Genomic DNA, 72,089 nt, shown 5'->3' with positions numbered 1-72,089 from the left:
TAGAGCTCAGGACTAGGTCTTTGTTCCCGTTCTTTGTGGAAACTGTGAATAACTGTAGTAAAGGAGAAGAAGCTACTTAGGCTGGAACAAAATCCATGAAAGTCTAGAACTAGACCTTTCTTCATACACTATAATTGCCTGGAGCTGGAGAATAAGATGTGATGTTTCAGGCCTCAGCAAGTCAGGGGGTAAGGTGACACCCACCCTATATCCAACATCCATTGAAACAGGAATCTTCTTTCTTCTTAGGCCTCAAGTTGCACTTCAGCACCTGGGGAAATGTTGAAGTAGCTCCTCAGAAACCGCTGTAGAGAAGTCAAACGCACAGAAACTTGAGAACAACTTCCTGGAACAGTGGAAGTAGAAGATTCAAGATCTCTTGTGGAAAAATAGGAGAAGAAAGAGGGAATCTTGACTCACTCACAGAAGTCCTTCAACATTTAAGAGAAATCACCAGGTGCTGGAGTGGATGCAGAGCAGGAAATATTCTCACCACCAGTTGTATCAGCAGTCAACTCAAAGATCTGGGATGACAACCACCTTTTACAATCACAGAGTCACAGACTTACCAAGGTTGGAAAAGAACTCCAAGATCATCCAGCCCAATTGTCCATCTACCACCAATATTTCCCCACTAAACTATGTCCCTTAGTATCACATCTAAACTTTTATTGAACGTCTCCAGGGGTGGTAATTCATCCACCTCCCTGGGCAGCCCGTTCCAGCACCTGACTACTCTTTTGGAGAGGAAGGTTTTCCTAATATCCAACCTGAACCTCTCCTGGCACAACTTGAGGACATTCCCTCTAGGCCTGTTGCTAAATATGTGGGAGGAGATGCTGATCCCCACCTCATCACAAGTAGTTGTAGAGACTGTTATCCATTTCTGCTTTTTTATATTTTTTTTAAATCTTGCTTCCCAGAGACTCAATTGGCCACAAGGGATTGAAGGCATCACCACAGTACAAGAAATCAGTGGGATTTTTGTTTAAAGTGCACATTTTATCAAAATGGCACCTCATGGGACTCTATGCACAATGGACATACACCAAGAATGCTGCCCACAGAAATGATATTATTGATAATATTACTGAGAAGGGTATATTGTGATATGTTTTTCACGGAGTCCTGTTTTATTCCATCAAATGTCTGGCTCAGGCCATAGTCTGTCAGCAATGCGAAGGGAGGGTGAGATTTGTGTTGTTGCTAAAAAAACACATATTTTCTTGTTTTCACATGAAAAATTTGCATTGTTCAGGCTTCGTGGTTGACATGCCTGTGTTTCACGCAGAATTACTGTGAGCTCAATGAAATTCTTCTTTTTAATTGTAAATTAATTGTAAACTGACATCAGTCTGGGCAGAAATGAGCATAACTCTGATAGCTTCCCTCTGTGCGACTGTCAGGAACTTAAAAACGGGGCACTTTGTGTCACTGGTACTTACCAGGTCTGTTTTCCTCCCACATAGACCTGTGTCCATGTGGGCTGTAAACAGCAACTAATTGGCACTCTTAACTCAAAGTCTGATCTATTTAAGCAAGCAAGAACAAAATCTGTCTGCAGCCTAATAAAGGTGTAAGATGATTTGATGTCACCTTTGAGCAACAGGGCAGATGCCAAAGGTTCTTCTAGTTTCGTTTTTTTTTTCTTTAATTTTATTTTTGTTATCAAGTTTTCTCCCATTGCTCTTTTAGTGTTTTATGCATTCTCTTTGATTTTAATTTGAAGCATCTACCTATGGAGATTCTGCCCCTTTCCACCAAAGCTTGCCTTTAAATATGATGTTAATGTTTTGTTCTTCTGTGCCAATGCTTCTGGAACAGGAGTTTAATTCAAACCTCAGCCCTCGGAAGTATAACCTTTGGTTGAGAGATGGAAGTTTTCTCAGTGCAAAGGCAACAGCTAATTCACAGCCTGTGTTTCCGCTAAAGGGATCAGGGAAAATGACTGTGCAGGGCAGAGACCTCAAGCTGTGGTACATCAGGGAAACAATAGGTCAAGAATATTTTCTGAGAGGTAATTTAAAGATTTCATGAGCTGTGAGTTTTCTTTTCTCTCTGGCATTCCTGCCCAGGCCAAGACAGGCTATTTACCACTGGTCTGGACATGGTACCAGGCAGCCTTCTCTAGAAAGACCTGCTTTAGGAGGAGAGTTTGATCAGATGATATCCAGAGCTCTCCTGCAATCTCAAACGACTGCTTATGCTCCAGCTTTATCCATTCCTCACAAGGCACTGGACTGCTGCTGCTCCTATCCACTTCCAAATAGTGTTTAGGCAGGCTTAGCTCCTTACTGGATAATGGATAGGACAAGGTGGAAAACAGCAAAAGAAAAATGACTTGTTGATTTGACATTAAGAACTGTGATAGAAATGTTGAGTTTAATATGAACAGATAAGGACTGGGAACAGCAAGTGTGGATACAACAGAAGGAGAAAAGGCCAGGTGAGGGATCATAAGGAAGGCAGTGACAAACTCACATCCAGATACAACAAAGTGAGTAAATCCTGAAGGCTTGTATCCAGATGCCTCATATCCTTTGGGGACAAAAAGGCATTCAAGATCAGGCTGGACTGGGCTCTAAGCACCCTGATCTGGCTGTAGATGTCCCTGTTAATTGCAAGGGCCTATAAAGATCCCTTGCCACTCAAATAATTCTCTGATTCTATGACAGAAAGGCGTATTTCATGTATTCATGTATTCATGTGACCCTACATATGGTCACCTGCCAAAGAAGGACTCAAGAGGTGATAGTTGCATGCTAAGACTGCCATCCCTGGTCCTTTGTGTCACCCTGGGTAAAACATACTGCAGGTTAGCTGACCCTCGCCTCTGTTTCAATTATGAAACCAGTTGTTTTCTTCTTTGTCTAGAGATATTTTGTGCTGTTTACTGAGTATCCAAGCATGTTTCAGATGTGCAGTTCATTCTTGCAAGGCTGTATTGAAAATTGTGCCAATGTGCTCATTTGGAGAGGAAAAATGTAAATGCAGAGAGATGCATTGTTACATAGGATGTCTTTCAGCAATCTGAAAACTGGAACCAGGTCCTCAAATCCCAGAGCCTCCAAGATGCATTCAAGTTTATTCTAAATTCATTAACTCAAGTATCAGGGTATTAACTGAGACAGGATGGAATGAAGCATGAGCTAATTTATCCTTCTTGTGGGATTTTGCAGATACTGTTAGCTTTGTGCAGCATGGAAGGTTTAAGCTAGCTTTGATAACTCTGTACACTGTGAGAATCCTGCAACATTTATCTACTGCTCTGTCCAGTGCTCATCTGTCTCTTCTTCAAGGCAATGCTGTGACCGTGGAGACCTCTTATAGAGCAAATTTATTCTGTTTAGCAATTTTTGTGATATTTCCTGTGAGCAGCTATCCCTGTTTCATCTGAGCATCCCTCACAATCCTGAGAAATCAAAGCTTTATTTAAGAGAAAAGAATAAAAAGCAGGGAAAGATAAAATAATAGTAAAATATAATGAAATGGACCTCTCCCACACAAAAAAAAAGAGGGAAAAAAAACAATAAATTTGGTATTTAAAATTTAAATATATGTCTTTTTAAAATGTGAAACCACCTGTTCAACAAATGACTGCAATATCTCAGTGATTTTAAACTATTCTTGTTAGCTAATTATTTTTAAAAAAATAACTGAAGTAAAAATGTGAAGAGATGGTGAACGTAGATCACATGGAATCTACTGAACGTCCATCAGTGTATGTTTTGCTTCAAGTCTTTTCAACTACCTGAGCAAAAAATACATATTTTACCAAGCTAACACTTAAAAATGAGGAATGTCGTGCAGTTAGCAACACTCTATGTATCTCAAATAAGAAATTAATTTGTAATTGTAAAACAATCCGAGATGCAGATGTGGATAGCATCACTGTGAATGTATCAGTACATGTCTAAAATAGGTAGGCAGTCACAGAACTTTTGAATCACCATTAGTAAATCAAAGTACAACTATTCTGAGTTTCTACATGGTCACACTGAATTTAGTCCAAAGACTAATGAAACCAGCAAAAATCTGTCCAGACCTTTCAGAGGACTTCAGTGCCATCCATGCAAAATTCCACATTAGAGCTAAACCTAGATCAAGTCCTTTCCATGAGAGCATAAACACATTAGGTCCTTCACTGATTTTTGTATCGAGGATTTTAAGGTTAGCAAGCATAATTAGTACATTCTAATTTCACCCTCTGAGAATTGTCTCTGTGTGCTTGTCTCTCTATACGCATGTAGGCTGCCCAGAGAAGTTGTGGATGTTCCATTCATGGAAGTGTTCAAGGCTGGTATGGATGGGGCCCTGGGCAGCCAGACCTGGTGGGCAGCAACCCTGCCCATGGCAGGGATATTGAAACTGGGTGCTCTTGAAGATTCCTTTCATTCAAAGCTATTCTACAATGTGATATATATATATAACTGCATACATATATCAGGTATATACGCAACCACACTCATGATATCTAACTATACCAGCACAAATCATTGCTTTTACTTCCATTTTTTGGGGGTGTTTAGGTCACTACATCTTGATGAAATCAAATGACAGATAAACTATCATCTCCCTGTGAATGCTGTTCAAACATGTAGTTAATTTGTCTGTAAAATGAAAAGAAATGCACATTTTGAGCTTGTGTAAATCCATTTTCCCTCAGCTAAGTGCTATTCTGACAGAAAAGATAAGGCATTGCTATTATAATGTGGCCAAGAGAGATATGTCAGCTTTACTTCATGAGGGAGAAGAGAATGTTACCTTTCCCAAATAAGTGCATTCCCCACACAAGGTCTGTTTTGACTGTATTAATACTAGCCCTAGGATATAAACTGAATGTGTAAACATTTACATTCAATAAATCAGTAAGTGAAGACTAGCTTAAGCACTTTCTTTACACAAAGTGTATCTTCTTATTAATTCAAAACATATTATGCAATAACTATAACATGCCTCAGGTGCATTTTAAAATGTATGTATATATATATATGTTTTCATGCACTGCTCTTTATTACACATAGCAATTACTGGTATTTTGTAACAGTGGATGTCTGATGCATTTCAATATAATTTATAAACAGCTAATAAAACTAAAAAGGTTTATGGAGGCTGCCTGGGAGAAATCAGAGGTCTAACAACTGCTCTCAGTCAGCTGATTGGCAGGAGAAGACAAACAGTGCAGTCTGATGAATCATTAAGAAGCAATTTTGCACAGGCACAGCTTGATTATATAAGCACAAATAATTCTAGTTTGTGTTTCCAGCCTTTCTGCTGGGTGCCCAGTGCAGGCAGCATCAAGAAAGAATGACTATTTCAACTTCATCAGAGCAAAATGGCAGGTTCCTCCACGCACAGGACCTTCCATCATCTCAGTCACCAAAGAATCATAAAATCATTAATGTTGGAAAAGATCTCCAAGATCTAGTCCAACAGCCAACCCATCCGCACTTACTCACTAAGCCATGGGCCTAAGGGCCACATCTATACTTTTCTTGAAACCTCTAGGAAGGAAGGAACCTGCAAAGGCCATTAGGTACAACTCCCCTGCAGTGAATAGGGACACTTAGAGTTTGATCAGTTGCTCAGAGCCCAGTCCAGTCTTATCAAGTTCCATTTGTGCTATGGAACAGAGATGCTCTGATATCAGAAGAAAGGTGGGGCAAACCCAGAGACTGCCTTACAAATAGTTAACAGCAGAGACATTTCAGCAGCAGGATTTTTTTTCATCATCCTGAGCTTTCATCTTGTCACTACTTCTTTTTTCCTCATCCCTCTTTGTTTTCTAATCACCCAGAGAAGAAGGCATTCATCCTTCACTGGTCAGAAACAGAAAGTGTGTGATGTGGGAGCCACAAGAAAATACACTGTTAGCTCTCCTGGACCTGTTGTTGCAGATGGGAGCTATCCAAGCTTGGGATAAACAAGCAGCCCAGATTCTTCAGGCCAGGTGAAAGAGCAACATGAATATGCCTGCTTGCATCCCACAGGGGAATAGAAAAGCAATTCTTCTTCCCTGAGTGCAGGCTGGAGCAGATGCCTGCTCCTTTGAAGCCACCACAAAAGCATTGATTGACGTCAGTGGAGTCAGACTATCACCTTGTGGATAAGATAGTTTGAAAACAAAGCATGGCCAAAGCTTTGACAGCTCCTTTAATGTATGGCAAAGTACATACACACACACACATACACAAACAAATGTACAGAGAAAGGTGAAGTAGCAAATGTCTCCTGATTACTGAATAACTCATGCTCTACTTTTAAATAAGAAATCAAATTCATTTGTTTCACATTCAAGTTTCAAGCTGAGAAAGAAACCATGTGCTTCTTTCTTCTTAATCTGCTCTTTAAGTGGAAGTTTAAAGTATGAACTTTCTCTTCCCTTCCTTTTGTGGCGTGAAGGAAACTGCTTCTGAGATATCCTGTGGCTTCTGATGAATGGTACTTAAGCAATCCATTAATCTCAATTCATCCAGGTTTTAACCTGTAACAAAGCGGCCAAGTTATAATGAATGTGTATTAAGGTACTCAGCAATATCACCATGAAATTAATTATCAAAAACATTTTAAAATGTATTTGGCCTTTCTGACGACACTTTCAAGAGAAGTTGCCATTTATTGCCAAGTATCAGAAAGGGGTCAGGAAGACAGGAAAGGCACTGGAAACTGTCCATGTCTTCTACAGTTACTATCCTTGATGAATATGAATAACCCTACAAAGACACACATCACTTATTTGCTGCTGCTTATGAATAAAACAAGATTGCAGCTCTGTAGGCAATAGCAACCATGAAGTAGTTCATTGCAGTTCATCCTATAGAGGAACACTGTAATTTGCATTAATACTCCTAGTGAGGTATCTTCAATTCTTTCTTTGTGCCTGTAGTGGATAATTTTGAACAGTGCAAGGCATGGAGCAACATATAGAAGCATAGAATCATTAAAGCTGGAAAGGGCACAAAGATCACCTAGGCCAACCATCAACCCATCACCATCATATCAGTAAAACATGCACGGGGCTAGTCTCATGTGGGGCTCTCCAGTTCAAGAAAGACATACTAAACTGAGTCCACCAGGATGGTTTCTATTCTGAAACTCCACATAGCCTGAGTACATAAGGAGGAAGAAATGCCTGAAGTAGCCTGTGCTACCTTCTGAATTTTGGCCATACCTAGGGAATTCTGACAACTAGTGCTGTCAATCTGTGTGTCTGTGACACTGAAAAGCTGTCACATGTTGATCTTTTTGTCACTGTCTTTGAAAACCTTGGAAATTGTATTTGGCTGTACACAATAAGAAAGCTAATCTCCATAAATTCGGATGACTATAACTTAGTTGTCTCCATTTGGCTAATTATCCTTGTTCTCATTACAGTTGAAGTCAAACTGTCAGTGAACTGAGTAGAGTTCAGAACATGAATCCTCTACTCCAGAATGTGGTAAAACTCTGTAATTCACTGAACATCATTCTCTTGTCCAGGCACAAGTGGTTACTGAACTTTCAGACAAGTGAGATATCTAAGCCAAATATGTAGGATTGAGAACCAATAAGAGAACCATTCCTTCCTAGAGCCAATGCAGAAAACTCGAAAACACATGAAACAGTCCCAGGAATAGTCCACTATCAGGAAAACTAACTGGCTCAATAAATCATTTCCACAGCCCTGAGTAGTTAGGTCAAACATATATTAAAAACTCCCTCTTTTCTAACTTAAATAACTTTCCTGAAGTACTTTTCCTCCAATACCAAAAGAGACTGAATCCGTGTCTTCTAGCACTGAGAATAATGTTCTGCTCATTGTCACCTGTGATACTTGAGGGGTGTCTGAAAAAGGAATCCCATCCCTCAGTTATTGTGAGGCTGGCTTGAGGAAGACCTCAAGAACAAGGTATTTAAGTCCCTTCCAACACATGCCATTCAATGATTTTATGATTCTATGATTTTCTATGATTCTATTATTCTATGGTTCTATGATTCCATGTTTCTATGGTTGTTCTATGATTCTGTGGTTCTACTGTTCTATGATTCTATTATTCTATGGTTCTATGAACAAACCTTCTCAAAGCCTCCAGCTTTCTGGCAGAATGTCACCCAGCTGTCTGGGTGACTGTCCAGGCTGCTAGCACAAGACACTTGCATAGCTGTTTATCTATATTATTCATTAAGCAGAAGATTTCTACATATGACAATCAGAAACACACCGTAACTAAAACACAGCAGAGCCTTAAATTTAGCTGCTGTCCACAACAACCATACAAACGTCCTTAACCCTTTTTTGCACTGCTACAATGTACCTCTATAAATAGCATGCAGAGTTAACTGAGAGATGAACTGCAGAGGAAAATTCTGCCTCCTGCTGTCTTCTGAAGGAGACACCAGAAGCCCAACTCTAGACCTCCAGAAAATGCTTTCTAAGGAGAATGAAGCACAGGAACAGAAGACGCTTTCTTGATTCTGGGTTGACCAGATTACCACTTAATACACTTTTCATCATTCTGGGTCTCTTTTCCAAATGATACTGAGCAAGACTCTGAAAATAAGCTTCTCAAGTGAGGATTATTCCCTAAGCAACCAAAATTTTTTATAACCCAGAGCATAAAATCTGAAACTGTATCAGGTCAGAGATTAATTATCAGGCATGATTTGGGCGAAGGATGTTTATATACAATCATCCTGATTTCAGGATAAGTAGGTTTCCTGTTGTCTCATTTTGTGCCAGAGAGCCAGAAAACAGTGCTGGAAATTTCAAATAGAGCAGCCTAGATGTAGCCTTCAAACCTGACCAACACCTAAGTGAATACCCAGGCTGAAATCTTCTTTCAAGACCTTTCTTTGCCTCACAGTGCAGCTCAGAAAAAAAAAACAAACAAACATAAGAAAGGTCACCTGTTACATAGAAAATAAAAGCAGAATTGCCAAAAGAGTGTCTGATACTCACTGAGTAAATTCTTGGCAGAAGAGTTGACTGTTATGTAGTAAGTCAACTAGCAATTAGCAAGCAGTCACTAGAACTGGAAGGTGGAACACCTCATCTGAAACAGTGCACACAGCCATTAACACTACAGGCATAGCGACTGAGAACACTTCATGTCTCTTGGGGGTCCTGATGGACGAGAGACTGAATATGAGCCAGCAGTGCGCTCTGGCAGCTCGAAAGGCAAATGGGATCCTGGGCTCCATCAGGAGAGGGGTGGCCAGCAGGGACAGGGAGGTGATTGTCCCTCTCTACTCGGCTCTTGTGAGGCCCCATCTGGAGTACTGTGTCCAGGTGTGGAGCCCTCAGTACAAGAAAGACATAGAGATTTTGGAAAGGGTCCAGAGGAGGGCAACTAAGATGATCAGGGGGCTGGAGCACCTCCCCTATGAGGACAGGCTGAGGGAGTTGGGCTTGTTCAGCCTGGAGAAGAGAAGGCTGCGGGGTGACCTCATTGCAGCCTATCAATACCTGAAGGGAACCTACACCCAGGAGGGGAGTAAACTCTTCAAAAGGGCTGACAACAGCAGGACTAGGGGAAATGGTTTTAAGTTGAAGGAGGGAAGATTTAGGTTAGATGTTAGGGGGAAGTTCTTTACTAGGAGAGTGGTTAGGCCCTGGAACGGGCTGCCCAGGGAGGTTGTGGATGCCCCGTCCTTGGACGTGTTTAAGGCCAGGTTGGACGGGGTCCTGGGCAACCTGATCTGAATATGTATGTTGGTGGCCCTGCTAGGCAGGGGGGTTGGAACTACATGATCCTTGGGGTCCCTTCCAACCCGGGTGATTCTGTGATTCTGTGATTCTGTGATTCTGTGATTCTACTGGGAAAAATAAAACTGGGACAATATTTGGGACAAATAGCATCCTGCATTTCACTTGTCAGATCTGGGTGAGAAAAGGGATGTTCAGGGCAGGTTATACAAGTGTCTCTTATCACCACTTTGCCACTGCAACTGTGCCAAAAGCTGAAACAGCCCAAACCGAGTCTCAAATCAAATAACTCCGGGCCTTTTGAGACAAACTGTCCCAACAGAATTTGAGTGCTTCAGTCTATCCTACTAATTTTTTGGGACACATGTTCTAGCTCTCTCATGGAATCACAAAATCATAGGATCGTTTGAGTTGGAAGGGACCTTTAAAGGTCCAACTCCTCTGCAACAATCTGGGACACCTACAGCTAGATCAGCATGCTCAGACCCCATCCAGCCTGCCTTGAATGTCTCTGTATATCCATCATTTACTCTGCCTCCAGGCAAGCTGTTCCAGTGCCTCACTTCCCTTATTGTAAAAAACTTTTTCCTTATATCCAACCTAAAATAGCTTTTTTTTCAACTGGGATTACTACTGTGTGACTTGTCCCTGCTCCATCACCCCTCCTTTTCCCAGACTGTACCTCAAGGGAGCCATTGCTCATTGCTGAGCTTTTATGTTCAAGTATAGTTCAACAGGCTCAATATTAATGACCCTCTGAGGAACCAGAGCTGCAGTCAGAGTGAGGCTCCTCATCAGGCCTTGAAGTGAAAGGACTTTTAATTAATGCCCTCTAAAACACGCAAATGAGATTTCCTTATCCTTAGACCAAAGGTAACTGAATTAGTCAAATAAAAAAGGAAGAAGAATAGTAGACAATGTTTAAATTAGAGAACAGAGGGGAGATGATGCTTTTATTCCAGAGTAATTTGGATTACAAATCCACTCTCCCTTGGACCAGCGATCATTTATGTCTGCTCAGCTGCCTAATTTGTGCTTAGCCCAAAGAACTAAGTTTTGTTAAGATTTTTTTCTTCTATAACTCAGAAAGTCTGGAATGAAAACAGCTCTGGGAAGGAATAGTCAGGTTCAGAAAGCATTGCAGGACAACATAACAGCAGTCAGTAGGGTCACCTCTGAAAGTAAATAGGAACTCCTGGGATTCTCTTCATTAGGTGGTTCAAGGGAAATCTTTGAGTATAGGTTAAAAATTGTCTTTTGCCATTGGACTAAATTGTCTTGGCTCCCAAGTCCTTGCAGGAGGGTAAATAATTGAGTAACTAATTGAGCCAGAAAGTGAAGAGGTTGGATTAAAGCCCTTGAAAAGGGTGAGAGTGTATTTAATGATACTCACAGGGACAGAGGAAGAGTGAAAAAGAAAGAGCAGGATGTGATGTCCACATAGAGGGTCCCAGAAGGATGAAACCTCTCTCACATTGTTCCATTATCATCACTGCTTGCACCCTTCACATCTCCAGAAGTCCCCAAAAACCGCTGGCTGACTTGCACTGCTAATAATAAGCCTCGACCAGCTGCACCAGGGTTAGCCTCTCTCGCTCCATTCCCCTGTGATACAGCAGAGCAGACCTCACACCTGCAAATCCATCTTGCATTTGACCATTTCCTTTACCAGCTTTTGCGACAGTAAATGTCTCAATAGAAGATAGTATGGCCCTATGTTAAAGCTGGCAGGGTTCTTCAGCAGGTAGGGCTGGATGCTCTTGTCCACTCAGATGGGTTTCATCTGGCCAGATGCTGATATATCACCCCCCAAATAAAGGACTAGAGGATTCTTTTACTGGAAATAGAGACAATTAAGCACTTCTAGGTGCCTCATCCTAGGGAAGTCTTCTAAAATAAGGCAGATGAACCTATAAAAAAATGTTAAAAACGTATGAGTGGAAAAATGAACAGAGTTTTTTACTGTCTAAGACTGAATGCAGGAGCACTGCACACTTTGATGAAATGTTCCAGTGTTACACTTTACTTCTAGCTAATGATCCTGACTTCCCTCTCTCATTAGGCAAAATATATCATCCATAAGTCTCTTCCAGGAAGCCTTTCCTTTTCCTTTGATTCTTGTACATGATGTGTCTGTTCAGAGAGCTCAATTTTCCTTCAAATCATGAGGTAGGACGGACTGCTGAAAAGGACTCACCCTAGGACCTGACAGTTTTTGTTGTATCCTTAGATTCATCAAACCAACCTACTGCATTATCTTCCTCAAATATGCACTGCACAATTATTTTCCTCCTCTATCTGCACCTGGAGTGACTGCTGAAATAGTAACTCCTTCAAGGGAGAAAAATGATTTTTTAAAGGTTTTTTGTAATTTTATTTTATTTTTACTTTTATTTTATTATTTTATTTTCTGGAGATCCATATAGCAGTACATATTTACTCCCACACCATCCTTCTGTAAAACCAATTTTGCTATTTGGTGTATTACAAAGGATTGCTTTCTGCACAGATCACTGTGCCTGGCTTGCCCACTAGGTGTCATGAAATCCCGAGTTCTTACAGCAATAGGGAAAGGGGACTTTGAGCTGCTTTGTAGCAAATTGCTGGAGTTCCTCCCTGGCCATCTGCTTTCTGGAGGTAGCCTACTCAGTTGGGAGCTGTGAGCAAAAGCATCAGCTGCTGCCAGCACCGTCCTATTTTCAGCTTCAAGGAATCACGACTGTTGGCTGTGCTGCCAGGAAGAGAATCACTTTGCATTTGCTGTGTGGCAGTGGATGAAGGAGAAAACCCAGAGGGATCCGAGTTTGGCTTCAGCTGACCCGGTCCTAAATGTGTTCTGCATCCCTTCCAAATCTCCATACCTGCTGCACGAATAAATTTCCTTCCCTTGTTTGAAAACTGCTCGAAGAATCATTTGTGATGGAAGTAAATAAAGTCTTATTTGGGGCTGGTTACACTGGAAGCTGTTACCTTCTCGGAAGGGCACATTTAACTAAGAGACAAAACATTGTAAGTGTAGAGGCTATGGAGGTGACTCATACTCAGATAAAGAGCCGCAAGATCTATACAGCTTCATACACAAAGGCTTCCTGAGTCTGAGTGCTCCTTAATAGGTTTTGGATGCTTCCTTTTATTTTCAGGACTGCCCTTTCATTTTTCTTCCATTCTTCATGTGATTAGCTATCATTAATCCACTTAGCTCTCTTTTTCACTAAATAGCTCTCTTTTCGTTAGGCTGACCTTCAGTCAGTGGGGTTCAAGTGTGTGTGGGATGATTTGCTTTAGCTGCTTGACTTAAGATAAAATGATCATTAGTGCAGCTTCTTGCTTATTTTCAAGTGCTAGTTTTATCCCTTTTCTTGCAAAAGAAAGGAGTGGGAGAGGATTTCTACTCCATGGTTTCTATCTGAGATCTTTCTCAGATAGAGTCATTTTGCTCCCTTGGGCAAAGTCATATGGTTGTGATGGTCATTTTCCAGAGACCATGTCATATGAGTTGGAACCACAGAGTCATAAAGATTGAAAAAGTTCACTAAGTATCAACCCATCCCCACCATGCTCACTAAACTATGTCCCTCAGTGCCACGTCTCTATGTTTCTTGAACATCTCCAGGAACAGTGACTCCACCACCTCCTGGAGGTATCCAAAACCTCCATCTTCTTGGAGATATTTGACTCATGCAAGTAGGTCACAAAATGTATATTTTACTCTGGGCAAACACCTTATTAGACACAAATAAGACTTCTGTACCTCTCCTTTCACTGTTGGAAAAAAAAATTCCTCAGGAAGTTTTACAAGGAGCTCTCCTTTCCAACCACTCTATTTATCCTCTGTCTTACTCCGTGAGTTATCTCAGGTCAAAGATAAGTCCCAGAAGGTGCTCAGGATGTGATGTGATCCTTGATTTAAGAGTGAAATGGAGTGTAAGAGTTTGGCCATATGAACTCAATCTGCACTAAGTCACTTTGCTTCAGGAACAGAAAATAGTTGTTAGCTCAATTTATTTGCTTCTGCAGACCTTGTCTTGCATTTTCAAAGAGGAAGAAGAGCCCAGAGAGAAGAAGGAAAATATCCTAGGGCAGAGAGTGATGTTAAAAGCAAGTTCTAAATCCTTTACTGCATGCTTGTGGGGTCATTTTAAAGCCACACTTCTTGGCAGCATTGGGAAGCCCATCTTTTTTTCTAAGTGAAAGTTCCTCCTTCACAGGAAAAGAACTGCAGTCCTGTTCTTACATCTTGGAGAAGCCCAGGAAAACTCTGCAGAACGAATCTGACCTCCCTTCAGAGCACCAGAACTCCTGGGAAGCAAGAACTGCTCAACGGGAGCCCAGTGGCTGTGATGATTATAAGTGAGCATCTGCATGCAGCACAGGTGAAGCTGTTCTTCCAGAATCATCACGGAGATATGCATCTGCTATTCTGCCTTTCATCCCTTACACCCTGCTGTCACTCCAGTCTTAAGTTGATTTTCCCGTTTTGTCTGCACTGAAGCCAGGAGAGGGCAGCAATGCTTACAGACTGACAAGCCGGAGATCGTGCTGTCCCCACCAGCTATAGCTCTCACACTCTGGCAGAGGCATTCCTGCATCATAACTGGATCCATACGGGCAGGAGTACACATGGGCATCTCTGCCATTTCTGGCTCAGGTGCAGCCATGTGGTAAAAAGAAAGCTCTTCACTGCACAGGGAAGATTTTTCTCCTTGGCTTATTGAACACAGGGCTGTGATTTTAAGACCCCATCCAATATACTACAGGCTGTGCCCAAGCAGCCTCTCCCTTGTCCTTCCATGCTGATAAGACTACAGGGACCTGTAAACCAATTTCTTTTGACTTTAATGCATCTCCTGATTAATACTTAATGTCTTCTATGTCTTACAAAATTAAAACTGCTTCTTCCCTACTCTGAAAAGTCATGGATGAAAAATTAGGGAAATTAATGAAAGAAAGTCTTTCTCCTAATAAGCATTAACTAATTAGAGTAGCATATCTCAGCATCACAGGGGTATTATGAGCTAAATGTGATTGAACACATCCCAAAGAGTTCCAGCAAGAATGAACTAAGTAGGAAAAATCCTTGGAACTGCTTGGAGATCTTCAAAAGACACCTGGCCGTGGTCCTGGGCACCCTGTTCTGCATATCCCTGCTCAAGCAGAAGTTGGATGAGATGAATCCAGAGTTCCTTTTCAACCTCAGCCATTCTATGATTCTCTGAGATGAGGCCTATGGCCTCTCTCCTGCTCTGAGATTCTACTGTCTGGACATGGGATAAAAATTTAGCTTATACTCTAATTCTGAAGTTGGTGTGGTGCCCTGGGCCCTATGCTTTGAATGAGTGTTCAAAGTGAGCACTCTAAGACTGTGGTTTTGCCCTTGCTCTTAGTGGGTGGTGGCTGCCTTTACCTTCCCCATCATACAAAGCCTCCTTCTGAACTCATGACTCACCTGTCCATATTGACACTGAAGACTTCCTCTCTCCTTTCTACAGTATACATGATCCTAAGTGTCATTTGCTTTTGTGTCCAAGCAAGAGAAATCCATAGGCATAAATTCTGAGCTGTATGGCTGTGCCAGTCCAAAGGCGAGCAAGGTAAGAGCAAAATGGCAAATGCCTCATTGATTTCAGAACTGCTACACAATACTGCCTGGGAGTATATGAAGCTGTAAAAAAAAGAAGTACTGCCTTAAAAGAACACAGCATTGATGAGAAGTTGGCAGGTTGTTTTGTGCCGGCTGTTTATTACTGTACAAACCAATTCAAATGCAGAGCTGTTACCCTGTGGAAATTCCTTGGCATTGTGTAATCTGTTCTGAGTCTCACACAGCACATTCCTCACCAGCTGGAGCTCTGCAAAACACCTTTCTTAGCTATCAGTGTCTGCCCACCTCCAGATGCCACCAACTTTCAAAGAGGTAGAAGAGCAGGGGTTGACCAGCACACCTTTCTAGCCAACATCTAATGCCCCTGATTTGCCCTCCTGCTCATTATCTCCATGTCTGTATTTAAACTAATAAAAGGCAAGAGGATTATTAGCTCGGTAGTAGACTGGGACTCAATTCCCTGTTGTCTGATTCCCTACTATAGTAGTGTTTTTTCCCATGACACCAGGTCATGTCATTAAGTCCATTTCTCTGTGATGGACAGTGATGAAACAGTGCTTTGCATCAAAAGCAAAGATGCTCTGTGCTGGTAGTGTCAAGCATGAGTGAACCTCTGCTGTCTCTCAGCATGGCACATTAGGTGGGGCTCAGGACTGTGTGAACCACAGCTGTGTAACGGCTTTTCCTCAGTCCAGAATGTGGGCAGAGACAGCTGATGATTATAGATGCCATGAGCTTACTTGTTTATTGTTTTGGTGTCATGAGGGAAATTCTTTAGCAGAATAACATTATTAAGGATGCTGACATTTCCTGTACAACGGTGTATATATGTGTAAATAGATGTATAGATACAGGGATTGGACTAGGTGATCTCCAGAGGTCCTTTCCAACCCCTATGATTCTGTGATTCTATGATATATATGTATTTAAAGTATAACTATAAATCCTGTATAAGTTATATAATCTATCTTACTATTCAAATGAGAGATAAGGGAAACTCCAAGCTAGATCAGACCACCATGTCAATCGCCAAACCTTCATCCATGCCCGCAGAACTAGTCAGAACCTCAATTATTCTTTCAGTATATTGCAACACCTCACTTCTGGGTTCAGCTTTTGAATGAGATCCTCAGGGTACTTGTACTTATCTACCATTTTCTTACCCCTTGACTTGGGATCAGATGTGACCTTGGCTCCTAGTCCAGCGGAGGGCCACAAAGATGGTGAAGGGCCTGGAGCATCTCTCCTATGAAGAAAGGCTGAGTGAACTGGGTTTGTTCAGCCTTGACAAAAGAAGACTGAGAGGGGACCTGATCCAGGTCTATAAATATCTAAGGTGTGGGGGGCAGAATGGCAAGGCCAGACTGTTTTCAGCAGTGTGTGGAGACAGGACAAGGGGAAATGGCTGGAAACTGCAGCATAGGAAGTTCTGCACCAATGTGCACAAGAACTTCTTTACAGTGAGGGTGACGGAGCACTGGAACAGGCTGCCCAGGGAGGTGGTGGAGTCTCCTTCTCTAGAGATGTTCAAGACCTGCCTGGATGCCTACCTGTGTGACCTGCTGTAGGGAACCTGGTTTGGCAGGGGGGTTGGACTCGATGATCTCTGGAGGTCCCTTCCAACCCCTACAATTCTGTGATTCTGTGATTCTGTGATTCCTTGCACCTCCCTGTGAAGATGCTCACCAGCACATAAAACTGTGGACTACTGTTACCAATGCAACTCCTAAAAACTCCTTATGAAGGAGAATATTTATTTTTCGTGTTTTTTCCTCTCTCAAATATAATTTGTTAGCCAGCTAGGTAGGACAGCCTTGTTACTCACAGATTTATTACTTACTCGAGTCTCTGGAAATAAAACTTCCTCTCACCTCATTTGAAATTGAATTTTCTCAGCCCCTTTCTGGTCTCAGCAAAGCCCTCTACTCCCCCATTGCCTCTCTGATGCCAACAGCTGACCTTCTTCAGAGCATCACTGGGGAGCTGCTTCTTCCTGCACTGCGCTTTAGATGAGAGCAAAACTGTGTCTCTTCACACAGGCATCAGATCCTGCATATCTTAGTGTCAATTTATCCAAATGCTGTTGGACAAATTCCAAAATTTACGCAGGAAAAAAAAAAAAAAAAAAAAAAAAAAAGAAGGGGCAGAGATAGGAGAAAATGCCAGAAATTATTCTCCTCTCTTCCCCTCTCCTTCCTTTTCCTTTTCCCTTTTTCCCCTTTCCTTTTTTTTTTTTTAATCCCCTCCCCCCACAACTTCATCATATTGTTTGGGATGTTTTGGGTCATTTTCAGTGATAACATTCTGCTAATCTGAAGGTTGGTCTCAGGTGCCACTTACAGATGGCTAAGCAGAGAACTGCAATCCTTACACCTGCCTTGCAAAACTCTCAGCATCAGCTCCATGTAAACTCTGCTTAAACGTTAAAGCTGTTCCTTGTTGACCAAATGGACTGTGGAGGAGAGCCTGCTCAGCCCAAGGAAATGCTCTGCCTACCTGTAAGACACTCTATTACAAGAAACTTGATGGCCTTGTATTGCTTCCAGAAACATGTGTGGGAATGGATTAGTCAGGGAGCAGTCCTAATGAAATCTAAACAAGGCAATAAGGCAAAAAATGCAGCAGCTGCACCAATTAAACTCAGAACAATCTTTTTATTTTTATTTTTTCTTGTTTTCCTCGTGCATTTGTGACTTCTTGTCTTTTGTGCTTGAAATTCATGAGATGAGTTCTTTTATTGTTAGTGTTTTATATGGCAGTACAGTAAGTGCTGGTAGTGGAAATGCTATTGTCATAACCTAGAGTAGTAACTATCAGCAGTAACTCTCTTCCATTTCCCTGTTTCAGTTGTATGTAATGACCTGAGACAGTTTATCAACTCTCTGTCTCAAAAAAGGGTCAGATATTAGGAAAAAATATTCTCAGAGGTAGTGCTAATGCACTGAAACAGGCTGTTCAGGCATAGTCACCATCCTAGGAGTTCAAGAAATGTGGAGATATGGCACTGAGGGACATGATTTAGATGGCATGGGAATTGTTTGGCAGTCAGACATGATGATCTTGACAATCATTTCCAACCTTAATGATTCTATGATTATGTGAGTGGGCATAGTGGTAATGGGCTGGCCATTGGACTTGAACTTAGACGCTTTTTCCAACCTTAATAATTCTACAATTCTACAAACTATCTGGGAATTAATCACTTTGATATAATTCCCAGAATTAGAATATCCTTTCAATCACCATTTCAATCAAACCCCAAGTCTGGAATTTCTTTCACCTCTCATTTTAACAACGAGTAGCAAGTTATTCAGATCTGAGAAGACCCTCAAATCCTTCTCACACCTGGAAGAGAATTCAGCACAAAAAGGTGCTCACTGCTGCATAAAGGGAGCAGAAAAAACAGTTTGTCTTTAGAAGTGGGGAAATTGGACCAGATGAATCTTCCATTACACCACTCACTATCTTCACTTTCTTAAGAAATTCAATACAGCAGCACTTGGTGCAATTTCAGATGTGTCCTATTAGCTCGCAATGCTGAAGGACCTTCTATTGAGAAGGAGAAAATAATCCAGAGCTGATACCATAACAATTTTGAATTTTGAGCTCTTACATCCTCTGGATGTGCTCCAACAGGTCCATGTCTCTCATATACCGAGGACTACACATAAATAGAAGCCTACATTTGAGTACAAGACATTTCTTTGTTGAACAAGACTGCTGACTCAGGCCAACTGCTAATACAGAGCTATCTTTACGTCATGATCAGGCTAAGCCAGTAATATTGTTGATCCTGCCTTGTTACCTGGTGATTATCAAGACACACTTCAGCTACCTAGTTTTAAAGAAAGAGTCCAGAATATATATTTTTTCTCTTTTGCAGGTATCTGCACCCAAACATCATCCTTTTACCAACGACACCTAAATTCTTGTCTCTAATTTTTTACAACAACCCTCTCAAAATCTTATGCTCAGATGCAACTAGCAAGAAGATATTTATCTGAAAACTGTTACTGAACAGAAAGGACTGTCTGTGCTGGTGCCATCTGACTCCCACTGTGGAATCGTGCTAATTCTGCACTTCAGAGTATCAGACAAGTATTGGTAAACTGAAGAGGATGGTGTAGAATAACTAGAAGTATTTTAAAAGCCAGTAGGGAGATAAGATTAAAAGCAAACAATATGCATAATTTGTCTAATCTATGACTAAGGGGACCAGAACTGTCTATGAGCATTTGCAAAATGTAAAAACAACTAAGAATGGGAAAGATTTGTTTAGAATGGAACAAAGAGTGCTATTAGGAGCAGTGGGAAGTGAAAGAAAGCATAGCATGAATTGCTTAAGGCTTTAATGTATTCTGCTGTAGATATTTATATTGTATAATAGTCTTTTGTGGAGAAGTCTGGCCTTTTCCAGAAATATATATATATATATATATATATATATTTTTTTTTTTTCCAGAATTTATGATCAGAATTCATTGTCTTTTTTTTTTATATTTAGTAATAGAAATGATTACAAAAAAAAAAAATAGTTCTGACTTTCAGTGTCTGACTTGGAAAGCAAGACCATGTGTATTTTTTAAATAAAAAGGGCGATATGGAAAAAGAATGGTGGCTGGAGCCCATACTTGCACTTGAGTTCCTAGAAAGGCAATAGGTCTTCAAGAGATAAGTAGATAGACATATAGAGAGAGAGACAGACAGATGAAACGTATCTGTTCCAACACTTTTTATCTGAACAACATATTGAAAGCCTTCACATTAAAAAAAAAAGTAGTATTTCTTCCTTAAAGAGATGCAGCTAGCATATGACATGAACACATTCATCTCAAAATTTAAAACACTGAATTAATACTCAATAACATATTGCCCAGAGAGTCAGATATTTGTAGTGGCCAACAGTCTGGTTTATTCTTCCCTGAAGATGGTAAAAACCTCTTTAATGCATAGAGAAATTCATGGGACTCCTTCCTACAGAGTAGCAATAATCCAGGATGTAACCATGAGTAGTGGTGAAGGAAGGTAGTAATTCCTGCCCCAAAATGCAGCTCTTATGAAAACATAACAGGGAGAACCTGTCTGTCTGCAGCTTTTCAGTTTTCTTCCTATGGAGCCAACAGTAAATCTCAGGAGAGTAGGTTCTGTTTTCTCTCCTTCTCTGCTTTGAGATGGAGTTCACTTATCTCTTCTTTGGAAGTCCAGCCCAAATTTTGGGAGAAACCATCTCTGCCAAAGTTTTCTTTCAGTCATGTGTTGGAATGTAGATTTAGGCTAGAGTTGATTTATATCAAACTTTGCATCAGCCTGTCATAGGGGCAACCCAGAGCCATCATCCTGCTTCTACCCAAATCAATGTATGTCACATCACAACTAAAGGCAGCTTTTTTTCTTATGTTGTGTGTGTACAGCCCATCCCAGGACAGGATATACAAGTGCAATTCCATGATATGGTTTAGTCTGCGTATGCAATCACATTCTGCAATGAAAAATGCCTATTTTAGCTATTGTATGTCACTACTCCATCTCATGAGAGCAGGGAAGGCTTGACATGGGAAAGATACCCCAGTCTTTACGAGCTTACAATACAGGTATCTCTGAATCAGTTGCTTAGCTTAAGAGGTGTTCATATGATCTGTTCAAACCTCTCTGTTTGATGAAACTTTTTTCCTCAGCCCTTGGTGGTGGTATCCAGACAAATCACCTCCCACACATACTGACTAATTACCTCCTTTGCCCAATTACCACATACCAGTCCTCCAAGAAAAAGCAAAACATCTGCACCCACTGAAATGTTGACCGTGAGCTGAATCTGGAATGTGATTCCTATTTCCTGTTCTCCTTGTAGTAAGACTGTGCTAGTCAGAGCTGTGCCTTCGTATTCAAGCACAGAATCAAACAAGTGCTGACAACAAACACGTCCAACTGTGTTTCAGCTAATGAAGCCCCATGAAACACAGAATGGAGTACAGAAGTTGACATACAAAAGCCAGAGTGACTTCATTCCCAAGGTTGATTATATACCATGCTTAATTGCTTATAATTCACAAGTGGAAAATAATAATTTCTCCTTTCTTTGTTAATTACACTAAAATATTAAGAATTCAACTGCATTTTCCCCCCTTTCAATCTTTGGACCCAACTGTTACTGTGACTCGGCTTTTTCATATTATTCTGCTGTTGATTTGCATGGTGGATGGTTTATATAGCTAATTATCATCTATTAAAGTTGATGTCTCATTCAAGCCTCAGTGAATGGAGATGTAATAGAATAAGGCACCAGAATAAATCAGAACATGAGAAATTGAGCTCCTTTTCACTGCCACTGGGAAACATCTCAGAGCTGATCTTCAATATATGTATATGACTGCACGTATGAATGTTACACATGTACTTATTATCTTTGTTATTATGTTAATTATGCCATCCAAGGTCTGGGAATTACAGAACATGAGTCATAGTACTGGGTTCATCTGGGAACTCTGTTCTGTCTCTGAGAGTGAGCAACTGCAGATTTCTGGGGAGAAATGACCAAAAATATGAGTAACACGTGACCAGCAATCTTAACTTGGGATTTTTCAAGTCAATAGCATTAATTAACTGTCCTTGGTAGAGAACCTGTGGAGGTCTTCTGTGCATCCTTAGCATGAAAGATATCTGGAAGGCAGAAAATTTAGAAACATAGAATGGCAAAGGAAAAATACCTTTGCTCCTGAATGGATATGGATAACTGAGTAGCAGAAAGGCCAGGGCTTCAAAAGTGATGATTATTATGCATGAAAGGGGCCTCCAAGTGTTGTCGTTGGTGAAATAAAAGTGTCTCCCAAGGCCATTCCATCAATTGCACTCTGAGAAATTGCATGTGACTGAGCTTTAAAGAATCAGAGAATCATTAAGGTTGGAAAAGACTACTAAGATCATCTAGTCCAACCACTGACCCACCATGCCCACTAAACCATGTTCCCAAGTGCCACATCTCCACATTTCTTGAACACCTCCAGGGACAATTCCACCACCTCCCTGGGCAGCCTGTTGCAATGCTTCACCACTCTTTCTGAGAAGAAATTTTTCCCAGCATCCAATGTGAGTCTCCCTTGGCACAACTTTAGACCTTTGGTCTCTATAACATGAAATTGGAAAAACACTGTATTTCATAATCAAAGCCCAGCTGAGGACTAGATGAAATAAAACCACTCTTCTAGTCTTATAAAAACAAAGAGAACTCTGAGCATGCAAAGAAGCAGAATTCTAGGAACTTGCAAGTCCACAACACATAATGCCTGCAGACATCAAATGTCTTCAGTATGTGATAAAGAATAAACTGTAGTTCTGAGAATGGCCTCAAGTCTTGACAGAAAGGTACATTAATGGTTTTGAGTAGCAGGCTATAAGAGATGCTAAATTTAAAATGAAAGTCTGTATGTAAGGTGAAAACTGAATCTCAAGCATGGCATGCCTCCAAATCTTTTGCACCGAATTATGTTTTCCACTCTGACTGGGTTATATTCTCTGAATATCCAGGCAATGTGAGTGTTTCAGGACTAAGAAAATGTATTTACTGCGGAAAAAAACTTCATGAAGAGGGAAAAATTCCTAAACTGTAATGTCTTGCCCCTGATCAAAATGCATTTTGCTATTGGAGCAGGACTTGCACTGAGTTGCCTTTCAAGTGAAGACATTTGAGAAAGATGCTATTACATATAACTCCCTACTGTACCTTACATAGTTTTATTTTCCAGTAATTTCTCTGATTTCATCAGTATATTTTCATACCATAGAATCATTTGAGTTGGAAGGGACCTTTAAAAGTCATTTAGTCCATCTTGATGCAAACAAACTCTTAACTGGGTAGTAAACCCAGACTCTTCTAGAAAGCATCCTGATAGTCAGCTGTCTCTATGGGCAAGATCTTGGTACAGCTTTGACCCACTGGATGCTGACACCAGCAACCAGAGCTTCTAAAGTTAAAATTAGAAAGTTTAACATCGATTTAAGAAACGTTCTAACAAAATCTTTTTCTGTCTCAGACACCTATCAGAATTTTAGAACTGAAGCAATGTCCCAGATCTACCATTCACACGAATGCTTGCATCTTCTTGCTAAAGACATGACATTCTATTGTAGGGTACCTACTTTGGCAGGGGGGTTGGACTCAATGATCTCAGGTCCCTTCCAATCCTTGCAATTCTGTAATTCTGTGATTGTTTGAATGATCATTACAGCCCATGACTGTAGAAAACCATAGCAGAGGGGAAATCAATGGCATGCTGCAGTCATTGTTTTTGGGCTAACACGGCTGTCTGCTTGTCTGTGCCTTTTAAAATTGTTTGCAAACTGCCTCTTGCAGGAACAATCTGTTCTCCCAGTACTAACTGTAATGGAATTTTGCTTCTAATCTGGATGCTTTTTTTAATTAAAGTGATACACATTCAAAAATAGAATAATTTGGACAGATTGCAGACTTTAAGGGCTTTAAGGCATCAATTTAAGAAGGGTTGAATGATCTGCTGGATAGCCCTCTTTCCTAGTGAATGTGGAGGGATCTCAGACAGCCACATCTGAAGCTCAAAGTATTGCTGTTTGTAATGATGAGATCACTGGTTACTGTTGTTGTTGAGCACATGAGGAAATCATAAAATGGCCTGTGTTGAAAAGGACCATAAAGATCATCTAGTTTCAACCCCCCTTCTATATGCAGGGTCACCAACTACCAGATTAGGCTGCCCAGAACCACATCCAGCCTGGCTTTTAGTTTAAAGTCATTCCTTCCTTGTCTTATCACTATCAGACTGTGTTTCTATATGAATTCAAGTCCCTTCGGTCTTGTTCGGTTCTTCAGCGAGGACTGCAAATTGCAGCTCAGGTATCTGGATAAAAGACAGGCAGGCAGAGCAGGAGGTCTCATATGCTCATGACCTGCTCTAAAGATGTTCTCTAAGCCTATTACTGAGGGTCTGAGCTATCCTGATCAGATTTTGAGCAGGATTTCCTAAGGGTTGATCTGGTCACGTAGTGTCTGCACTTTCATCGCTTTTTCTGTGTCCCCTCCTCATAACTCATTTCCAAGCTTAAAACCTACCTGATAGAAGAGAAGAAATCTCAAAGGCTGTCAAGAGTGCATTCCTGCATGCTTCAAATCAACAAGATTCACATCATTAGGGTTGGAGTTTCCAAAAGATACTGGAAACTGTTGGACTAATTGTAGGAGACAAAGATCTGTTTTCTGTGACAATGGTCAAAGGACATTTACGTTTCCAAACCTACATTTTATTCAACTTTCTCTAGAAGATCCAAAGTTCCTTCTTTGAGCAATACATTTCTCTATTCTGGATTCAGCAAAACACACGCAGAAGAGAAAAAAATCTGAACAACTTTGCTTACTTTAATTCAAGTTCCAGACATACCCATTTTAAAACTGTCTGACTTTAGGCCTCGTCACACTGATACTGACAAGCCACTCCAAGCCCTTCTAGCCCTCCTATCATCAATTCTGCCATGTTCTGGAGATTGTCAGTCAGATGATCTTCCTTTCTCAGCCAAAGATATTCCATGCTTTGGGATGTTATCACGGTAAGTAGCATCCACCTATTACCATTCAAGTCCCAAGGCTGTTCTTTATGTCCTTGAGACAGGAATGAAACACACAAGAGATGTACAGGATTTCATAGCAAGTAAAGAAGTCCAATTTTAGCAGTTTGAGGGTAATGGAGTAGGAAAACTGCTACTAGTGTCGTCAGTCAAGTAAGAACTTTGTACAAATCTTTTTGTGTATTCTTAGATAGAACAAATATGTACTTTTATCTAGGTAAGGATGACCATTCCTGAAACTGCCAAGGTGATTAAGTAAAGGAACTCTTAATCACAGTGCAGCAACTAAGCTTGTCTTTGAAGATAGGAGCATCTTGAACAAGCATGTAGTTAATCTGCATGGCTACCATAGCCTGCAGGTAGGAAGATCTGTCCTGTCTTTAACTGATCAGTTGTAGGCTGCAAGCTGTGTCAGAATAGTGAAGTGATAAAAATATGTGTAAAACAAACAGCAAAAATTCTGGAGTGTGCTAGCTTTGTGGAAGGCCACCTAGCACTCAAACTTAAGCAACTTTGAAATAAATAAATATCTAATCTGTGTATGAGATTGGCTTATGGCACATTGGTTAACAAATGTGCCTTTTGGACAAAGCTAACTGCAAGAACCTGCAGGGATACTGTTGATCTATGTACTAGACTGTGCATAGAAGTTTGTAGGAAAAAGAGGTGAACGTCTCTGTGTGTAATTATCTAAATATCTCCATGGGTCTCCAGTCACTTGAACAGCTTGCTACATTTTCTTGACTCTTAATTGGGAGTTTTTGTGAGCTTTGTTTTTTCTTTTATTAATTTCCGTTCATGTTCTGGTTGAGACTCATCTGTTTACATGCTCGAGCTACTGTGAGTCAACAGCAGGGGAAATCTGCCCTTTGGTCTAATGAAGAAGTAATTATTCACTGAAACAATTGCTTTCATTTCTGCAACACTGTGGAGACAGCCTTTCTCTCTTTCTATTATCACTTTCCTTTCCTCCCTTCCTTCCTTCCTTTCTTGCTTCCTTCTTTCCCCCTTTCCCCTCCCAATTTCCCTTCCTTGTTCCTTCCTTCATCCCTCCCTCTTCTTTCTCTCTCTTTCTCTTTTTTCTTTTGGCAGCTCAGAAAAGTTTACATTAACCTTGTCTTTTCTGACTTATGGGGATTGAGCTCACTTCTCAGCCCTCAATTCAGCTTTCATACATTTTTAATCTTCATGTGGAATTATTGGAAAAGCAAAAAGTGAGACTTCGATAACAAATAATACACAAGTTGAGTTGACATAACAGCTTGGAGGTTAGTGCTCAGTATTTCTTCACTCTGAGAAACATCCTCTTGCTTGCTTCATTGGGGAAGCCTCCACTAAATCCCCTCTTCCAAAAATCCAAGCAAGAAAACATAAGTCACAGTTTCTGTCAGAGATAGGTAAGCTGAAAAAGAATATATAATCTTAGCAAGTGCTAATAACAGAGTCGGATAATGCATGACTTGCTGTATACCTTTACAGATGATTTCTCTCTGCAAAACAACGTATTATCCTTTGATGACGATGCTAGCCCTGGAACAGGCAAGTGAGAGTGACTGAAGACCAAGTTTGTTATTTGGCAGAGTACAGGCCATGTTTACTTGATATTAAATAACCACACCACCTGCTAAGAATTGTACACAGAAAGAACAAAACACATGGAAAGAGTCTGATTACCCATAATTCTAAGCACAGGATTGTACCTGCCATCTTCTGAAAGGAGACAGGATTCTTTATCTAAAGATCGTTTGCACGGCATACCTCATTTGTACTGTCCCAAACATTGTTTCTCATAAAGAAGACAACTATATCCAAAGCATATAAGGGACGTAGCCCTTATCATATGCTACTCCACAAACACAATTTGTTGTTTTATTTGGCTGGATTTTTTTGTTGCTGTTGGTGTTGTTGTTGTTGTTGTTGTTTCTTTCTGGGAGAACTCACAGAATCACAGAGTGGTTAACGTTGGAATGGACTTCTCTAGAAGCCACTGTTCAACACCTACTCAAGCAGGAGTACCCACAGCACGTTGTCCAAGACCACGTCCAGGTGGCTTTTGAAGCTCTTGAAGTAGGATACTATGCAAACTCTCTGGGCAACCTGCGCCAGTGCTTTATAGCCTTCTGAGTGATAAGGTGCTCCTTGATGTTCAGATGGAACCTCATTTGCTCAGTCTGTGCCTGTTGTATCTTATGGGAACCACTACTTGGCACAGACAAAAGTGCCCAAGCAATGAGTCTGGACAGACCATTGCAGTCCAGCAACTCAGCTTCTGTGCACTGAATTCACAAAATCCCATATTCATATTCATAGGCTAGATTGGTCTCACTCAGTACAAACAAAATTTAAAGAACTACCTTCTCTGAGGTAATATTGTAGCATCCTGTAATGCAAGAAAGAAAGACCATGCTTTTTGAACCCTAACAGTACTTTATTCCGACTACTAACGACTATACCCATGACTAATTCACACAACAGGTAACAGGACTCAACATGGCCAAAGAAGCATATGCTTGCTAGGTTCTCATTCTGCTACATCCCTCCAGACACACTTACTGTCAAAACAAACAGCAGGGATTCTACTTCAGTTTTTTGGTATTCTATTGGTCTATCAAACCAAATGAAAATATCCAAGTGATTGTTTGAAACAACAGACTGAAAAGAACGATGTATTTAGAGACTTGCTGTGTCCTTCCTACAAAGAGAAGAAATTCTCTCCTTTGTATGTCATTGACTCTGCTGGGGTTCTATGACTTGGTGATGATTTTAACTCCATCTGAACTCCAGCATGTGACCATGGTTGCTGTTGTATCATAGAATCACAGAATGGCCAGGGTTGTATCTTGATATGCCTTGATTTACTGGCTCTACTTGATTTGTTGCTTTCACAGTAATAAGCACATTCAAATATGCACATATAAGAGTGACTGATTGCAGAAAATGAACTTCTGTGTTCCTCTTAGTGGCTTGATATGTTATGGTCTTCATTGCTTTATGTAGGCTAAATGCTGCCAGTGAATTGAAGCAGAACAGCTTGAATTAAACAGACAGTCTAGGAAACATGCCAGCTAATAAACGCTACTGTAAACAGGGAATCCCACCTGCTTGTAGGTGTCTCTTGTGTTTTACAGGACAAGAGCAATGTGTTTAGTACTGTTATAAAAGTCGTTTCAACAAATTTCCAAAGTTGAAAATTGCCATGATGCAATCGACATTGGCACAGATTTCTCCCAGCAGAGTTCAAAATGGAACAGAAGGATATGAATAGATGTGCATACAAGCCAAGAAACTCAGGTTAAACTGTTCTTTGGAACAAACTCTGCATCCAAGAAATGACTTTTCTTGAACTATGATATATCTTCCTAGTGTTGTAAAAATAATTAAAAAAAAATTTCTTAAATTCTTTGAGAGAGATATGGAGGAAGAGTTGGCAATCTGCTGCCAGATTTCAGGGACATGAGAAATGCAAAATAATTGTTGTTTGGCAACATCACAATTTTTCTGGTTACCACCAAGAGAGAGTTCCAGGGTGATCTGAAGCCATCTAAACCCGACTAAAGAAAAAATATTTGTATATAGTAGGAAATGCTAACGTCCTTTAAATAGTAATGATGCTGACAGCAAGACAAGCTAACCTAAAATCTGGTCTAAACCTGAAGCCATTTTCGTCTTTTCCAGACATAGATCACTTTTTTTTAGGCTGGGAGATCTAGAAATAAATAACAGTCCATAATCCTCAACCAATGAATATATTAAAACAACATCACTGTTTTAGAGTAAGAAAATGGGCTTGCTGAGTGTGTCAATATGCCCTTTTGCACCCATCAGGGAGGAAATAAAAAGCTCACAGCTCTTTCATAGGGGTACAATGTGGATAAGTGTTTTGGAGCTGTGATCAAAGCCCCAGTAAAATTGAAGATGGAATTTATCACTGTGGTGCATCTCTGAGTAACTTGCTGGTGGTGTGGACTGATGTTCAAAGGAGCTCAGATCTTTTGGTAGCCTCCACATTCTCTTTGATGACAAGAAATAAAAATACGGGCCATGAATAGTCAAATTTCTCTTAAACTCTTGATACGTATCTCTGCAACAGGAAAAAAACCACCAGTCAGGACAAACTCAAAACACAGCCCACTGCATCAATTCTGATTAGCTGAAGTATTTCAAAATGACACATCCCTATTACAGTCCAGGGAATGCAAGGCTATACTTTCAGGAAACAGAGGAGGACAATAATTAGAGGGTTGGAGCCAAGCTCGCTAGGTTCTAAGTTTGAACCTAGTTTTTTTTCCCCTTAAAAGCAAAAGGGACTGATTTTTTTGGAGAAATAGCAGTAATGACTACATTGCTAGGGAACCACGTGCTCTGATGCTTCCTGGTGTAATAGTTTGTACTGCTTGTTAATCTTATACTCACTTCCAATCACTTCTTCCTTATTTTTCTCTTTGTCACCTGTTTAGGTATTCAATGCATTTTTTATATCATATTCAGAAAACACCATCTCACTCTCTAGTTTCAGTGAGGGGATTTATCTTCTATTGTGATTTTCAGATACCTCACATTATTATCCCATGATAATTCTTGCCAGAGAGATAGTCTTTTAAATGGCAGTGTGCATAAGCGACATTTCAACATGACTGTTCTTCATTAAAACACTGAGATTTTTCAAATCCTAATTAGGAGCCAGAAGAGGAATTTGTTCCAGCCTTTGCAAGACCTCCCTTCCCCCTCAACTTCTGCTGTAATTTTAAAATATGTTTTCCTCTGCCGTTTTGTCCTGCATAAGGGCACCGTGTCAACTTCTCTGGATAGCCTTGGCATTTTCAGAGCTTATAGAGAAAGGAGGTAGCTAAACCATCTTCCAGATGATCAGGAATTAAAAGGTGTTGACAGCGGTCTAGGGATTTGTTTGTGATGTCTGGAGCTGCACACTGAACCTCATTTTCTGATGCATAATCACTGGATTGGGCTCTGAGCAACCTGAATGAGCTGTAGATGTCCCTGATCATTGCAGAGCAGTTGGATAAGATGGCCTTTAAAAGTTTCTTACAGCTCAAATGATAGTATGATTCCATGCCCTGGAGACATTCTACAGTCCCCATGAGATATTTTCCATAATCTTGAACTATTTTTTATCTTGACTTTCTCATAATACAGGAAAGAGAAATTTCATACACATAGGAGTTTGAGCTTGAAGCTGGAACTGTAAAGCCTGTCATTTTCCTCAGGCTTAAGAAGAAATGTGTATTGTCTTTCATACTGCATTTTAGTTTAATATGCCATACCATATTGCATCATAAAAGGTAATATTGCATCCAGTTGTCTTGCAGTGCATTGTACTGAACTGTTGGACTGGAATGAAATGTAGTTTATCATGTAACAACATTTTGTATAGTGATGTCTTACAAAGTAGACTATCTGTACCTGGCTAAACATATGGGATATCCCTGATAACCCCATGCTAGAAAGTGTTATTCATTAATGAACACAGTGTGGACTGGCTTGTGTCACTGCTGGGTTCTTAGAAAGGTGACAAGGCAAACAATGCTCAGACCATTCTGTGCTTCAGGTGGGATCACAGCTTCAGTATCTGTGATGACTTCTTGCAAGCAATTAAGGTTCAGACAAGATCTTCAATGATATTGTAGCTATCTGGAAAATGAGTCTTTGCTGTTCTTCCTGGCCAGCAAAAAAACAAAAACAGCAACAAAACCAACAAACACCTCCATGTTGGTCAAATTTAGAAATAGGGAAATTGCACTTTTTTTTAACCACAGATTCATGTGTTACAAATAAATATTTCAAGGCAGTTCAGGCTGCCTTCTGCATTGAGGAAATTGTGAGCAGACTTGATCAGTGAGTGCAGGCTCTCTGGAGAGATTTTGAATAGCAAGTAGCTCTCTAATAACAAAGACTGCAACATTCAGTAACTGAATTGAAAAAACTGGAAGTGGAAAACTGGAAGTGGAAAACAAATGTTATCAGGTCAGTGTTAAGCATGGACCTTTGACCTCCCATCTTCTACAAGGAAGTAAATAAAACGTTTTCTGCACAGCCATCATAGTGCTAGGGACAAGGGAGAAAAGGAATAGGGGGCAACACTCCAGGAAAGAGAAGTCTTTTTCTGTTTCCAGAAGCAGAATGGGGCTCATGTACAGAACCTTGATGTCTATTTTTAAGAAGTAAGGGCAGTCTGTGTGCTGTTGTCATAGGCAGGAGAGGCTGTTCATCACTCTGGCATAATATGTCAGGAAAAACTGTGCATCACATTGGCATAATAGGCAGAAGCACAGCTGGCACATCTAGAAATTGGCCATTTCTGCTGATTTAAAATCACAGAGTAATTAAGGTTGGAAAAGACAACCAAGATCATCATGTCCCACCATCAGCCCACTCAACTCCATGCCCACGAATCATGTCCCTCAGTGTCACATGTACCCTTTTCTTTAACTCCTCCAGGGACAGTGACTCTACCACTCCTTTGGGATGGCTGTTCTGATACCTCACCCTTCCTTCTGAGAAGAAATTTTTCCTTGGACTAGATGATCTTATAGGTCGTTTCCAACCTTGTGATTCTATGATTCTAATATCCAACCTGAACTTCCTCTGGTGCAACTCAAGGGCCATTGCCTCTTGTGCTATCACTGTTATCTGATCTCCACCTCACTACATTCTCCTGAGCAATAAAGTCGCACCTGAGCCTCCTCCAGACTGGTCACAAGCTCTGTCTCAAAAAAAACAAAAATTCTTTGTCTAGTTTTGAGGAAGTGATTTTTTTTTTTTTTTCGGGGCATTTGTCTTTGTTAATAAACAAAACAAACAGACCTCCTTCTCCTTTACCTCAGTTCGAAACCATTGCTTGACATTTATCAATCTTCATCCAAAAAACAGAAGTTTTTATGCTTCAGCAGGAAAAAGGTGTCAATTTTGAGGAAAGCACGAAGTGTTTTATGTAAACAAAGAAACATTGGAACCGTCTTATCTCAGTACTGCTTTTTCCTCAAGGCTCTATTACAAAAAATGACATGAATTTGCATTGCTGCTGTTTTGAGGGAACTGCACTGATATGTCTCTGAGAACCCCAATTCTCCACTCTCTTGTAGGATCATAGAATATCCTGATTTGGAAGGGATCTGCAAGGATTGTCTAGTCCAACTCATGGCTCCACACAAGGCTACCCAAAAATCAGATTGTGCTTAAAAAACTCTCCATGTAGGAGCATGGATTCTCCAGCATCCATCCTTCCTCACACCATTGAGAGTAGAGCCATATTTCATGTGCTGTGTTGCATGCTTTATGGAAAGATCCCCATTCCCAAAACTGTAATTGACCAGCGCTGGCTTTCTAAACTATCCTTTGGTTTGGAGAGTTTTCTTGGAGAATCATTTTGGTAACATCATGAATTATGTTGGTTTTTCAATAGAGAAAGACTGAGCAGATAGTGATCTGGCATGGCACAGAAGTGCTTGCATCACTATAGAAGCGTTATTCATTGCTGCTACGCTTCTCTTTACAGAATTAATACATTAATCTGCAAAGAGAAGAGGATTTTGCACAAATCTGGTGTCATGGCAATACAGTATGTCTCTGTATTTATGCTGCATTGTATTCCAGAGCATCTTAGCATATGTTTGGATGTCGTTACATTTATGATGGCTTATGCTTAAGGCTACTTTTGCTGAGCAGGGATAGCTTACCAGGGACAGCTATCATGCGTATGGAGGATTACATTTAAATCTTCCTTTATGCTCTCTGTCCCATACTTACATTTAAAGTAATGATATCACAGATTTCCATTTCATATCCTAGGGATTTATTTATGTAGAGTGGAAAAGACCGAGAAGGACAGTGTTTCATTTTCTCTACTAATTTCTTGCTTTTAATGCTTGTCAACCAGAATTCATTTTTGCAAATACGCAGAAGAAGAAATATGCAAATCCAGCTTACATTTCTGGAGGTTTCCCCATACCAAAAGGATTCAGAATTAAAGAAAAAGAAAGAAAGAAAGAAAGAAAAGAAAACAGCATCTTAGGGTATTAATTTTTTGTGGAATGAACTGAATTACACTTCAGTATTTTAAAATGCTTTAAAAACCAATGACTTATATAAATGTTATATAAAATAACATTTTTCACCTGGAATGTCTTTAAGCTTAAAAAAAAAGAAAAAAGAAAAAAGTTACTTTTCAGGACATAGATGAAAAACAATCAAATTCAAATTTTTAAAGCAGTAAAGTCTCTTTGCAAAGTCTCTTATATCCTTTTTAAAAATTAAAGAGTTTTGACGAAGTTTCAATTAAATCTGTTATTTGACAGAATAAGTGTTTTCCATCCCTCAGTGTTTACTGTTACTTGTAGCAGTGCTTTAGGGTTTTAGCTAAGGCAGGATCCCTCCTAATCAGTGTGAGAATCAAGTGTTGTTTCTGCATTAGAATTGTATAATATTATTTTTATTTTATGATCTCCGCTATCATAGTTCTTTTTGGGAGTCCTTCTACTTAACTTGGGGAAGATCTCTGATAAGTTTACATCACTTATCTTATAGACGAACCTTCCCAGGAACGCACACTCTGTATATATGTGTATATATGTACATTTTGTCGTATACACTGCAAGAATATCCTGCACGAGAGCAAACCAGAGAACAAGCCATGGCATGCCCGAGAAAGCGCCTGAAGAGACATTGAGAAGGCCTGACATCATCCCCCAGTGCTCTTTGTTTAACGATAATGACTTTAAAGAAAATCACCATATCAGTAGGACAAGGAGAGCACTGAGACATCTTGGAAACAACAGGATGACTACTGACTGGCACCAGATAACAAATAAATTCAAATGTAAACCTTCTGATAAGATTGTGAACCTGGAGTACCCAGCCAGTGGGGAAACAGGGGAGGGGGAATGCAAGGGGGAGAAAACAGGGTATAAAGGCTGTCATGTTGTGTCCATAGGCGCTCCTGCTTGCGGGACGCCCGCCATTGCAATCGCGAATAAATTCTGCTTTTATCAGAGATACCGTCCTGACAAAAATTACTTGGATTATTTCCAACATCAGTAATGTGAAAAAGAATTTTTTTTTATAGAGTTTGCTCCAATGTTAATTATATTTATTCCAGTAATGTTCCTGGCAACGTTGATTAACATGTTTATCAAATCTGAGCAAAGAGAACCATGATGTTCCTGAGCATGACCTGGAACCGGTCTCCTGTGAAACAACAATATGGTCTCATGTTGCCCAGGGAAATGGGGCAGTCACCATGCCTGGAGGTGTTCAAGAAATCTGGAGATGTGGCACTGAGGGACGTGGTTTAGTGGGCATGGTGGCAATGGGTTGATGGTTGGACTGGATGATCTTAGTGCTCTTTTCCATCCTTAATGATTCTGTGCTTCTATGAACACTTGAGCGCCCTGATCGTATTCACAGCATATATGATAACAAAGAACCTCAATGCACAAGATATTTCAAACCATACTGCAGGAGCTATTCATGCACACCTCCCCCCTCCCCCCAAGCTATGCTTTTGTCTTTTTCCTTCGTCCTTTCTATGATGATGAATGCAAAGCTTTGGGCAATGAAAGACCGGGAATTTCATCTCCTCCCCTCCAAACATCTATTTGAATAACAATGGCTCAGGTAATCTTCTCACAAAAGTCAATAACAATGACAACTAAATTACTTAGTTTTTTCACACACTGAGTGACTCCTGCATCTTTCACCCTATCTTTTAACTGTCCAGACTTTGCTTTTTTAGCTCTTGCAGGGGCTTAAACAACCAATCAGATGCTGAGTTGCAAAATGTCTCTTTTCCTTCTGTAAGCACCATGATTGAAAACCCAAATTACCTATGGAAACGTGCCAGTTTACTAAACTTCTTTACCTTCCTTTTTGCTCCTTGGTGTGATGCAAGTCCAGCATACAGATGAGTCACCTCTAATGAGAGTCATTTTTACTGTAATCTTCCTTGAAGAAACTTCAAAACTGCTCAGTTTGCAGAATTTTTTAAGTTTGCTAGTTGGATTGGAGATTGTGCTGAGAATTATTTTGTTACTCCCCAAAGAGTCATACCCTCTGAGCAGCAGGAGCGTGTTTACTCAGGCTTTAAACAAGTATAAGAACTTTATTGCTGTCACTGCTAATAGCATCCTTAAAATGTACAAATGGACTTCAGATTGTGTTAAAAAAAAAATAATTAAAAAAAAGGATGAAAAATCTGCTTATTAAAAAAAAAAAAGAAATAGTGAAATCACTTGTATACTTGCAGTATGTTACTGAAGAAGGCAAGTGAGCTTGAATGGAAAACCTGTGCACTCCAAATGTTTATTTACTGCAAATGAGCCCCTATTGCATTTTTTTTTTTTAATTTAACTAAGAATAGCAAAAGAGATTCTTAACCTTCACATAAAGGCATTTTACCCATCCAGCACCTGAAATAAAGCCAGCTCTAGCAAAGGATTCATGCCATGAACCCCAACATGAATGAAAGGCAGAAGAAATGATCCAAGAGCAAATTCCCAAATGCTTGAGAATTCCACCAGTACTTTCCCAGAGAGATTTGGCTTGGATATCTTTCTCAGACAGAACAGATTCCCCAAAGAAGCCGTGGATGTTCTTTGGAGGTGTTGAAGGCCAGGCTGGATGGGGCTCTAGGCAGCTTGATCTTGTAGGTGACATCCAGGTTCATGGCTGGGCCTGGAACTAGATGACCTTTAAGGCCTCTTTCACACCAAACCATTCTATGATAATATGATATATAACTATAGTCTTCTGTACCTTGAGCTCCAGGACCTTGCTGTAGTCTTGTTCACTCATGGACCACACATCACTCCAAACCTGCTGGATGTTTTGGGAGGCTGTTTCAAAACCTCCTTGGCTTTGATGCTTAGAAATGTTTGCATTTCCAGCCAACATGATCTGAAACGAGTTTTTAGCTCTTTGTCCTAGTGCCAGCTTTATTGTGGAGCTAAAATAGCTCTTCCCTGCTTCTTGTCTAGAGGAAGAGTCTGTAGACCAGGCAGACTCCTAGTCAGCTTTCAGTGCAAACCTGTCTCTTCTAGTTTTTCTGTTAAAAGAAGCTCCCCTTAGCTCTGGCAATACTTGCAGCCTTTTCCTGCATGTGTTTCATGTTGTGCCCATCTTGCTTTACTGGAGGTGAGCAGGCAGGTTTGTGACTTTCCCAATAAGCTTACACAAATATGAAATCTTTGCTCTCTCTGTAGCGATTTTATCTTCTGATATATTGTTAGCATTACATTAGAAGCAGGATTTGATGATCCTTGTGGGTCACTTCCAACTTGGGATGTTCTGATTCCATCTTTACCTTTTCCACATCTTCAACAGGTTTACAGTTTACTATTGCCCATGATTGATTTGTAAATCCATGTTATTTTTCTTCTTATCAACTTGAGAGCCACAGAAAAAAAAAGACAAGGAAGGACCAAGAGGAGTTGTTCAACCTACTGCTTCTTGAACAGTTTCAAAAACTTCAGCAGGGGAACTGCAAAAAGGCAACAGGAGGTAAAATCTCTCATTTCTTCCACTCATCCTACCATATTCATTCATACACACACAAAAGCCATTGCATTCAGATAAACGAAAGGTGGTGAAAATACAAGAAACAAATGACCACTATAGTTAAGTTTAATTTACCCTATGTAAAAGAAGGGAATGTCTTGCAGGCTGATTTCTGATTTCATTATGAAGTTTGTCTTTGGGTTTAAAACTAACCCAAACCTTGAGGCATCATCTCTTTCCGCTCCAGCTTGGCAGCTTCTAGCCCAAGATTTTTCCTGAAATTCTCCATCATGAATGTCCACCTAACATGTGCAGTGACTGGTTGTCTCAAGTGTTTCCCCTTCCACTGCTGTTCCTTTGCTGAAGTTGTAACTCATCACTTCTTGTCCTGTTCCAGGAAGACTTGCACAATGCTTGAATCCTGTCCATTAGCTGTACTTCAGATACCATGCAGATAGCAGCTAACAGGCAGTATAATTTACTGAGAACTTTGTTTTATGAAGCCAACCCAAGACAGTGAAAAATCATAATCTGGAAGCAGACAGAGAAACAACAGAGAGGATCGATTCCTTTGATCCAGTCAGAAGATGCTCCTTTCTGTAGCTGCATTTTGGGATACTTTTTTGAGTTCTGTTGCTTTTGCCTTAACTTCCCTTCTGTGTGTGTGTGTGTATATTTATATATATGTGACTTTTTAACACTTCTTTATGTCTTTTGTTAATAAGCTATAGCCTTTTTTAAACTTATACTTGCAGGAAGATTAAGAAACACTAGTGGGAGCTGCAGGATATTTTCAAGTTTGTTTTTGTCAGTGCAACTCATTTGTCATCCATTACTGACTTCACCTTTCCCCTTTAGCCCATGCCTAGAAGTATAGAATCATTAAGGATAGAAAAGACTACCAAGTCTGATGGCCTACCCAGTCCAACCATCAACCCATCCTCACCGTGACCACTAAACCATGTCCCTAAATGCCACATCTACCCTTTTCTTTTCTTGAAAACCTCTAGGGACAATGACTCCACCACTTCCTAAAACAGTTCCAATACCTCATCACTTTTTCTGAGAGGGAACTTTTCCTAATATCCAATCATTTGCAACTAGCTGGTCTGCACTATTTCAGTGAGATTTCACATAATTATCTTGCCCGAGGACGAAGGTCCCATGTTAACCACTTATGCTAGGTATGTTGGCCAAGACTGAAGTTCTCCTGGCTCCTTGTTTACAATATAATAAAAATTTATTCTTGCAGCTAATAATCACGCATCTGCTGACCTCCCTAGCATGGAGGTCACATTGTGATGGACACTGAAAATATGTGGAATAAGGAAATAATAGCAAAGAAGGAAACATTGTCAACAACCTGGTGTGTGTCAGATGCCCCAGGGGATCCCTGTGCAGTGAGGTGGAGACCTTTCCCCAAAATAAGTAGCAGCTTGGGCATTGGGAACTGACAGTCCCCATATGGATGAACCCATGATATTAGCTCATTTGAAACCTCCCATTTCAATTAGGCAATTTTTTTACAGAGCACTTTCAGTTGCTCTGTGTAAAAGGCTAAGTTAAGCTGTAATTTTTTAATACCTCAACGGGGAAAAAATCTTTTCGCTCAGGAGTGACATTTTCATTTTGCCTTTTGCAACCAACATAAATGAAACAAACATTGCAACTGAGACTGAACTTTGTTGTTTTGAACTTCCTTGCTCCAGAAACAATCCTGGAACAGAATTATTTCCACTAGACCATTTAATTTCTTTGAAAATAGAAGTCTTAAGAGAAGAAAAAAAAGAAAGTCATTTAATTTGTTATCTTTTGCCTGCTGATCACATGAGATATTACAATGCAGTCACTGCTGTTCCCCAGTGCCATTTCTCTGAAGGCTGTAAAATCTCTTAAGACTGAACCATATTGGCACCACAAGACCATTTCTTATGGATACCATCTAATAGGCTGGTGCTTCTAGTTCTCATTAGCTGAGTATTAAGTGAATAATGAAATGCAGACACCAAAACCTAAGTGCCAAAACTTTTCAGCCTCCCAGGCAAGTGAATAAATCATTTGTAAATTAAGTTTTATTGAATTTAGATGTCTAAATTCTGCTTTCTTGACCCCTTAGACTGCTATCTGTCATTTTCAATCTCATTCTTTAACTAATCAATGCCTTACTTTGCTTTTAAATAGAATAAGGATAAATAAGTTCAGAAGAGGTGGGAAGGGAAAAAGATATTTTCACATTCATAAGATCCCCTGAGATCCACAGAATTGAAAATGATAATTTTACCCATTTTCCAGGTGTTTTTGTCAAGAAAGCTTGTCCAAAGCTCACATCTTTGTTTTATGTAACTTCAATCACTGAGAATAAACCACCTGCTGCTGAGAACAGCCAAGAGACTTGGTACTTCCATTACAGTGAAGATGTAGGCATGAATCAGGAAAGAAAGGAAAGTCTGGATGTCAACACTGAGCTTAAACTCGTTAGTTCTGTGTTCTTTTGAGGAAAGACTGAGGGTTGAATTGATACTCAGGTGGAACATGTCAATAGCACCTATTCCAGAAGAAATGTGCTGGGGTTATACTTGGAAGACTGTAAGGGGCTGTAAATACTAGAGAATACAAACCAGTGCAGGGAGATGTTTCACAATATGTTCTCTGCTGGGACAAGAGGAGGGGGAGAACATTTAAATGAGCTGCAAGCAAGAACTTCTAACCTTGTGCTTTGTGAGACAGCACATATCCTCAGTTTTCATGGCAGCATATGGGACATAACCAAGGATTCTTGCTATTACTCCTGGGTAAGTGAAAAATATAGAGCTGAAAGAGCTTCTGTGTCTTACTGGAGATGTTACCTGCCTTCTTAAGAAGTGGCAAGAGCTATTATAAAAAATGAAATGCTGTACAGACTCATGATGGATAACATTATGCTGGGAGAAATTTTCTTAGGTGCTATGTGTTTGTTTGGGATATGCAAATCAAAAAAGTGTGCTTTCTCTGTATGGCAGTATTGCCTATTTATATATGTACTGTCACCAACAGGAATATCTATGGTGTCTTGTGCTTTTGACTTCAATGAATGGCTATGGTTAGGACTTCCATAATTGTATAGTCTACATTTGAGGGGCTCAAAATGTTAAAAATGAAGCTGCTCTTCATTAGGTATCTGATTAATCAGTTATCTAATAGTGCATGTTTGAAGCAACAGTCCTCCATTCAGAAAGTAAACAATCCCAAGTTGAAAATTCTTTTTTCCTCCCTCTCTCTCTATTTGTTAAATGTAATCTGGAAGGAGAAATGAAGTCACATAAACTTCTTCATGTGAATGGTTGGGTCAATTAATCCCCCAAGAATGCAGATTAAGACTGTAGTTGTAACTGAACCACAAGTGGAGACTGGGGCAAGGAAGAGAGGGTGGGAGTCTTTGGTTCCCTTATATCTGTGAGTACAGTGTAAATATTTTAAACATGGCCTAAATCTCATTCCAGGGAATGATTGTCCACTCTGCCCTTTCTGACTTGTTCTGGCAAAGGCATTCTTCAGAAACAGAGGCTCACGTCTCTATGCATTCACATCAGGTACCCCAAGCAGCTGATGGAGGTGGGAAGACGTGATGCTAAAACTCACTGTGATAAATCACGAAGAAAAGATTAGCAGTTTAGCAAAGATTTGCTCTGTAAGGACTCTTCAGGTACTGAGAGACAGACCCTTACACAGTGAGTATGTAAACACTCTTTGCAATCCAGCCACGACAGTTACAACTCTTACCTGAAGGCAGTAGGCTCCAAAGAATCAATGGTAATAGATTTTTCTAGTTTAGCCTAGAAACTTAAACATAGGATTTTAGCACTGACGTGGGTTTTACTGCTAAGGTTCAGGCAGATATGGACTTCAGTGTCCTCTACATCAGTGACATATAGAATACTGAAATTCAATAGACTGCTTTGCCTATTGATTTCTAGCCTTCTTCTAACAACATAGTGAAATTAGTTCCAATTCCCCTGTACCCCCTACTCCCATCCTCAAAGTAAAATATCACTGTGCACAGAGTAACAGTACACTCACTAGAAACTACATGATCTGACTCTCAAATCTCAGCTGCCCGCAGACAAGATATACACAATAAGCAGTCAGCATTGTAGAATCTCTGGAATACTGAAAAGGACAGTGGACCAGCCAGACATGCTCTGAGGTGAAGAGATGAAATATTCACTGAGCTCAGATGTGGCACTGTAGTACTGGCCATAAAGAAAGCTGTTAGAGCACACAGGGAGAGCTGAAATAGCAAAGCAATGTGAGGTGAGGCTGTACTGATTAGTGGGTTCAAGTAGGCTTTCATCTGACAGTGGGAAGCATAAAGATGGGTGAATCTTTGTTAAATATTAAATGAAATAGAGTTCAGGTCTTTAGGAGTAAAAGACGAGGAGATCAAGGGTGGATCTAAAACAATGAAAAGGTAGCAGACAACATTGTCCAAAAATCTTGTCTCTGCTTGTTTACTAGCAATGCAAAATTAAAGAGTTCTCTACAAAACTGACATAACAATGTCAGAAATATATCCTAAAAGGTGAATTTCAGTGAAAAAGGATCAGTGAAATAATAGGACATCAAAGGAAGTGCTCTGGAATAATTCATAACATCTTTTACCTCTTGGTCTAATAGTAGAAACATATCATCCAAAGAATTACTGAGTATCCATTCATCAGCTGAGTTAGCATGTTTTAACTTCGATCTTATTCAACATCTTCATCAATGATCTGGATGAAGGGATAGAGTACATCACCAGAGGTGTGACTGATGGACCAGAAGGCTGTGCTGCTATTCACTGAGACCTGGACAGGTTGAGAGTTGGGCATAGAGGAACCTTAAGAGTTTAAACAAGAGCGAATATAGAGTTGTATACCTGGGGAGGAATAACTACACGCATCAGTACAGTTTGGGAGCTGACATGCTTAAAAGGAGCTCTTAAGAAGGACCTGGGTGTCCCAGTGGACACCAGATTGGCCATGAGCTAGCAGTGTGCCCTGGTGGCCAAAAAAGCCAATGGTATCATGGGGTGCACTAATAATAGTGCCGGCAGGTTGAGAGAGGTGATCCTCCCCCTCTACTCTGCCCTGGTGAGGCCACATCTGGAGAACTGTGTCTAATTATGGGCTCTTCTAGTCAGAAAAGGCAGGAAACTACTAGACAGAGTCCAGTGGATGGCTACAAAGATTATGATGGGCCTGGATCATCTCCCTTGTGAGGAAAAGCTGAGAGAATTGTGGCTGTTCAGCCTGGAGAAGAGAAAGGTAAGGGGATTTCAAAGCTTATAAAATTCTGATGAGCTGATGTCAACTGGCTGAGGTCAGGCTCTTTTCAGTGGTGTCAGGCAACAGACACAAACTGGAACAAAGAAGGTTTCAGACAAAAATGAGAAAACTTCTTTACTTTGAGGGTTACAGAGCACTGGAAGAGGCTGCCCAGAGAAGTTATGGAGTATCGTTCTCTGGAGATATTCAAAACCAGTCTGGATGCTTTGCTGCATTAACCTACTCTAAGGAACCTGCTTTAGCAGGGAGTTGGACTGGACGATCTCAAGAGGTCCCTTCCAGCCCTTACAGTACTGTGATTCTGTGATTATGTAAGGTTTAATTCAAGTGTAACACCCAGAGCTATTACACTGTACTCCGTGCCTGTGTCTGACTCATAGCTCATATAGAGTTGGGTACCAGAGCTCACTAAAATCTGGGCTATTGGACTACAGTGAAGCGATAACCATAGAGCACCTGATGCCCCATCATGAAACCAGGCATGAAATTACCTCAGACATTCCACTTATCATTGTGAGTCATTTCCAGCTCTTGTCTGTTGCTAAAGGTTTTGGCTCAATCATTTGTAAAGGTGTATAAATCACTCCTAGCAATACCATATAATTGTCCACAGTTTGAACTGAAATTGACATTGACCTGAAGCATTCCAATCAGAATAGGTCTGACTTTGGCCACCCATGCTGTGAATTCTTCTTCTAAACACATAAAGAGCTTTGCACGTTTCTCAGCAGGATTTAATGTACTTAATACTTAAGACCATATTCAGATCTCTTACTGCAAATGGATAATAGATGTGCAAGAGCCTACGACTTCATTTGAAGTCTGAAACTGATGAGTGAGTCAGACAACCTGTTCAGTCAGTACAGGCGAGCTCCCTGCAGGGAGGTATCTGAGTCTACTTTTTCCTGTTCCCAGTTTGTTATATAGGAAACCTGGAATTGCAAATTGTTTTTCTGAACTTTTCAGAACAACTTTTGTAGCTGTCAAAACTGCGTTTCATTGAAATCCACTGATCTGCTGAAGACAAAGTGCATCTCATACAGTCTTTCTGAAAGGAAAATGTTTAAGTAGATTTTCATTGTTGTGTTGGATAGGATGAAATAGACACATTGTAAAAGGGGTGATGGTTAACCTGAAATAGTGACATGATGACAATAAGTATAATCTTACTTTACTACCGAAAAATCAGAAACGTAATTTATGAGTGAAGGTTGTAACAAATACTCCTAATTAGATTAAGATAAAATACTGATACACAGAGATCTGCATACAGTTTCGATTTTAATGAGAGTTGATTAGCTACAGTTATCCCAGAAATATTGGCACATAATTATCCCCAAAATATTGGCACTCTAATAGTTAGAATCTATCTCAAACTGTGTGGCTAAACTATATGTCCTTAAGGAACTGAAATAAGGCCCACAGCTACTTAGCAACTTTATGACTTAGCAAACATATGAGATGTACATCATTTAAGAAGCTGAAATGAGTCTTAAAATTACTTAACAATTTTATGAGAGAAGAAGAGAGAAAAGAGAAAGCTGAGGAAAATGGAGAATGACAGTCAAAGAAATAGATGGGAGAAAGAGTAATCACCAGTCAAATGCCTGTTTCAAGAGGTTCCAGTGTTGGCTTGCAGTACTGGAGAAGGGCCAGTGAGGTGAACATGCTTGTGCAGAGATCATAATCTTGAAATGACAAACAGCAATGATGACCACCAAGAAGACGAAGAAAAAGTCAAACTTCCCCAGGGTTCCTGTCAAGCATCCTTTTATGCCTGATATGTTTATAGGTGCACCGTGTCAAAGTCACAAACAAGTGAGTTTGCAATAACAAATTTGTCAAAAATATTGCAATCCTTTATTGCAGGAAAGGTAGGCCAGATTGTCAGTGAAGCAAGACTAACCTGTTAGAGGATAGGATAGCATACTTACTAATATAATTCTTTGACTGTTGTCATGGTGACAGACTTGCACCGCAAGTATTTGAGACATACCAAGCACATACCAGAAAGTGAAAAAATGCTTTTTTGTTGCTCCTTTACAAGGGTTGCTCTGACACAACCCATCACTTGGTGTAACTACCAATGGAGGTTAGAATCTGGCTTGGTAGCAGCTGCGGACTGGCACTTCGGTCCTGCTTTACTCTTCATGAGAAGTCACTGAATATTATACTCCTAAGCAGTGTGCTGGGAGCAATGATGAAAGGTTCAGAGAGCATCTGTCTATGGAGTCCATTTTGCGTTTTTTTTTAAATAGAAAATGTTTAATAAAACCCAACCTGCACTTCCACCAACTCGAGTGTGTGCGTCTGACTGCAACTGAAAGAACCAGAATGGGTGAGAGGAGGGAGAACTGGAATGACATGACTTGGCATGGAGAGTAACAACAACTTTACTCCATGCCACAAGATGAATCCCAGAGCACTACAGAGAGATAATGGCAACACTGCAGTTAAATAGCACAGTTGTGTGTAAATAATTAGTAGTTAGAGGAAGAGTTTCAAAGGAATGTGCAAGAAAAGAATGAGGTTTGACTTAGTTTTATGAAGCAAGCTCACATAGAATGGCTTGGATTGGAAGGGACCTTAGAGATCATCTAGTACACATGTGAAGGAAGGAGTTGAAACAAGCCAGTAACAAATGTCTGTGCATTCATGTTCTATGTAGAAGAAGTAGGCCTCACTCAGTGGTATCTGGCAATACCTGTTGTTGGCATAACTCATGCACAAGTACTTGATTGAGAATGCTCCTTACACTGAGGTTATGCAAAATGGACTCTGTAGACAGACGCTCTCCACAATATCAAAGCAAAATTTGGGGCAGAGCCATCAAGCTTTTGAACAATCCAAAACTAGGAAGGAAGAAATCAACTGTTCTAACATACTCCTCAGCATTTTCTTGTGGTACTAAGGAACATGGTTTAGGACTTGGCAGATCAGGTTGATGGTTAAACTTGGTTCTTTTGAAGGTCTTTCCAATCTAGATGATTCTGTGGTTTTATGATTCTTTGCAACACTGGATAAGATCCTTGCATTCAGGAACATGCTGTCAGTTGTTACCAGCCATAGATGTGAACCTTCAGAGAGAGGATACGTTGGCTGATTCAGTGGTAAACAACGGGAAGGCAAACAGGAACACCTCAGGAACTGAGGTATCAATCTACCACATGGAGAAGAATAATATACAGCTTGCACCCAGCACTAGATACTCTTTATTATTACAGATTCTGCAGTAGCACTTAGCTCTGACTGAGACCCTGTTATGCTAGACTCTGTGCATACACATGATGAGGCAGTTCAGGAGAGATTCAGTGGCCAAACGAAGCCATCTGTGATTGTCACCCTGAATTCGTTTTGCAATCAACAGCCGTTTCCAGAGGGTAATTCCTCTTGTCCTAAAGTAGCCAGATAAATAAGATGAGATGAATCATGTTTTAAAATGCCTGTTTTTCTCCATTCTGTTAAGTGGGGTTGCTCAGCAGTGTATGTCTACATGAATTTCTTCACATATATTAAAATTGAATCACATATTCATCTCCTTTCACAGGTGGTGAAATTGGGTGTGATACCATTTGCGGTGAGCCACACAATGAATAACTTGCAGATGACTGTTTATCTACATATTTCCAAGGTGCTAAATTCATCCAAGACTGCTTTTCTTCTTCCCAAGAATTCTTATTATCCAGGCATCTCAAGGCGGGCTGCAAGCATAAGAAAATGATGCCTCATATCTATGGGCTGGGAACTTGGTACAGAGCCAAAGGGAGATTTTAGTAGAATCATACAATCATTTGAGTTGGAAGGTACCCTTAAAGGTCATTTAGTCCAACTCCCCTGCAGTGAACAGGGATACCTACAGCTAAATCAGGTTGTTCAAAGCCATGTCCAGCCTATTTTGAATGATTCCAAAGATAAGACATCCACTGCACCTCTGGGCTATCTACTCCAGTGCCTCATCTCCCTGGCTAGATGCAGGGAATTTAGGCACAGTGTCCTTGAAGGCAGAGACTGAGAGAGACCCATAGAAAAAGCTCTGAGCATTTGCTTCCCAAAGCACAAATTGAGACTAGGAAATAGGCATTGGTCATGAGCAGGAGTGTGAATTGCTAGCTGCCTGTTGGTGCTTTGAGCAAGAGCTTAGAGTAGGCAATAAGTACTGCTAACATCTGGGCACTTCTCCTGCCTTGCTGGTAAGGCTGAGGCTCCCTTTTATAGCATTCAAGAGACACATTTCACTGAGAAATAGCAATGCTAAGTGCCTGTGTTGTTCCTTCTCAATAAGTCCATTTCAGGGCAGCTTCACAAATGGGTTCCTTTCCAGAACACACAGGCAATTTAAAATATCCCCAAGCATTCACTTGCTGTCTAAGAAGAAACCCTTACTCCAAGCACTAACCATCATTGCAACCCAGAGCCCAATTACGTACCAAAACAATCACAGAAATATCTACTGTAGTGCAGGGGAATTTGATCTGTGGATAAGACTTTGCATGAGGACAGCCAGTGTGGTACACTATGAGCTTATCAAAGTAGAATGGAAGAATTCAAAATATTTGCATGACTTTTTCTTGGGTTTTCCTGATTAGCTTAGCTAAATTTGAATAGAATCAGAGAATCACAGAATCATTATGGTTGGAAAGACCTTTAAGATGATCAAGTCCAATCATCCACCTACCAATACTTGAAGCAGGAGAGGGCTCCTTGAGACTCCTCAGTAAGAAAGTTTAACGAATACAGAATTATCCACAGGACATCTTATATTATATCCAAAAATAATTTTCTCCTTATCACTTCTTGTTAGGAAATTTTCTGTTCCAATAGGCTTGCTCAATTATCTTATTTTCCAAAAAGAGACAGAACTGAGCCTTCAGATTTCTTTATTCAAATAAAGGGAGAGTCCACTGGGGCATAGCCCTGTGGGGTCTCTCAAAATAGTGGGGGACACAGCCCCCCTTTTATCTCTGTAATCCAGTGCTGGTGAGCCATTCCCTCTTTCCCCACTGGCTGAAGTACTTTGGGTTCACATTCCTCTTGGTTTGCTTATCATCTTATCCCCCCAGTAGATATGCTCACCCCTTCATTTCCTTTGTTTATCCTGATACAGGCTAGTTTGTTTAGCAATAAGGATCAGTATAATGTGGACCAGTATATTAGTTTTGAAAAAGGAAACGAAAAAGCATTTGAAAAAGGAAAGTTTTTGCTAATTCAAAAACTTGCCAGTTTAACTTTGCATGAGCATGTGAACAGCCTTATTTTTCTCGGTGATCCTGATTCACAGAAGCACTGAAGTCACAATAGACTACTTTTCCCTTTGCATTTCACCAGGTGAAAGGACATTTTTCTTGGATTTCATGTATACTGTTTTGGAAACTGCTCATTATGGCCTAATAAACAATGGAAGTTTGCCATATTGGGGAAAGACAGCTGAAGGTTGGCCAAAAGTTGCTGTGATGAAGCTGATGATAGAAAAATGAGGGAGAAATATGTGGTCCAAAATCACCAGAGGCACTACCATGCATGTCCAGAGGAACATCAGCATATATTAATGAGTTCTTAGAAAAAAAATGAATATGTATGCCAATGTTATATGTATATCTTAACTGTTTAAATGCGTAATTTGAACTGAGAGCATTCACTTGATTTGTCAAGTTGATCAGCATGTATCGTGAGGACCAAAAATCACATTGGTGTTAGAGAGTTTTCTTCTCAAATTTCGTATGACAGTACATACTTTGGAATCTGGATTCAGAGTCTGTTTTTTAGCCCAACCAGAACTATCTTTGTATCCTGTGAAGTGTACAACTCTTTGTTCTGTCCAGCAAAAAAGATTTCACACAGGTGTTAAGTGAGCTTCTCCTGCAAGATAAGTTTGTTTAACCAGATCGTTTTAACCAGATCGTTGTAATTGAAACTCTGCTTTTCAGCTTTTTCTTTATCTTGTTCTGTAGGGACCCCCTATCCTTTCTTTGCTCTCCCCAAATTTCAATTTATTTTGCAAGGATACCTTATCCTTGTTTTTTCTTTGCTTCTTAATAACATCATATGCAATCTATGCTCAGACTTAGCTACCAGTGGAAAAAGAAGCACCTCCACCAACTGCTATGACGTGCTGTCTCCCAGTGCCCATTTCAAAAATCTGCATTCTGTCTGAAAAGTCCAGAAAAGTGTCAAAATGCAGAGCTGTGTCCAACCGTTTGCAATTCAGCTACTGAGTTACAATTACTTTTCATCTTCATTTCAGAGCCTATGGAATCTCTGTGCTGTGTTGTGCTTAGAGTCTGGGATTTACTGTACAGCAAGAAAAAAATATCACATCAAAATTATCATTCCCTTTGGCAAGTAATTGTATTATAGATGCATGAGGTGAGCTCTAAAGTCTCTTTCCATTTACTTCTCTATCTTCCTCTTACCTCAGATTTCTCCTGTGCTCACTCATAATGAATTCTGCCATTTCATGGAGATGACCCACGCTGGGCTGCACTGGAATGGTGATGTCTGTTTGGATTACCTTTGGGAATGTGCTAATGAACGGTGGCAGAGCTGTTACCGAGGCAGTAGCTCTGGGGAAGAGTTGCATTTCAGCTGAGCACACCTGGGATGCCCACACCTGACAGTGATCTCATTATGCAATTAAAAAGCAAAGTTCAGAAAGTGTTAAGCCACACAGTGCTCCATCTGTGAAGCATTGAGAAGAGCCTCTTTCACATCTCATTTGTTGTGGTAGGAATACAACTCAAGAGTGACATACTTTTTTGCTTTTCTGTGTTTTCTCATTAGAAACAAGATGCACAAAAGCAAGTCCTCTCTAAGCACAGCTTCATTTTACCTTGTCACAGGAGGCGTTAGCAATAATTTATTATTTAACTGGACTTAAATTAAATGGGTCCTCTGGACAACAGAGAGTGCTAGTATTATAGAATCATATAACTGTTTGAGTTGGAAAGAACCTTAAAGGTCATCTACTCCAAATCCTCTGCAGTGAACAGAAACACCTACAGCTAGATACAGCTAGCTGCTCAGAGCCCTATCCAGCCTGACCTTGAATGTCTCCAGGCATGGGGCATCTACCACCTCTCTAGTCAACCTGTTCTACTGCCTCACTGCCTTTGCTGTAAAAACCTTTTTCTTTATATCCAAATATTTAAATTTCTCCTCGTTAAACATGGAAACATTTCCCTTTGTCCTATCAGAATAGACTTTGCTCAACTATCTGTCTTATAGCCCCCCTATAGTCTCCCTATAGATGCTGGAGGGATAATATAGCTCAGTGAGGAAGGAGATTCTTCCCTCACTGCATAAACCAGATCTAAATCCAGGACATAAAAGCCAAGCATAGATACAAGCAGACTAAAAATACTGCACCAAGATAGGCTAACATAGGCTATTGGGATAAATAATAGTGAAAATACATTGGCTCAGGTCTTTTTGAAAAGTCTGGGAGCATTTCACATCTGCATTATTACAGAAGAATTCTCTGTTGGTCAGACAGAAGAATTGTTGGGAAAATTTAATAACCTGTCTCATGAAGTAGGTCAGGTCAGAGTTTGCAAAAGTTAGGAGAGGCTGTGATGAATTCAGCAAGTGTTTTCTAGCTTTTCAGTCTCCTCAGACTGGATAAAAATGGTTCATATCTGAAGCCTATGATATGTAATGACATTTTGAATGAAGTGTTTCAAAATGACTTTGCATATTTCCAAGACTTGTTCTAGTGCAAATGAGTAAAAGTCCCCTCTTCCTTCATTGAACTCAAATCCTTTTTCTCCTGTATTCCTCATCTGTTTCTTTTTCATTATGCCATTTAAACAAGACCTTGATTCAGTCTTAGAGAGGATGACTATACTTTTATTGAATTTTATGGCAGAGGAAAGTTTTGGCTGTGTATTTTCATATTTACAAAGGCTGCCCTGAAAGTAATGCCTCCTATTTTATTATGTCAGCCAATGAAATCAGAGGCAGATGTTGATAATATGGCAGTAGAGTTTGAACATTCCTGCCAATATTCCATTCAATTTTGTTGCTGTGTGACAAGTGGCCGCAGAGGGGCAATCTGGCAGAATGATACCTGACATGGAAGTAAGTATGAAACAAAGGCATGGAATTGAATGAATTCCTCCACATGGAAAATAATTACACCCATTGATATTGACTGACTCTGCATCATTATGGAAACTGAACAGTGGATGTGAACACAATTAGGCAGTGAGTTGAATATTTCAGCAGTGGTGACAGTGGTTCACTTCCACTGGTGCAGATTTTTATGAGTGCAGTATGCAGGTTTTTTATCACAACTAAAGAAAATGCATAGCTAATGGTGGTGACTATGTTGAAAAATAGTGTTTTGTAGCTGAGAATTTGCTTTATCAAATAGTGCCATTGTGCTCTTTCTATCTTTTGCAGCTTTTGTGGAAATAAACAGGAGCAATCTACATAAATATTCTGTTACAGGCAGTGGAGAGAAAAGAGTTCATTCAGTTGTCTAATACTGTTCAAAATACTTAAGAGATATTGTTGTACTGTTTGACCAGTTAGAATCATAGAATCATGAAGGTTGGAAAAGATCTCCAAGATCATCCGGTCCAACCATTCACCTGTCACCAATGTTGTACACATTTCTAAAACACCTCCAGGGACAGTGCCTCAACCACCTCCCTTTGCAGCCCATTCCAGTGCCTGACTGCTCTTTTGGAGAAAAATGTTTTCCTAATGTCCAACCTGAACATCCCCTGGTGCAACTTGAGGCCATTCCCTCTCATCCTATCGCTGTTGCCTGGGAGAAGAAACCAACTCCTACTTCATTACAATCTCCTTTAATATAGTCGTAGAGAGTGATGAAGTTTCTCCAGAGCCTTGTCTTCTCCAGACTAAGCAAACCCTCAGCTCAGCTACTCCTCCTAAGACTTGTGCTCCAGTCTCCTTGCCTGCTTCGATGTCCTTCTCTGGACACAGAATCATAGAATGGCCAGGGTTGGAAGGGACTCAAGGATCATGAATCTCTAACCCCCCTGCCACATGCAGGGCCACCAAACTCCTCGTTTAATACTAGACCAGGCTGCCCAGGGCCCCATCCAATCTAGCCTTGAGCACCTCTAGGAACAGGGCATCCACAACCTCTCTGGGCAGCCTGTTCCAGCACCTCACCACTCTCTCTATAAAGAATTTCCCCTTGACATCCGACCTAAATCTTCCCTTCCTCAACTTTAAACCATTTCCCCTATGATTCACATTCCAGAGCCTCAGTGTCTTCCTTGTAGTGATGGGTCTCAAACTGAGCACAGTCCTCAAGGTGCGGCCCCACCAGAGCTGAATTAGGATTCTATCTACCGGTCAAAAGGTCTATGGACGACCACTAAGATGACTTCCCAGAGTCAGCACAGAATACTTTTTTGCAAGGAAAATCATGGGTAAGGAGCTATCCTAGGTAACTACTGGCTGATCTCACTTGAATTCCTCAGCATGGAGAAAAAAATCTTATATGAAGAGTTATTTACAGTGAGATAACATCATATAACATAAAAGCAAATCTATTTTTATAGTTAACTTATAACCATAATTAATCTTCTAGTAAGTGCTAGAATGTTAAGTGGCAGACAAAAGCAGTCAAACCGTTTTTTAGGAAGGAAAGTCTAAATTCCATGTTGGAAATAGAATGCACACTGTTTTGTTATTTTTTTCTTCTGGGAACTGACAAATTTATGAAGGCTGCAATAATAATAATTTGCTGTACTGACTTGCCTTTTATCAAACAGAACCTATCTTCCCTTATGCATAACATGCCAGCTGGAAGTGTGTGTTGGGTACTGACACACAAATTATTAGCACATATTTTGTTTCCTTATTTTTTGCCTATATCAAGCCTGGAACTTAGTGTACTATTCCTGTTCATATTTTTCTCACCAGTTCACTTTCATGTTGACTGTTCTTCCTCCTCAAGGAAGACACATGATAGAGATTCCAAGGCCACATTCTCTCTCTGAATACAAACCTTATTCCTAAACACATTTTTATGAAATTTACCCTAAACCAACCAACCAAAAACTACAAATAAAACAAAACAAAAACACCAAACAACAATTTCTTAGTTGCACATATCAATTTACTTCAAAATATTTTGATTCTACATTAAGCACCTTATCAGTATTATTACTGTGTTCCAGATCTTTCACAACCTCATTACCCTTCTTTGGACACATTTCAAGTGCTGAAAGGAGACAATTTCTCTCTCTCTGCTTTGTTTTGGCATCTCCACTATCTGTTGATGAACAGCTCTAAAGGGAACAGGCACAATAATTACAGTTTCTTGGACTGGTATAAGAACTCCTTTCACCTCACCAGAAAGGGCATCCTGGTCTTTTGTGTTCCCCTTTTCCTGCCTTCCCTATTCCAAGCGCACCTACATAATTAATTCAGAGATGCTTTTTCAGTGATACAGCTGAATTAATGTCACCTGCTTTCCCCTTAATCATTCTGATAAGCTCCATCTGTCCCAGAGAGAAGGAGGGAAGAGCTTTAGAGTGCAACAACAGACTGCTGGATCCATCTGAGAAATAAAAGTAGAAAAAGGTAACGCATACAAAGAAAAGGACAAGAGAACAGTTAAGGATGGATCAGTCACTATGTTGGATACCACAGACAAGCTAGGTAATATATTACTGACTGATGCTCTGTCTTTGCATGAGACTGTTAATTATGACTATTTCCTGGCTTGAATTATTTTTAAAGGCTGCAGTAGGCAGGCAGTATTTGTAAGGGAAAGTATTCAAGCTTCACATATGTCAGGCAGACAGAACAGAGAGAGTTGGGAACAGGCAGCAGACGGTGAGCTTCAAAGGAACAGACAAATAAAAGCCCCCTAGAGCAAAGAATACCTCAGAGACAAAGTGAGAAGCCTACAGCCTGCAATACTATTCGGGATGATTTTATTAGTAGACTGTAAAAATCCAACCAAGAGAATTGAGCTGTGTTGTTTTAAAGAGTTGTGGCAGAGTAAGGCTATGCCAGGAAGTTCTAAATCCTTGCTGAACCTAAGTGTTTGCCATAGAATCCTAGAATCATTAAGTTTGGAAAAGACTGCTAAGATCATCTAGTCCATTTTTCAACCCATCACCACCATGCCCACTAAACCATGTCTCCTGTTGCAGCTACAACAATATTAGTTTTATAAGGTAATGACCACATCCGTTCCTTCTAGATAAGCAATCTCATAGACTGAAAGTGTGATGCTTGCAGTCCTTTTCCACTTTATGGTCCCCCTCTAGCCAGGCTTGGCTATCAGGTATGAATGATTGAAAATCATGGAATGTCTCCTCTTTGGTTACTCCCATGCCACGTATAATTGTTGGCATGAACTGTCAAATCTTCACCAACTGAGCCAAAGACTGAGGAACCAGTTATGTATACCTATTGAAAGAACATGAAGTCATGAGATACGTAAAAACTCAAGGCATCGTTACATGTATTATAGAAATACTTGGAAACTTACCAGAACTAGAAGTTGCCTACCAACCACTTTCATGTATCTATGCATATCTATATCTATCTATCTATATATATAAATATAAGAATATGTAAATTGAACATGCTGTATATATATATCTCAATATATTTACATACAGAAACTCATGAATAGATGAAGGCAGGAGAATAAGTGAGAGTGCTTTGTTTGTACAGGGAATGATTTTAGGAGTGAGAGGTGTTTCATCCAGGTTTAACTGCTGAAAACCTGATAACCTAATGCTCAGATTGGATATTTGGAAAAATTTATTCTCAGAAAGACTGCTGAGGCATTGGAACAGGCTGCCTACAGAGGTGTTGGAGTCACTGTCCCTGGAGGTGTTTAAGAAGTGTGGAGATGTGGCATTGAAGAACATGGTTTAGTGATGGAGCAGATGATCCCAGTGGTCTTTTCCAACTGTAATGATTTTATGTTTCTATGAAAATCACTGTCTTTAGGCAGCACCACAGTATAGGAGAAAATGTCCTTTGGAGATGACTTTTCCTTCTCTGTATTTCAGGGAGGAAACCTAGATGATTACTTGTGTATTAGGTGGTTAAATTCTCCAAGACTCTCCAAGATCTGAAAATACCTCAATGGTACAATTTTAAGTAATTTCAAGTGTTCCTAAGTAACTTCTTAACAGTTACATTGATTCATCTCCTGTAGTCAGCACACCCATATCTCTGCTATATCTCAGCTGAGTCTTGGGTTGTTACAGAATCATAGAATCACAGAATCATAGAATGGCTTGGGTTGGAAGAGATACCAAGGATCAAGTTCCAGCCCTCCTGGCACAACAGGGCCACCAACCACCAGATCTGGTACTAGACCAGGTTGCCCAGGGCCCCATCCAACCTGGTCTTGAACATCTTCAGGACTGGGGCATCCACAACCTCTCTGGGCAGCTTGTTCCAGCACCTCACCATTCTCTCTGTGAAGAACTTCTCCCTGGCATTCAATCTAAACTTTTCCTCCTTGAGCTTAAAATCATTCCCCCTTGTCCTATCACTATCTACCTGAGTAAAATGTTGATACCCCTCCTGTTTATAATCCCATTTTAAAGGCTGCAACAAGGTCTCCTCGCAGTCTTCTCTCCTCCAGGCTGAACAAGCCCAGCTCCCTCAGCCTGTCTTCATAGGAGAGATGCTCCAGGCCTCTGATCGTCTTCCACCACCACCATGCCTACTAAACCTGACTGACACCTGTAACAGTGTAATCACCTCTTCTATAGAGATCTGAACAAGTGCAGCCTTGAGCCAAAGCTTGTTTCATGCACTGTGAATCTTTTTATTGCTGTGTTTATGGTCCTGCAATTCACTGGAGCAGAGAGTGAATGTGTAGAGACCTTTTCTTTCCCTTAGCCCCCATGTACTCTGGGGCTGAGAGGAATAGGGAAGAGCAGGATACCACAGACTGCACCTGAATGGAAGCAGCTCAGCTACTAAGCCATACATTTATTGAATGAAGAAGAAAGGCAGAGAGCAGTCCAGCATCTCTCTTTATTATTCTCACTCTGCATCCTGACTCAGACACTCCATCACATGACAACAGCATCAATGTGGGAAACACCACTTATGCACAGGCAAGTGAAAAGAGCTCCAGATTTGTTTGCTTGCTTGAATAGAATACTCTATGGGTATTTCCCCTTTTAAAATTCTGGTTTTATTTTTCTTTCCTCTCATTGCTTAGTACCTGAGAGCCTAATTTCTAAAGAAGTTAATGGTAAGGGAGTACTCAACCTGAAGATGCCAAGGAAGCAGTCTCCTTAGCAACAGCAGCCATGGAAGCAATCACATCTAATTAGTTCCTCAACTCATTCATGTCCATTGCATTCCCAGCAGTGCCCTGCCTGAGGGATGAGTTGGCCTTTATATTGTTTTAAATGGCCTGGGGTATAGATGATTCCCTTGTGATCATCTGGTCTCACTCCTATCAGATGTCTTCCCTCTTCATTGTTCAATGAAAATCTAGCTTCAGTGTTCAGAAAAAGAGTCAAAGCAAAGATACAGAAAGAAAAATCATTCTTGAACTGTGCAGAGAACAGATGCAGATGGAAGGTGGGGAAGTTTCTTCAGAAGTTGTCCTCTGCAGTGATATAAAACCCACAGTGAAATTCAGCCTTAAAGAGGTGGAAACTTACTCTTTGAGGTCCATTTTTATCTCTAAAAGGACATCAGCTATGGCAAGAAAATAATTTGCTTGCAAGTTATGGTCCTGTACTATCCAAAGCCAGAGCTGATGCTTCCAGATGTTCTGGCATTAAGCTGCAGATCTGTGAGAGCTGAAGAAAGTGTGATGTCTCCACCAGTAGAAGAACTTTTACAATGATATAAAACATGATCTGTGCATTTCACACACAGCAGCAGATTATGTTCTCCTGAATTAAGTGGGCAACATGATTCTTTATGGCTGTGAAACCCCCCCCCCCCCCACTGACTGAAGCAGATATTCCCAGGCTTTGAAGTTTCTAAGGGAAAACATCTGGCACTGATTCCTCTTGCAGAGGACAACACAGCCAATGAGTAAATAGCCACCTTTCTTCTCATTGCATGGGATGAGCTACAGGAAAGTCATTGCCAGGTTTGAGGAGGAGATGGGTCGTGACTCATTGTGTGCTCCCTGTGTTTCTAGGCCCAGGGAGTAGCAAGATTCATACTCAAAGTCATTCTTGACATTTCCTGTTGAAACCCTTATTAAAACCCCTGCTGCAATCCTTATTAAACCACTACCCCAGGACTTGACAGCTCCTGCCTGACTTGTAATATATTTAGGCAGGGACTCGCTGAATATGTGAGGGCCAGAGCCAAGGTTCCTAGGAGACAGTCCCCTCTGCCTTCACTGACTGAATGTCAGAACTATGTCATGATGCATTTTATATAGCAAGTTTGTTATGTCTGATGCTTGGACCTTCGCTGTACCTATTTCATGGCCCACATATTTACTGTTGTACAGTACAGAGTTGTATAATTGGAAGCTATAACTCTCATCTTTCAACTTCACGCATGGCCAAGCATTATTTCAGATTCTAGATTCCACAAGGGCAGACACAGAACTTCTTCCACTTATGAATCCATGCATTCACCTCCTTAGATACAGTCAGGAGGATGAATAACTCACCAATTCTTCTCCTTTAACCCAAGAACAAGCAGTACAGCAACAAAAGTGAAAGGGAAACCATATACCTATTGATCTGCTCTGAATGGCTTAGTCTGAAGCATCCTCTCTGCTTGTATCTCCATTCATAAATCATAGCACCGTAGAATCAAAGTATCATTAAGGTTGGAAAAGGCCACTAAGATCCTTTAGTCCAATTGTCAGTCCATCCCCACCATGCCCACTAACTATGTTCCTCAGTACCACATGTACCCTTTTCTTGAACACCTCCAGGGATGGTTATTCCACCAACAACCTGGGCAGCCTGTTCTAATGCATTACTACCCTTTCAGAGAAGAAATGTTTCCTAATATCCAACCTGAACTTTCCCCAGTGCATCTTGAGGCCATTACCCCTCATCCTATCGCTGTTACCTGGGAAAAGAAGCTGACCCCCACTTTGCTACAGCCTCCTTTCAGGGAGTCATGGAGAGTGAAGTCCATCCTGGAATGCTGCAAATCTGCTTTATATCCTGACATTCTCTGTAGATGGAAACTCATTAGATTGATTTTCTACCTGCATCAAAAGTTTAGTCATTGATAACATGGTAGCAAAGAAGTAGAACTAGTTAAAGGTTAGTTCCTTGACTGATGTTAGAGGGTACAGAAAAAGTGAAGCAGGTCTGGGAAAACTAAATCATTTTGTGTTTTTTTCTAGATCTACAGCAGTATAAATACCTTGAGCAAATGTAAACTGTTGGGATAGGAATCTATGCAGAATGCTTCTCTGTAGTCACTGTCACCTCTGTCTTGTTTCCATAGAGATTTGGGTCCCTGCTTCCAGTAGCAAAAATCCTGATTGACACTTTCTACCTTCTGAGATGTGGAGCCTCAGCAACACAGAAACGAGTTTAGAATGCTTATGAATGCCTTGTGACAGAGGACTGAGTTTTTCAGGATTCCCTTATTTTATTTATATATATATTTAAAGTAGTTATTATTATTTTATTAATAAGTTTCTTCCAAGCCATGGGAAAGTCACTGGCTTGATAGCTTTGGAGTCTGTGATTACAGCTTTATTTCAGCAACCAGGTAAAACCACAGGGAAATGGCTATTCTGCACTCTGAATACTAGGGGAAAAAAAATACAGAAGAAAAAAAAAGATTGAGTGGGAAGAAAAAAACCACAAAGGTGCTTGATTGCTTCTGATGATCAGAACTGCGAGAGAATACAAGTTCATGAGTTGTGGGTAGTCTTGGAAAGCTTTTCCACAAAAGCAGAAAAAGGTGACTTCCCAAAACCACAACAGTGTAAAAGGGGCCAGCCAAGGTGATGTTATTCTCCATGCTGAATGCATTGCAGGGTTTAGGATTAATTAAAGCCATTGGATGAAGCCATTTCTCTGCTGGATGGCAAACAATCCTAGCTCTGGTCTCATTGCCCTGGTGTGGTGCTGGTTTTGGACATTCAATACTATGTCCAGTGTCTGAAAAGATATCATTGGGTGACACGGGTGGGTAAAATGGGGAATTTTTTATTTTAACAAGGCAGATTCTTCCTGTTTGTTTTTGTTGCTTCCAAATCCTGTCTCACACTGTATGTTTACAGCAAAAACGATTCTACTCTTGTGTGAGAATTGTTGCTAGACAGTGATTTCTGCTGATATAGGTAACAATTAACCCAATTTCCCTGTGGCTAGTGCGAGGTGAAACAGCTTTGACAATGTGCTCCTGTTCTGCAGAGATTTTTTGTGGTCTCTGCTAAGTCATCTAGCTTGGCCCAGTGCCTTTAACTACTATGATTTAAGGTAACAACAACAACAACAACAAGTGAAAATTGGCAGGAAAAAATGAAGTGCATTTTTTCATGATCTTGATAGGCGATATGTGGCATATACTACAGAATGACATTTGCCAGCTGTTCAAATCTGATAATCTGTATAAAAAGCCTAAAGAAAAATTATTTCTCTGGATTTTTAAGAAAATTGTATGCTATTCCATGTGCCTTTGTATCATGTAAAATTGCATCAGTCTGTGTGTGCTTGCTGATCAAAGGCCAATTCTGTGTGGAATTTGTAATATCTGTGATGCTCTAGATGCTCTGTGCAAAGTCGAACCTGAGTAGATTTTTGTGCTGTTGTCATAGAGAGGCTACCACGGGTCTGTCTGTTGGTGGGAAAGAGTAAGAGAAGGTACTGATATGGTTCAATGTGATGTGGACAAACCTCATAAAGATCAAGAGATGTTAATTTAGCAAAGCTTAATTCACTTTCAGATCTTCCCCCTGCCAATGGGAAGTGAGCCACAGTGCATTAAGATCGACTTAATTCTGAACAAGATTGAAGCTACAGGGCTTAAAGTCTTCCTTTACTAAGTTTGGTTCTCCTTTACTGCAAGTGTCTGTGTAGAGGAGATATCAAGAGTTAAAGGCCTTTGAAATATGATAAATTAGGGTCTAGTTTCTACTTGATTCCAAGGAGATTTAGGTTCCTTAAATGGCCATGAGAAACAAGTGACAGTAATTGCAGAGAAAACTGTTACCTGAGCAGTGAAAGAACAAAGCACTAATAGAAAATCCTACGTTGTTCTCTATTTCTAACGTTGGTAAATAATTAATCACCATGCTTCTGTTTACCCACATATAAAATGAGAATGATATTTGTGGTGATACTGGCTGACGCATGCAATGCGAGTGATATCTCAGAGGGGATTCTGCATGAACAAGAGATGTCTGTAATCATTATTTAATTTCTGCCTTTACCTTCACTCTTAGTCATTTTGTAAACCACCCTCTCCACGTGAGTACCACTACTTTCCAAGGAAAAACAGAAGGATAACATATCCCAGGTGTCCTCACTGGGACAGTGTGTTTTTGGGATATGACACTGACTGCAAATGAGCCAGTTTTTCTCATTAGGCCTAGGGGCCATTAGGGACCTGAGAGATCTGTGGAGCTATGGGGATCAGGGCAGAAGGGTGGCTGCTTTAGGTTGTAAAAGTCCAAGAGACAGTTAGCTAAGTGAATGGGGAAGGAATGACCCCAAGATTTCCTCTTCCTGATACATAAAGTCCCTGCCACTCTCATCAAAGGAGTGCTAAGAGAAATGTTATGCTGTCTAGAAAGTCTGCTTTGGGATTACCTTCTCCTCATCAGTTTTCCAGAACCAGATACTCTACACAGTACGAAAAAACTTGGATAGTCCTTCTGCAGTTCCAAAGAGGACTTCTAGGCAATATGTGTGCAACTGAGAAACCAAGGTTGAGAAGAAGGGTTATTTTAATATCTATTTTGCTTGACTTCCCTGAGGGATCTTTTACACCATTGTAAATAGTTTATAATATTTACACTTTTCTTGACCTCAGCATGGCTAGTGAGAGCACCTGGATGGAATGCTAGAGTAACAGCATTAGTAGAGAAGAGCAAGTGATGTCATCTACCTGGACTTCTGCAAGGCCTTTGATATGGTCCCACATCACATCCTGATCTCTAAGTTCAAGAAATAGGGATTTGAAGAGTGGATTAGTCAATAGATAAAGAATTGATCAGAAGGTCACAGCCAGAGCATTGTGGACAGTGGCTCCATGTCCAGATAGATGGCGGTCATGAGTGGTCTCCTCCAGGGGTCAATCTTGGGACCAGTGCTCTTCAGCATCTTTATCAGTGACTTAGATTGTAGAACTGATCTCAGTTTGCTGATGACACTAACCTGAATTATGCAATTAATACAGTAGAAGGAAGAAATTCTATCCAAATAGACCTGGGCAGGTTTGAAAACTGGACTCACATGAACATAATAAAGTTCAACAAGTCCAATTGCAAGGTGTTGCACTTGGGTCGAGGCAATCCCAGAGCCAGCACTGTGTGCTTAGAGCCTGGAAGGCCAACTGTATCCTAGGCTGCATGAGAAGAGGGGTGGCAGCAGGGATAGAGAGGGGATTGTCCCCCTCAACTCTACCCTTGAGAGATTTCATCTGGAGTGCTGCATTCAGGCTTGGGGTCCCTAGCAAAAGAAGGATATGGATACAAAGAGGGATCACTTATCAGCTGTGCTGGGGAAATTATTTTAATTGGGATAAGGATTTCACACTGTTTCTAGGATCTTTGAAAAATTCTGCCTCATTGAGGTGTGCAGCATAGAACCACACAGCAGGTATTTTTGTCAGAGAGAGAAACAATGGAGATCTTGTAAGTTCAGCAGTCAAATAAGGAGTGCATAAAATGGAGAAAGTTGAATTCAGAGGAGAAATCTTCCAAATGAGGTAACGGATGAAGCTGGAGATGAAAAAACAAACAGCATATGCCTTTAAGTCCTGTAACAAAACCCATGTGGTTATGAGTATTCTAAATACTCTCTTTCTATTTTTCTCTTTCTTTTGTTATTTTTCAGTTTGAAATCAGTGTTTAAGTAGTGCTGTTTTGAAACAAAAAGTCAAAAAGGTTTATTTTGAAAAAGATGTTGCTATTCCTTTGGGGGAAAAACAAAAACAAAAACAAAAGGAATCAAGAACAATCACGCTTATTTCAACAAGTGAATCTATAGGATTCAGGACTTAATGACATCTGATTTTCTATGGACTTCAGGCTTTTGTTTGTGTTCTTTTATATGTCATATTGCCTGTGGAAAAGGACACTAAGATCATCTAGTCCAACCATCAAACTATCACCACCATGCCTAATAACCCATGTCCATCAGGGCCACAAAGATAGGAATTTACTGACTTTGGGAACTTCTGTGTGATGCCAGCTCACAGGTTGAAAGGTATTAAACTTGCAAAGGGAAAGATGAAAAGATGTATTTACACTGCATGATCAGTTTCAGAAATGTAGCTTAAAAAGTAATAAAAATGGTTGTCTCCTGAGTAATTATCATTTGCATTTTTTTCATCTGAAATTGTTGCTGAATCTAACCCAGTTTTGCACCTAGCAATCCACCTTTCTGTTTTTCATTATTAGATATTGGTTGTAGAGAGCATGTAACCTGCCTTTAATGCCTGCTTGTAGTAGCTGTGGGAATAGGTCTAAAATAATGTCCAACTGCATGATCATAGTGAGTGCCTAGAGCTTCAGAGCATCATATTGACATGGAAAGTAGAGCCATTATAGCAGATTGTGTCAATAAGAAAAATTTCACAGCCTCCCTAATTACACATTGCTTTGCTGGAAAAAAAAGTGGCTCTAGGGAAGCAGTTATGCTGTGCATAAACATACGTCTGCTGGAGGAGTCAGTAAATGTGATTTACGTGACTGACCAGTGCAAGCACTTTCATAAAAAAAAATAAAAAGAGGGAAAAAAAATTGGAGAACATTTCATATGTGAATGCAATACTCTGAGAAAGTCTATTTCACAACTTTCTTTAAGCTGCCTTAAATAAGAAAATTAAAGAGCTAATTATTGTAGCTCTGATGGAGAATAGGGAAATAAAAAAGGAAGAAAAGATAGAAGACAAAAGGGAGAGGGGAGTGGAAAGAAAGGGGAGGGGATGGGAGGGGAGGGAAGGGCATCAAATATGTGTGAATCAATGACTTTAATCAGTTCTGTATGTGTGTGACTTCACATTCATTCTCAACCAAGTGAGTTGAGAATTTCTGAGTATCTCTATATGCCTCAGTAAACAAGGGGTGTGGGGTATTCCTACTTCAATTTTGGAGAGGATTTCCACTAGTTTGAGGCAGGGCTGGTCTACATCTGTTTCAGGTGACTCCCTGCTGAAGCCAGGAGCATTAGGAAGGTATTTCTTCAGTAAATGAAGGTGTATGTTCAGCGAATCTCTAGATATTTTAAGCTGAAGATGGCAGAAAGAAAATAAACAATTATTGGATTCAAATCCAGAAAACAAAATTCATCTGGTACTGCAACAAAATTCATCTGGTACTGTCAGGCATTCCCCACTCTCATTCACCTTTCTCACCTCCTTTTGCAGGATACTTCCACCTCTTCCAAATTCTTCCACTGCATGTTGGTCATCAGCCCTCCATACTACCTTGCACTGTCCTTGATTCTCAATTCTTGCCCGTAGACATCCTCCCCAAACAATCATATATCTCATATTGCTGAAGCTGTGGGAGTGTATCAGATGAGGATGAAGGATAACAAGAATGATTTTTCTCTTTTCTAGCAGTTTTTTAGTTTTAATTCCCACAGTACACAGTGGAGTTCTGCCCCCCTCTACTGGAAGAGCTCAGCATCTCCAGCCGAACTGCTCCTGGCTTTTATTCTGTGAGACATGGTATTGGTCCTTGCAGTAGATCCAGCCTTTGGCTATGTCCATGGACTGTGCAAAGTCTAACTTTCTTCTCCTACCCAGCTTCCTCCAATACTCTCCCAGCATGGGATGACTTTTTCTACACCCTGTTGCTGGTCTGACATCTCAATGGCTGTTTTTCATCTCTTTTCTATTGTTGGGAGCACAAAGGTGGAGCTTAAGCTGTGGACCTAAATTACATCTTCAAACTTTCATGGAATCATAGAATCTCTGAGTTGGAAGGGACAGATCAGGATCACTGAATCCAACTTGTAGTTCCACATAGGACCACTCAAAATTGAAACTATGTCTGAGAGCATTCTTCAAATGCTCCTCAAACTCCAGCAGCTTGGGGATGTGACAACTTCCATTTCTCACGCTTGAGTGTGTGGTTGAATGATCTGTAAACAGCAGAAGACATAAAGGTTATTGGTTGGCATCAATTGATATTTGGCCATCAGACCATGTCCTGCCTTTCCACCAAAGGGAATACCAGGGAGATGCATTTGGCAGTGTCCCATGGGATGAAGGTCTTTGGGACCAGATCTTTGAACTTAGCCTATTGCAGAAATACATTTAAAGCTCTCTGAGCTGTTTCCCCTGACATGTTCCCTTCCCTCAGTCCTGACGACCTGGAAGTATTTTATAGGTTATGAACCCAGGGAATGAAGAATATCTCCACTGTAAAGGAATACACCAAGTAGCAAAGCACTAGCCTAGTAACAGCTCCTGGATATCTGTGCTGTTGAGCGCTGGCAATTCTGACTGCTGCAGTCGTTTTAAATATCAGGTAGTTAACTCAGGCCTAGCAACCTCTTTAAGTTGTCCTGACTTGCCTCAGCTCATCCATGCAAATCACCTCTCAGTCGTGGGTGGATGTGATTGCCTTCTGTTTCAGTCAACTTTCTCTTTGCTGTATGCAAAAAGAATCTGCACAATCCACAGTCCCATGTTTCCCAGACTCCTGGGCCACATGTGACCCAATATGAGGGGCTAAATAAAACAATTAAATCACCTCCTTATCCACATCTAAACCCTCTTCTCAAAAGGCACTGTACATTCAATTTTTATGTCAACTCTGGAGTAAGATTTATGACCCCAATAAGCCCAGATGACTGACAAGACTAAAGTATCAGAGAGCAATAAATACTTGAGTGTCCCAGGAACCAAAGAAGAAAGATAAGAAAACAAGGTACAAAGCATTTGAAGCAGATATTTCAAAGTTTTATTGTATAAATCTACAAAAGGCTTTGCTACAATAGCAAATAAAGTGTAGCACTATTCTATTCACAGGTTCTAGTGGCTTGGTGTGATCTTGTAACTCCAACATAACATGTGAGGAATATGCTGTCTGATACAGTCAGATCTAGGGCAAGTGATGTCAGCTTACAAAGACCTTTGGCTTCAACCCCTATAACCTGCAGTGCGTTTGCCTTTTGTACAAGGTTGTTTGAATTAATAATATTTCTAGTAAAAATAAAAACTCTAAGGTAGTTGTGTCAGAATCAAATGTAAAATTGCCTAAGGAACAAAAATCCAGTAATTGAAATTCGCTAAAGTTTCACAGGCACAACACATACACACTTCTTCATTCACATGACTTTGCCCCAGCAAAACAAACTACCAGTCCTTCCTGGAGAAACTGGTAATATAAACCAGGGTGCTACAAGTAAAGCTCCAGTCAGCTAGGAGCAATAACTGAAATAAAATCAGCCAAGGATATTTACTTGTGCACATTTCACAAAGTCAGTTCAAAATGTATAAAGCTCAGGACCAAATCAAGTAGCACAGGCAGGCTAATTCATTGGAAAGTCTATAGATATAGAAAATGCTTATTGAGGCAGTTAGATTCCTTGAGAAGGACTGTAGAAATTAAGCACCTCAAAATCAAACTTCATATTGACCTTGGAATGATGCCTACCAACTTGAATTTTACATGTTTTCAAATAATTTTCTAGTCCTGGACATTTCTGTTGAGCAATGTTGAAATGCACATTAAGTTCCATTGGCTTAGTTTAAACACAACAGAACAACTGAAAATTTGGTTAAGTAGATTTGTTGGCTCAAAACACACACACTCACACTGACACGCACACACACATACCCAGGACAGTTGGCTCTGGAAGAGAGAGGAACCAACTGGATCCTTTCAGATGAGATGTGAACCAAAACTGTCTTGCAAAAAGGCTTGGTTCAATTCACATACTGTCTTTCATGCACCTTTTGCACTCCCTGGGTCTGGATGGAAGCAGCCACACCAAAGCCAACTCAAGAACCCTGGTTCTTGCAGTAACTCTGGCCCATGCAGATCCAGGAAGTACCTGCTGTCTCACAAGAGCGTCCCTTTTGGCAAGACAGCTGGTCCTGTTGTGCAAACTCAAGCAGTTCAGACAAGCATCTGAACCTCAGGATGCTTCTCCAAACCCCCAGAGCTGTTTGAGGTTTGAAAACTGATACCCGCATGAAATGAAGCGACCCTCAACTCAGGAAAAATGAGTTACAGCCTTGAGAGCATGGAGGGTTCGTAGCCTTTGTAGGGTCATTCATTTAGCAAAGTTAATCAGGAAAGTTTTTTTCTAACTGATAATCCAGTGAAGATTTCTCAGTGGCCGCAGATGGCAGAGGTATGGTATCATATCAACAGACAGTCACTACAAGCCCAGCATCCTTGCTGTCCTCAAAGCCCAGATTTGGCTCTTTTGTTCTGCCTCCTGGTTTCTCTTTCTTAACACTCTCTTCTTCACTTGGACTAGCTGGACCAGCTCAGCCTCTTCTTCATCCTGTTGGAAGTGGCTCCACCTTTCACTCACTCAAGGCTCTCAGCATCTTGAGTATGGCACTGCATGAAAGGCTCTTTGGTGCTCACTTTGCCCTGTCTTCTAGCAGTGCTTGCTTATCACCTGGGAAGACATGACTCTTGGGCACAGAGAAGGAAACTCAGTAACAGGCGCAGCAGGAATCTCTAAAAGAAAAAAGATGACACAGCTCAGGTTAGATTTCCAAAGTGGTGAGTACAAGGGATTTCTCAGGAGACAGGTTTATAATCAGCTGTGCCCACAAGGTGCTCAAGGGCTGGAAGTCCCATTAGGCATTTTAGTTTAAGCGTTTGCAGTGGTCCAGCAAAAAATAAGGCAGGGCATATACCACTCCCAGGGCATTAATCACTGAGACTGATGCTTGTGTTCCTAAATTAAGCAGCTGAAATCCCACTATCTGGTTGAGATAGACCTTTGTGGCTGAGGTCTCAGACTTAGTTCTGAGGTCCCAAGACCAGCACAGATATTTGCACGTGGGCTATTCAATATCTTGAGTAGGGATATGAAGAGGTTAAGAAAGGCCCATAAGGATAAAAGGAGAGGTAATTACCTGTACCAGGCTTTCATTCAGACAGTGGATCTGGCACTGGGTGGCTGGGGATCCTGGCAGCAGGTCCCATGTTGAACCATTGGTTTTGAAGTCTTTTCCCTTTGGCTTTCCTTCTGAGTCTTGAGCATTGTGATTTTTTCCTCAGAGGAGAATCTGAGTGAGTCACTGTAATCAAGAGAAGATAATGTTTGTAATGCATGGCCAGCTCATCCTCAGCAGTGACACCCACTCCTCCACCACCCATTCCAGGTCATTAGTAAGAACTGCTCATTTCTCTCTACAGACACAGCCACTGCAGACTAATTCACATTCACTAATAACAAGTATGAGGAGAGCCCTCGCTTCTCCTAACAAAAACTTACATCTAGGCAGATGTGCAGAACAGATATGCATTAACTTTGGGCTATGTTATGGACCTGTGATGTGTTGTCACAGCTGGGCACTCAAGCCCAGAACTTCATGGGGCAGATCATTCCCACTCCTTCCCCACATTAATAGGAATGTGTAAGATTACTGTGTATGGAAACCTTTTCTTTTCACTGTCCTTTATTTCCCTTTGGTTGTCCCTCCTTTCTTTTCCTCCAAGCTCTACCTTGCCATTTACAGCACTCTACATCCCATATATTCCAGTGTAAGGCTCCCACTGGACAGGCTAACTTAGGTCTAAGCAGTGCAGACAGAACAATGTCAGAAAGTTGTCCTACCTTCAGCCTCTAGGAAGAAAGTAAGCCAAAGGTCTTCCAAGCCACTATTGCTACTGTTGCAGTGCCAGGAACATCCCAGGGGCAGTCTTGTTGCTGCATCACTGCTGTATCTCCTTGCAGAGATGTTTCTTATTTGGTCTGGTGATGAATGCAGATGATGCTCAAGATGTGTCCAACCTTGAGAAGCTTCAAAGAGCCAAATTTCATAATTCTCATAGCAATTTCATCTCTAACTCCCATCATCAGGCATTGGTCAAAGCGAGGTGAAGACTGAGCATTGCTGTCTCAACATGGAAAATGTCACCAAGTCCAAGCCTGCCTCCATCCTTGGCACATTCCTGTGGTAGTTCTGTGTGAGCAGACAATGCTTTGTTCTCAGGTGCTCCAGGACAGAGATGCCAGACTTTCCAAGAGTGTTTTGAGTCTGTCTGTTAAAGCACAAGTTCTTCTTTACGATGCACAGGTTGAGCCTGTGCTGGGACATACAGCTCCTCTTTTCACTTAGCTTTGCTTTTATATGGCAGAAGTTCCTGTCTCCAGGAGTGTTGTCTCCACTCATCAGCATGGACATGATTTGCTGCTCTGGGAATATTTTGCTCTGGATTTAGGATGTGTTTGTTTGTTTCATTCAAAATATAAGGATTTATTTCCCTTAAACCCCTCCCCCCCCATCTGCTAAAATCTCTCTAGTGTTTTCTCTCTCCACCTTGACACTCTCCCTTCTCTGAAGGGAGATACATTCTCGTTTCAATAAATGAACTCAGAATTTAATCTGAAACTATTTACTGCTGAATGCACAGCATAATGTGCAGAGAAAGGGTGAAATTTGCTTCTGCACTGCAGTGACCTCGATTTGAGTGAACAGAAACTAAGATAAGGAGTAAACTGTCCTCTTGGGTGCAAAAGCATTAAAGCAGGTGTTAGGCACAGTAGAATTAAAACCACTGAAAATTATCCAAATTCATAAAGTTTTCTTTTCATGAAGTCATAGCATTTCTTCTTAAATAAAGAAATAATAATAAAAAAAATTTAGTCCTTTAGATCAAGATAGAATAGGAGACTGTCAAGTAAACAGAAGCCCAGTGGTAAAATAGAAATGGACAAGGGTCAAAAGAAGGATGTCCTCTCAGAAGAAGGACACCTCTTCAGAAGAGGGAGGGGAGAAGGAGAAGAGATCCAGATGGGTAGGAACCCTCAGCCAATAGCTGCGCTCATCTGAAGTCCTTGAAAGCCGCCAGTGCCAAGTAATTGCTTCTGAATTTGGGGAATTGTCTCTAGTTTCTTGTCATGGGTCTTATAAAATAGTCCATTCCCTGCAGTGGTGCAAGTAGCATCTCCAGCACCACTGGATTGTGTGGCTCATGTGAAGTGGGCAACCACATTCTAAGGTGCCTCTCCCCCTTCACCACCCTCCCCCCACAAGCAAAGTTAATTCCTTTGCTATGGGCTGTTGGGCTGAGCACACCTCATGTCATGTCTCAGCCAGAACCTCTCTTTGAGCAGAAGCTTCCTAAATATGCCCTTTTCTCCCTCTCATGTAACCCAGATTGCTGTCTCCACCAGCTAGCTCATATGACAGTAGCTGGTGGGCTAGGGGGCTCGGGTTGTGTCCCATTGCTTGGCACAGGACTGGCAGTGGTGGAGGGAGGCATGCTCTCTACAGAGTCCCCAGACTGAATCTCGGGGGTCCTCTGAGGGCTGGGCTCTTCTGAGTGGTCCATGCTGCCTTGGACTTCCTTCCCTCTTTGAATCAGCTGCTCTAAGGTCTTGGGCAAGGGATAGCTCAAGAAGCGCTTCAGTTTGGGCTGGAGGGTTCCTACCACGTACTGAATAATCTCCTCCTCATCTGCATCAACATAGAGGGTCTGGTACAGGTCTCTCTTGCGCCAGAGGAACTGGTCCAGGGGTTCTCCCTCTTTCTGGGGTAGATCCAGCTCCCTCTTGATAGCATCCCTTGTCAGAGTCCCCTCGCTGTACTGCAAGAACTCTTTCTTGAACTCAACCCAGTTCTTGACAGAGTCCTGCTTGTACTCCCACCACTTTTTAGCTGGACCGTTCATATGGTTTTGGATCTGAGACAGCCAGTACTCCTCTGTCCCACCCACCTGCTTTAAGTACTCCTCCAAGTGGCTCAGAAACTCATGGGGATCCTCAAAGATCTGAGTCTCCACTGGGGATGCTGGAGCATCCTCTGACACAGAGACCCACTGGTAGGAATCATGGCCCTGGGGGATGCTGGGCACCTCCCCAGGAGCAGGGGTCAGTGCATACATTTGGCTCATATCAAGGGCATAATCATATATCTCACCTTCACTTGGCCTTATCTCCGGGCCTCCCACCCCAACAGACATGGTCTGTTTGCCATGCTCCCCAGGACAATATTTGCCTCCCATGGACTCCAGACGGTCCGCCCACTTCTCCAGACGGAAAAAGACCTCCTTCCAAACATTCATTTCTCTCTTGACCCACCTCTCCAGATGAGCAATGGTCTCCTGACACCTAGCCAGGCAGGCCTTGATGGACTTCTTCCATCTCTGATTATCGGTTGGCACGTGGTCCTCTAAGTTATTCTCTAACTTCCCCACTGATTTCTGCAAACCTTTCAGCTCACGCTCTACCTGCTTGGAGACTTCGGACAGGAGGTGCCGGTGGGTCCTCCTGACATGCTCCAACATTTCTGCCCTGCATTTCCCTATCTGTAGGATCACATTGGGTTTGTTGGCCACTCCACGGTGCCCCTGGAAGGAGTGGATGCCTGCATTGGTGACATTGTCCAGCTGCATGGCTCCTACTGTATAAGTACGGAACACAGACAGAACTGGGTTATAAGCCTTGGCCCTAGAGCCTGCTCCTAAAAACCTCAACACAGCACTTCCCAAGCAACACACAGAGACTTCTAAACCCCCCTCAAAGGACTTTTAGACACAAACACAACCAAATCAGATATCACCACAGAGCGAGCTGTTCAGTCCCCGTGGATCGCAGAGAGAGTTGGAGGCAAATTTCTCCTCCTGGAAACGCCGGTCTCACGTGCTCAGAGTGTCCCAGAGAGAGCGAGGATCCTTCAGGAGCACAAGGAGAGGAGTTGGCTAAGACGTCTGACCCCAAACGCGTGCCCTCTACCTGCTTGTCCGTAGCTGAGAATCTCAAACAGCATGCAGTCCCCGCTCGTTGAAACACAGCGATGCTCACAGAAGCTGGAAGCTGTTAGTGCTGCAAAAAAAAAAAAAAAAAAATCCTGATGATTTCTTCTCCGGTAAACTTGTCGAGACAAAATTGCTTTCGGTATAGATGCACAGAGCTCTGCTTCTCTTCCCTGTCTGAACTGCCACTAGTCCAGGCACTTCCATCTACTTATACCCCACACAGCTCAACATGTGGGTGTTGCCCTGCCTCCTCTCGCACTCTCAGCACAGCATTCATTGGAGGAAAAGCGAGGCCGGTGTCTGTGGCAACCCAGATCTTGGCAGCCTCCCCTCGCTTCCCACCCCCTCGCCTACGCCCCCAGACTCGATGCGAGAAGCACTTGAAAGGTGCTGGAGACAGTTGGATAGATGGATGAGTAATCGCACCTTCCGCCTTTCGGATTGCAGGAAAAACACTTATTCATGCCACAACTATTTACTCAGCAAGGTCATCATTAGCATGCTTCTCCTGGCAGGGTTCTCAGAGGGAGAGATGAGGAGGAATTCAGTGTGTCACACCAAGGCAGATGCCCACGGTCCCCCCGCATGCCCTCACATGCATGCACACACACACACACAGAGCTGCTCACTCCTAGTGCACATGCTTGGAAATGGTGACAATTCAGCAGGAAAAAAAAAAAAAAAAAAAGGAGAGAGAGAGAGAGAGACAAAAAGAAAAGGAAAGGAGGGGGGAAGGAAAAGGGGGAAATACTCAAAGGAGCCACATCAGTACACACTGCAGCACTCTGGACTTTTCTAAAGCATTGGCAGGTGGGAGTCATCCCCACTGCTTAATTGCACAAGACCAACCACTATCTTGGGAATATTCGGTCAGGGAGGGGGATGGCATCCTGGTTTTTACACCAAATTAAATCCGCCCATCAAAAGCCTGTTCCGTACTTAGCTTGAATCAGATGCTTAATCAGTTAGCCAACCCACAAGCGCAGATGAAGCTACATTTGTTCTTTGCTCCTGACAAAGCAGGAAAAGCTAACCATAAAAGGAGACCCGGGGACTTATGTAAGCCAAAGATAAAGGATTCCCTAATCCGTGAGAGTTCCCCGCCGGAACCTCCCCGGAGAGGTTCTGAGGACATCCGGGGCTTCTCGTCCCCTCCCAATGACAGTGACCGGAGGTAATGGGATGCTAATTCATGAATATTACCTAAAAAGAGGTTTCAAGCTTGTTGCCACCGAGGAGGTGCCTTGCCTCTGCTCGAGATGGTGGCAATGTGCCAGGCAGACTTAGAATGGGTCCCTGCTCCCTTGGTTCCTTGCCACATGTTTTCTGTTGGTCAGAGCAAAATGCAGAGGTGATGGTCCTGAAGGGGGATCTCAGTGCATTTGGTGAAGGTAGAGTCCCCTAAGAGGAAAGTGGTGGTGTTTAAACAGCATGTTGGGATGAATGCCACGAGAGACTGGAGGTCAGAACATCCCTTCCCACCATATCCATGTGCTCCATGAGAATACATCTGTTCCCTATCAGATGATGCAGAGTTGGCACATGAACAAATGATTCTGGCTACTGGGGTAAACAGGAGGGTTATCTGGGGCTATGTGGTCGAGTTAAGGTGGGGAGTGCCAGTAAGAAAGGAACAGCTCAAAAGTCTGAGGGTAGAAACCCAGGATTCCTAATCCAGCAGACCCTCCTAATGCCACTTTATCCCACACATATGATACTAGGGGTAAGAATGACAGGCTGCTATGCCATCTGTCTTCCTTATTTCTCCACATTCACCCAGCTTTCCTGGGCGTGAAATGTTTGTACATCTGTGTTTGTGTTTAGAAAGGGTTAAAAAGGAGATTATCCAGGGATGTGGGACAGATCAATAGGCTTTTATGCTGAAAATTCTATACCCTAGGGAATCCTCCTTAAACCTATGTTTCCTATAAAATACCACAGAAACTGAGAGAGTCTATGCAATCTATTATCTCTGGTTTAGAATAAGATTATTCTCCGGAAAGGTTTTAACCCAGGATCTTCAGAAATTACCCTTAAGAAAATACCAGTGAATGGTATTCCAGCCCCTGATAACTGTCTTTCATTTTCCTTCAGTTTTCAGGGTGGGAGGATTCATCAGGGACTAAATGGCATCTTCTGTCAATTAGAATCATAAAATCTTAGTCTATCCTGAATTAATGGGGACTCACAGTGATCCCTGAGTTCAACTTCTGGCTCCACACAGATCCACCCCAAATTCAAACTCTGTCCAAACTAGATAATTAAGGCTGAAAGGAATCTTAGGATGTTCCTAGACCAACCTCCTGTTCCTAGTAGTGTCAGAAGCTCCAGGGTCAGATGATGTTGTTCAGGGCCTTA

General features: G+C 41.0%; 1 protein-coding gene across 1 annotated transcript; it reads right to left on the bottom strand.

Moving 5' to 3' along the window:
* Nucleotides 1-63,729: 63,729 nt before the first annotated feature.
* On the bottom strand, nt 63,730-69,895 carry ARC (activity regulated cytoskeleton associated protein). Its single transcript, XM_048938865.1, has 3 exons — nt 66,586-69,895; nt 65,882-66,046; nt 63,730-65,477 (listed from the first exon to the last, which is right to left on the bottom strand). The coding sequence occupies exon 1, from the start codon at nt 69,366-69,368 to the stop codon at nt 68,154-68,156; it is 1,215 nt and encodes a 404-aa protein (XP_048794822.1). The 5' UTR covers nt 69,369-69,895; the 3' UTR covers nt 63,730-65,477; nt 65,882-66,046; nt 66,586-68,153.
* Between the last annotated feature and the right edge of the window lie 2,194 nt (nt 69,896-72,089).

Source organism: Lagopus muta, chromosome 3 (genome assembly GCF_023343835.1).
Source record: "Lagopus muta isolate bLagMut1 chromosome 3, bLagMut1 primary, whole genome shotgun sequence".
NCBI classification, from domain to species: domain Eukaryota; kingdom Metazoa; phylum Chordata; class Aves; order Galliformes; family Phasianidae; genus Lagopus; species Lagopus muta.
The sequence above is the reverse complement of the archived record's forward strand: the minus strand, read 5'-3'. Positions and strand labels throughout refer to the sequence as shown.

What these genes read in the sequence shown, in the direction of transcription:
- ARC (XM_048938865.1), bottom strand. Translation starts at nt 69,368, where the DNA reads ATGCAGCTGGACAATGTCACCAATGCAGGCATCCACTCCTTCCAGGGG.